The sequence below is a fragment of the Arachis hypogaea genome, chromosome 5 (genome assembly GCF_003086295.3).
Source record: "Arachis hypogaea cultivar Tifrunner chromosome 5, arahy.Tifrunner.gnm2.J5K5, whole genome shotgun sequence".
Lineage (NCBI taxonomy): Eukaryota > Viridiplantae > Streptophyta > Magnoliopsida > Fabales > Fabaceae > Arachis > Arachis hypogaea.
In genome coordinates this window covers 8,317,137-8,389,225 of record NC_092040.1, presented here as the reverse complement: position 1 = coordinate 8,389,225, position 72,089 = coordinate 8,317,137, and the positions used below count along the sequence as shown (strand labels likewise).

General features: G+C 33.2%; 5 protein-coding genes and 1 long non-coding RNA gene across 6 annotated transcripts in view; 3 read left to right on the top strand and 3 right to left on the bottom strand.

Moving 5' to 3' along the window:
• Positions 1–8,358: 8,358 nt before the first annotated feature.
• Positions 8,359–9,689, bottom strand: LOC112800579 (uncharacterized). Its single transcript, XM_025842907.3, has one exon. It carries the CDS (start codon positions 9,289–9,291, stop codon positions 8,536–8,538), a length of 756 nt encoding a protein of 251 aa, XP_025698692.1. The 5' UTR covers positions 9,292–9,689; the 3' UTR covers positions 8,359–8,535.
• An 11,080-nt stretch (positions 9,690–20,769) lies between these two features.
• Positions 20,770–23,391, bottom strand: LOC112800577 (uncharacterized). Its single transcript, XR_003201436.3, has 3 exons — positions 22,402–23,391; positions 21,978–22,272; positions 20,770–21,062 (listed from the first exon to the last, which is right to left on the bottom strand). It is a non-coding gene; the product is annotated as an uncharacterized lncRNA (long non-coding RNA).
• A 15,761-nt stretch (positions 23,392–39,152) lies between these two features.
• Positions 39,153–40,019, top strand: LOC140184800 (protein MAIN-LIKE 1-like). The gene is made up of 2 exons (XM_072237975.1): positions 39,153–39,310; positions 39,368–40,019. The coding sequence occupies exons 1-2, from the start codon at positions 39,153–39,155 to the stop codon at positions 40,017–40,019; spliced, it is 810 nt and encodes a 269-aa protein (XP_072094076.1).
• Positions 40,020–56,886: 16,867 nt separating this feature from the next.
• On the top strand, positions 56,887–58,370 carry LOC112800574 (mitogen-activated protein kinase kinase kinase 20). The gene has a single exon (XM_025842904.2). It carries the CDS (start codon positions 57,093–57,095, stop codon positions 58,128–58,130), a length of 1,038 nt encoding a protein of 345 aa, XP_025698689.1. The 5' UTR covers positions 56,887–57,092; the 3' UTR covers positions 58,131–58,370.
• A 7,894-nt stretch (positions 58,371–66,264) lies between these two features.
• Positions 66,265–69,980, top strand: LOC112800572 (PI-PLC X domain-containing protein At5g67130). Its single transcript, XM_025842901.3, has 9 exons — positions 66,265–66,473; positions 66,606–66,701; positions 66,821–66,937; positions 67,034–67,171; positions 68,210–68,308; positions 68,425–68,728; positions 68,848–69,071; positions 69,200–69,286; positions 69,500–69,980. Exons 1-9 carry the CDS (start codon positions 66,468–66,470, stop codon positions 69,692–69,694), a joined length of 1,266 nt encoding a protein of 421 aa, XP_025698686.1. The 5' UTR covers positions 66,265–66,467; the 3' UTR covers positions 69,695–69,980.
• A 1,337-nt stretch (positions 69,981–71,317) lies between these two features.
• The window catches only part of LOC112800570 (probable serine/threonine-protein kinase At1g01540), a 3,602-nt gene continuing 2,830 nt past the window's right edge, over positions 71,318–72,089 (bottom strand). The window contains exon 7 of the mRNA XM_025842900.3: positions 71,318–72,034. Within this exon, the coding sequence (XP_025698685.1) occupies positions 71,879–72,034 (156 nt within the window). The 3' untranslated portion in view covers positions 71,318–71,878. The remainder of the gene's footprint in view (positions 72,035–72,089) is intronic.

Below are 72,089 nucleotides of genomic sequence, written 5' to 3'. Positions count from 1 at the left end.
GTGTCCATGTGTGTGTCACCGTGTCTATAATAATTTTGTGTCTCATTAAACAAATAATATACATGTGTCACCATGTCCATATCTCTGATAAACATGAACACCAACCAAACGAGCCGTAACTTTTTTTTTTTGGGTAAAAGAACCCTAACTTTTAATAGATATGGAGTTTAACACATATTTTTTTTTCTTTTTGACACCGAAAGGATCTAACATGCCCAAAGCTATAAAGTAGTAGCCAAACTGATGTCGGGACCTCGCTTGGGTCACTAATCTTAGCGAGGTTAACAATTTCACTATGGTGAAAGTAGCAAATAACCCACCTTGGTTTGTCAAGCCAAGGATGTACTTCTTACTCTCAAAGAGGCTAGAGGCAAATAAGCTGTGTGCTTATTTTTCTCTAGACTCTTTAAGAGTAAGAGGTGCATCATTGGCTTGGCCAACCAAGAGTTGCTAACATCGCCAAAATAGGTGAATCTAAACTATGTCACCATAGTGGAGTTGTTAATCTCGCTAAGATTGGTGAGTCCAAACAACATCCCAGCGTCACAAACATTTGGACTGAGAGAAAAAAAATATAACAGCAACAATTAAAAATACATTTTTTGTCTTTTGGATAAACTTGCACTAGCCCATTGTGTCTGTGAAAAGTAAAATCTGTAGCCATAGTAGCTAAAATCTCGATTTAACTTTTAAAATATTTTGATATTAGGATTTTAAATGAGTTAGTAGATTTTACGAAATTTGTACTAAGTGTGATAATTTTACGATTTAAATCTTGTACATAATTTATTTTTTCATTTTAATGTAAAATATTGATTTTCTTCTGCCTTGCTTGCTTGTAGCTGTTGGGCAAGATACTACTTTTCTTAACTTTTTTATTTCGAAAAAGGTAACTCGGCTCGGAATCTTGATACCATTATTTACCTCCAGCTGAATAGGATGAGAGCCTCGTAGTATTCTGTGTCCAAAAGATTTTAGATTCCAAAAAGAGGGTGAGAAAAAATTAAGAATTTAAGACAGGATAGCCAGACTAGTCGGCTAGATTGGGCGCCGACAAGAGTCAAAACTTTTACTTCTAAAACCACCCGCCGAAAGAAGCCATAGACACAATTTTTGTTTTTGAACAATAGCCACAGATATAGTTAGGGATGAGTTTTTTTCTTTCTTGGGCCTCACGGCCCCTTCTCACACACAAAAAAGGAGCGAATTCAGTACTTGTGTTATTTTTCTTTATTTTTTATAGAAGTTTTGCTAACAACACTTATTTTAAAAATATATTTCGAAAACACTATAGAAAACACTACTTTCCTTCACTTTTTTACTTAAAAAAATGTAATTCAATTCGAGAACCTCGATACAATCGAAAGAAACCATAGGCATAGTTCTTTTTTTTTTTTTGGACAGTAACTATAGACATAATTAGGGCTTTTTTTTCGTGTTTTAATTTTCTTTCTTGGACTTCACCGCCCATTGTCACACCAAAAAAAAAGGGCGCAAATCAGTCTTCAATAGTTGTTCTATTTTTCTTTATTTTTTATAGAAGTTTTGCTAACACTTATTTAAAAATATATTTCAAAAACACTACAAAATAAATTATTTTTCTAAAAATTATTGAAATTTTCCTTTTATATTTTCAATACACTAAATATATAAAAAAATTTAATTTTTTTATTATAAAAATATTTCTTTAGAAAAAAAATTGTAAAAGTGTTTTTAATAATCAAAACTAAACACACTCATGATTTCACTAATTAAATTTTGGAAGTTATTATATTTAAATTCATGGTATGGAGAACAAAGTTATTATAATACTAGAAATATAGTAAGATCACAAAGATCCAAAACATATACATATAGTGACATTATTGTGAGATATATAATAACATATATGTAAATTTTAAATAGAATAAATTATTATTTCTTTACAAATAATAAATACAAAGATAGTAACTCAGATGACCCACAATGTTTAAACATTAGAAATAAAAATAAGTTTGTGTACATAATTTTAGTTTAGAGAAGGTACTAAAACAAATGGCCATAACATATATGATTGATTATGAGAGGTTTAAGAAGGATTTTAGAGGCAGAAAGAACAAGAAGGGTTTTGTATCATGGTTGGGGTAGGAAAGTAAAATGTTGGGTGGTTGGGCATAAAGATAGCTTACATGAATTGGTATAGGGAGGAAGAATTTGTCAGAGAGAGGATACATACAATGCATGCATGCATATAATATAGCATACTGCCTCTCTTTTGCACTTTAGTCGTCTTTATTCTCTAAATAAATAATATTAAAAATCTCATCTCATCTCATCTCATCATTTCATAGGGTGTGTTGGGACCTTAGTGGAATATCTCACATGGACGGATTTCATTGGACGTGTCTTGTCCATATCTATATATCATCTTTCTTTCCTTCTCTTTTTATTTTTATTTTTATTTTTTCCTCATTTAATTAATTTAATGAAAAGAAGGAAGGATAATGAAATAATTAAATTGGGGTATTTACTATATGTGGCATGACCCTTCAAAAACCAGCACCTTAATCATTCGACCTTGTCGCGGGAGGCAACCTACTTCCAAACCCTACCCATTTATTTTCTAATGAAGCCGTAACTATTGTTGGATTGCCACAAGATAGAAACAAGAATTAATTAGGAAGTAGGTGTAAAATTATTAGTCTATTAGATGATGTAAAATTATTTATAGATTTATGTTTAATACTCTCAAATTTTTTTAAGAGATTTATTTTATGATATAATATTATAATTTTAATAACCAAAAGATGTAGAATTTGATATTTAATTTTCTTAAACTTTTAGAATAGATATTTCACCACACAGTCTTAGTGTACTTATTCCTCATGCATATATGGCGGTGTATATGTGTGTAATATTAATATGTACGGGGATGAAAACAAAAAACAAAACAAAAACAAGAGTTTTGAAATGGAGAGTTATTGTACCAAAATCCAATAATAATACGGAGTAGATGTTTATATAGAATAAAGTTTTAAAGATATTGACAACATATACGGTGATTTTATCAGTGTTGATATATATATATATATATATATATATATATATATGTATATATATATTAAAAAGTTTAATTGAAAGCACAATGGAATTAAAAGAAAAGTACAAATATTTTATTAAAAATATTAGAGGACAAAATTTATTGTTTTTAGCTATTAGTTAGTTATTAATATTTAAAAATATTGACTAAAATTATATTGTTAGATTATAAAATTATAGAAATTAGATTGATGGTTAAAGTGATGATCAAAAATAACAAATTCTAATAATTCTTAAGTATTTTTTATGTTGTATATATCTTTTTGAGTTGCATAGTTGTACTAAATAACCAAAAGGAAAACTATTTTAAGAGTTAAAATTTTTTAAATTATTCTTTTCTTGGGAAACTTAAGGAAAAATATTAGAGTTGAACGCAAATTTTTTAAATCAAACCAAATAAAATATGCAAGACATTTAATTACTATAAACTGTCGAATCAATTGTTATAATTTTTTTTATTAAGAAATATAAAAATTATATAAAATATAGAATATTAATGAATAGTTTATAGACATAAAAAAATCATAAAATTAATTATGTGAGTATATTACTTTGTTAAAATATAAAAAGTATTGTTTATAGGTAAAGAATTGATAATAGTCATTAAATTTGTCACTTGTAAAATTAAAATTAAGGCAAATAAATCTGAAGAGCTAGATATGTAGGTAGCAACTAGCAAGCAGGAAGTTTGCTGAGTGTTTCTTCCCTTTTGATGTGTATGAGTCTGAAATCATGATACGGTTGGAATTGAAATAAATCATAATGGTCCCCATGGCATGCAAGCTACTTAGCTAGGCTTCCATTCTATTTAAAAGGAGTAGGTTCTCCCAAATCCCAATAATATATATATAGTTTAAACTTGTTGGTGTATTTATATGAAATACATGGAATCAAACAAACCCAAGGTCTGTTTGGTGTGGATTGTAGTCAGACACCTCGAATGCACAATACAACACTTCCAACTATCTATCTATGTTTCTGTGTGTTCTCCAGACCCTAATTAATTAACAACCGACCACATTCCATATCCGTTATTCAGTTCAGCTTCAATCCCCCGCTACAAATTAAAGTTGGGTTTGGACAAAAACTAATATATATAAGGCTCAACGTTCATTTCCATATATATTAGTAGTAGTGGTGAAACAATTCATATATATATCCAATTTCAATTATTAATACCATCAACTCTTTCCATAAAATCATTTTGATAAAAACATAAGACTAATTCCTTGATGAATACACTATTTTCGGATAAGGTTTTTAGACGTATTCAAAGTACAATAATACTCTTCTCATTTAAAAATAAATGTCGAATTGTCTAAATATGGGTAAAGTACTAAATTGGTATAGTTCCTATTTTTTTTGGCATAATTCTGTTTCGATCTTTAAGGTTTAAAGTATCTTATTTGAATATAAAAAAGTTTTATTTAGTTTTAATGTAGTTTCACTGTGAGAACAAAGTTAAATAATTAACAAAATATTTCACATAACAGCAGTGCAATAACAAGATTGATAATTTGAAAAACAAGTACAAGCTCCAGAAGCACAAAATCAACCGTAAATGTATCAATACATTTATTTATCATTCTTTTTGGTTTAATAGAAAATATTTTATTTAAACTAAAAAAATAATAAATAAATATATTGATGCATCTATAGTTGATTTTATGTCTCTGAAACTTGTATTTGTTCTTTAAATTATCGATGTTATTTTTGTACTGTTGCCATGTAGGACATTCTATTATTTATTTAACTTTAATATCACGATAGGACTACATTGAAACTAAATAAATTTTTTTTATATTTAAATACTTTAAATTTTAAAGACCAAAATAGAATTACATTCAAACGTAGAGAACTAATTTAATGCTTTGCTTCTAAAATATATTATATTATTTTTTTAATAAATCTAAAAAATAAAAATGATAATTATTTTGAAATGCTAATTGCATGGTTATCACGTTATTTAATAATGCTCGGAAAGATATTGAGTTACCTTGCACCAAAAAGCCAAGGAATATTATTTATAGAATTAAAGACGAAAATGGTTTATGGTACAAGGCAAAATTCATTCCAATGATTTTTTAAAAGATACTACAATTAAAAAGTTTACATAGATACTATACACGTTAAATGTAATTCTTTTAAATTTTCTACGAACTTTAATGTATTGAAAAAGTTTATACTTTTTTTAATTTAATTTTTTTAACCAATGTCTTCATTAGGATATTCATTAGATATTTTTTTTGAATTTTCAAAATCAACTCTACTAACTAGGAAACCAATAAAGATCAACCAAACAAGTTTACTCACTCACTCACAATTTTTTTTTTTAATTATCCTTTATTTTGTTCTTATTTCTTTTTTTTTAATCCACCACTACAATTTCACCTCTTACCACAAGCCGACCACTCATCGCCACTCCCATTTATCTTAAATTTTAAATTATAAATTAAAAAATAATTTTATAATAAAGAATTAGTTATTATTAACTAAAAAAGGTAATTTCTTATTATACTTATTCTTCTATAATATTAAGTTGAGAAGTGTTTTGCTTTTTGCCGTGAACTTCGCATAGCACTCCTGGATACTGGATATAGTGGAGAATGAGATGATCCGACAGACTTGCAAGGAGAATTAAATATAAAAGGTATATATGCAAAGATAAAACGAAGAAGATAAATTATTGTAATATTAAGGAAAAAGGTATATATGCACATATAAAATATAATGAAAGGAAAAAGTTATAATAAAGTGAAAAATTCTAACCGTTTTTCTTTTTCCGTCTCCGATCCTTTTCTCTATTTTGATTTTTGACCACGAATATATACAATAATGCAACAATCCATAATTATAGTTAGGAAATTTAAGAGTAGCTTAATTGTTATATATGTTAATTAGATAAATACACGAATTTTCCTACTCAAACATGACTCGTTATTTAACTTGTCTTAAAAATGATAAATCAAAATTTGCAAAATACTTATATCGTTTTAGTGAGTTGAACCTATTTTAAATGATTAGGCACTTTTAATATTCTTAAATATGAAGATTGAAGGAACTAATTGAAAGATAGGAGGAATGTGTCAGAGAAGGATACATCGCACTAAGTAGAAGGTGGCAAGATGATGAAGCTAAGGATAATGCATATGCAGATTATATTGTAGGGAGTGCCCTGTGTTTGTTTCTTTGATATTTTTTTTATTTTTTATTTTTTTTCTCATAAAAAATTAAATTAATTAAAAATCTCATCTTCTCATTGGCTGTGTCGGGATCAGAACCTGCTACGTAGACTATTTCACATGGGCCGAATTATCTAGACTCGTTATAACTTCTCCATGTTTTTCTCACCTTGGTCTATTTTAATTTGTTTTGTTTTATTTATTTATTTTAACAAAAATAAATGGATAACGTCATTTTCTTAAACATTTCATAAATTCGTTATCACATTTCATACATATCTATATTTTGTGGTTATTTAATTTATTTAGTTTTATACTTATCTATGTAAGCAAGCGTTTTAATTATACTTAATTAGATAAAAATCAATATTTTACTTTCAATAATTACGATGCCAATTCATACCAAACTGATTCTTCTTTACATCCCAGTTAATATTTAGGGTGTTTTACCATTTAGTCGTTATAAAGAAATAATAAAAAAGATTGAGAGGTAAACTTTTTTAATATAATGCATTATTTAAGAATTTCATATGTAACTTTATATTTTAGAAAAAAAAAAACTCATTTATGAAAATTTTTCATCTACCTTTACACCCTAAACTAAATAAAGTGCTCTTATATAACGGTATTACATGTAACATTTTATGTGCAGCTTATACCGTTATTATGTAATAAAAAAGAGAAAAACAGAAAAAAAAAAAAAGGTGAAAACTCAGGTGGAGTAAATTTCACGTGAAGTTGATAATTGAGAGCCGTTAGATAATTTGACTAATTTGACTAAATTTTCATCTAACGGCTCTCATCTATCAACTTCACGTGAAACCTGAGTTTTCACCTTTAAAAAAATAATGATTTAATCAAATTTATTGAATATATATTTGACAGTTTAGTTGATTATTATTTTTATATAAAAATAATTTTATGTAAATATTGTCATAATATCAATCCTTTTAAAGTTTAAATTGATACATTCTTTTAAATAAGAATCTTTTGTGTTTATATTTAAATTTATGTATAGACTTTTTTTTATTTGTCATATGTTAATTTTTTAAAATTTAATAAGAATCAAATTCTAAAATTTTAAATATAAAATTTAAAAAAATTTAAATTCTAAATCTTCTGTCAAAATATAAAAAAAAACATATAAATAGTTATATTTTTAACAAATATTATCTATTAATTTATTGAAAAATATTAGTAACCAACACTTTTTATCAATATTAGTCAATACTTTTTTTTATTCAATTAAAATTTAATATTTAAGATTTAAAAGTTTGTCCAGAAATTAAGAAATTTTGTTAGTTACATAACATTATTGATAAATAAATAAAAAAAGAAGATAGTTATCGGTTGGTTGTGTGTTGTTCCCTGGCCTAATCGGTGGAAGATGGACATGTGTATGAGGGTGTGATCCTTAAGACATGAACAGCCAAATAATTTGACCTTGCTTGGGGAGGCAACCTACTCCTCTCACCCTATCCGGTCCCTTTTCTTCTCAAAGCTAAGACCCGCCACACACCGCTATGGCTTTCATCCCTAACGTGCGTTTTCAATAATAATGCACTTCCTCCTCACTACTCACTATTCAACACCACTTTATTTCTCTTTATATATTAACTACAAATTCACCATTTTTTAAAAGATATATATATCTACTCTAAATTTTAATAGTATAAAAATAAAATATTAATTTAAAATATTGCTAAAAGGTAGGTCTAACATTTCTCTTTGTCCAAATAATCGATTATTAGATCAGTTAAGAAGTACATGTGTGTTGCATAAAAGACTAATGTTTTTATAAATATAAAAAAAATCTTTAAAAAGAATATAACAGTTGAAAAATGAATGAACGCATGCATGATGGGTATTGGAATGAAGCGCCGCATAATTGCATTAGCATGTGATCCCCAAAATATTGAAAGCCGTTAATCTAATCCGATAATAATTAACTATTCAACACATGACAAGAGCATAAGCAGCGTGCGTGCATATATATATATAGTAATAATGATGATGATCTCGGTCCTCGCGAGATAGATTTGCTTGTAATAAGAAAAATGGAAAACAGAGATGAGAATAGATAGATTGTTGATGATGATGATGATGAATATATAGTATTAGGTTATTGAATAAGACTTGAGTGTTTTTTCTACCTTCCTTTTACATTGGAAAAAGAGAGAAACTAACAATGCAAGTGCAATGACGACGACAAGTTACAAGACTGACACAACAGAACAGAACACAACAGAATTGATGAGGCTCATCATCATCATCATCAGCTGAGCAATTGTTTTGAAGCAGAAGAACTCATCAGCATGGGAGGATAAGGTTGGTGGCAACCTTTAACCATAGCAGGATAATTACTGCCATTAATGGATGATGAGAATCCCGTGAAGCCATTATTATTATTACATATTCTCCCTCCTCCTGCTTGTTCAAGAGTCTGCACTTGCTTCTTCAAGAACTTGACGTAGTGAATGGCCTCATCCAACATGGAAGCTGTGTCCATTTTAGTTCCACCGGGGACTAATCTCTGAAGAATCCTTATCCTCTCGCTTATCCTCTCCCTCCTGTGCCTCGCCGCCACGCTCTGAGGATCCTTTGAGATCTTCACGTTCCTCCGCTTTGGTGGCTTTATAGACTCCGGGTCTATGTGAACCGGTTGCATAACCGCCACCCGGAATATCATCTCCCTCATGGCAGCCATCGAGTTCTTCTTGTTGCTGCCATCGGAACAAGAAGGAGGAGGAGGAGGAGGGTAGGGAAAAGAAGAAGTAATAATATCATCGTTGTTGGTGGTGATTACAGGTGGTGGTGCCATGGAATGTTGTTGTTGGAAGATGAAAGTGGGATTAATCAAGTTTGGTTCAACATTATTGTTATTATGGAAGTCGGTTTGTGATGGGTAGGTGGTATAAAAAGGAGGTTCAGATAATTCAGGAGGAGGAAGCTTTTCCATCTGCTGCATCATCATTGCCATCATGTCCATGCTGTCACTAGCAGTAGAGGTTTTGAATATGTCCACATCCATGAGTAGTAGGGAACAGGGAGGAATGGAAGAAGGAATGAAGCTGCTAATAGGCTAAAGTGAGGAGCAGAGCATGGGAAGGGGAAGGGGCAAGGGATGTGGAAGTAGGGTTTTTATGCAGAAAAAAAGATAGAAGGAATAAAATAGTGGAGCTAGCTAAGAGAGTGTACAAGATGATGAGAAAGAAAAGAGGGTAGTATTATCTTTGTGACCGACCAACAACAACAACAATTTTGTAGCAGAGCACAAACTCCTTTTTATAGCAACTTGTCACCAATAAATGTGAACAAAATCTATATATTTTTCTTTTGGATTACAACTGCTGATCCATCATCATATCTAATTCAGTATTTGTTAGTACTTGTTTTAATACTGCTAAATCAATTCAATGTTGTTAGCCATGATTATTGGAAATTGGAATTATATATTGTTGTTGAAGGAGACCGCCCATGATGCCTTGAGGCTAATCTTGCACCATGGATGTGAGGGTCAAAGCTAGAAGCATTTAAGATCAACGGTTGAGGATGAGAAGGGACCACATGCAATAGAATTGAAACGATAATGGTTGAATTTGAATGCTGCTTGGTGCATGAACCTTGCTTCATTGGTTCAACTCCAAAAGTTTATACATATTTATATGCCATATATATCCCTTTGTTTTAACTGAAACTTTTCTTGAGCTTCACTTTGCCTTCCACTTTTTGTTCTAAGGAGATAAAGCCTCAAGTAGCCCCCACATTCACATGACATATGTCAGAAAAACACGGGGTGATAAAATCAAATCCATTACATAGCTTAATTTTAAGGTGGATACTACAATGAAGATGGCATAATTGTCTTCATATGAGTATATTTCTTTTTGACCTTTGGATGATGGATTGTATGGTTAGATTTTGATATTTATAAAAGTGTTGTTTTTGTTTAAAGTGTGGCTAAATAAATAAACCACACTTTTAACCAAAGCATCTTCATGAGAAGATATTTTTGCCATCTTCATTGTAGTATCCACCTAATTTTAATATCACCGGCGAAAGCTAAGAGATCAGATCACAACAATATACTTGGGTGGACCCAACTATTATACCTCTATACACCGTAGCAGAAATGTAGAATGCTAAATGTTCAATAATGAATTAAGTAATCATTATTCACGAGATGCTTTATGAGAGTCACAACTGATCAATGATAATGCTTATATCACAAGTAGTCTTAATTTTAAACTCAAAAAATTAAACAAGAACAGTTAATCTAGTTTTAAAGTGCAGCTAAGGCAAGTAGTTGTGTCTTGGAACGGTTTCCGAGGAGGATTGGGAGCTGGCAGTAGTGATGAAGGAGTTAAATAAATTGTGTACCTTCCTATAACTGCAGTAGACCCTGCCTCTGCCTGCATGCATGCAAGCTTGGTTCTTCATCTTTTTTTTTTTTTAAATTATTGTGGTAACTATTTTTTTTTTTAATTTTAGCTGTCATTTTCCAAACTGCTAAGCAATGGCATCAACTTTTACATCTTTGAAGTAGCTTTTCAGTTATCATGAACGTGTGCAAGTCAATAAATTTTGTGTTGCCAATCTTTAAACACATTGTGTCAGTTGCAAGTACAATGCAATCTGAAAATATGAATCATATTTCTCCGTGAATCTTGGCATGTATTAATTAATTAATTGATTAATTAATTAACATACGCATGCATTTGTACCAATACCAATACGTATGTGCTTTCTCCATTATTATTTGTGTAAATCTTATCAAATTAAAAAAAAAAAAGATGTTCTGAATTTGCTGTGCATTATGTAAAGGCAACCACTACACTATATATAAAGCTACGTGGCTAGAAGCACCTGTGGCTTTCAAAAGATTCGCATCTCTAATAATATAAGGTGATTAGCTCTATAATAATCTTAGCTTCTCTGTTGCAGGGACCCATTTAATCGAGAGTAGTAGTGGAAGGTAACGCTGTGTTTTCAGAACAAGCTAAGTGAGAAGCAAACAAAAATTATAGAAGAAACGCAGAAAACAAGAGTGCATTGGATCGGAGTATTATATTAATATGAAAAAAAAAAAGCAGAGAAGATAAGATAAGATGATTAATTGTAATGCACAGAAAAAGTGGTCCCTTACTTGTTTTTTTTATCATCATATATCATAATATATAAAATATAAATATAAATCAGATTAAAAGCAGTTTCACTGGAATTGCGTAAAACCTTAGCTAAAGTGGAGAACTAACCTTACATGTTGTCGGGCGTTTCTCACGAATTAACCATCGTTGCTACTAATAAGTTAAGGTAGGTAATAAACATTTTCAGTGATGCTGAGATATAGCTGTGGAAAAAAGTGTATATGGAAAGGAACACATCATAATATAAGGTACGAGAACTTTTTCTAATTGACACTGAGGGTAAACAGTTGAAATTAAAGTGAGGGTAGTCGTATACGTAATACTCTCTATTACTGCATTTGGAAGAGACACTCACACTCAAAAATAGGAATTGAAATTAAGTTTTTATATTATGTTTAAATGTTTAGTATAAAATATTTACAACATAATTATATTTTAATGTCTTATTTGGTTCAAAATAAATATGAATATGAATTGAGAATATTTATTAAAAAAAGTTAAAAATTTTATTTTTTATTTTTAAAATTTTAGTTTTTTGTATCTCTATTTTTTAAAAATATTGAAAAAATTAAAATTTTATATTTTAAAACTAAAATTTTAATTCTAGAAGTCACTAAATATAATACTAAATTTCAGTCTCTCGATTTCAATTTCATTTTCGTGATGGAAACAAACACTACCTATATACATTGAATTCATCTTTAATAATTTACATTATAGTAAAATTCAATTCATCTTTAATAATTTACATTATAGCGAAATTCAATTTATATAGTGAAATGTGCAGAAACTTTTAGGAAGGGTTGATTATAGTTATTACTTATTAATTAGATGTCATATATTTCAGTTACCCCGCTAGAATATATATTACCTTGTACAAATACAAAGTAATAAGTTACCTTTTGGCTTAGTGAAAACGTGAAATATAGCATCTAATAAGATCAAGATCAGAGTCAACTCTCTATCTCTCTCTCTCTCTAGATCTCTTTCTAAAAGTGGCAACTACTTGTTATAGATAAGCTGTGCATTGTGCACCATTTATTAACATGGAACCCTTTAATTTCTGATCTGGTGAGGTTTGTTATAGCTGTGACTACTGTGCCTCTGCTTGCAGGCATCTATCTCACATTCTCACCATAACTGAACACTTAAAAAGTAATTAAATCTGAATGCAGAATTGTGTTGTGTTATTTCAATGAACTACCACTGTACTTTAAAATTAAGTGCTGTTTCTTACTACACCAACAAATTATATTGGACCCTATGTATGCACCAATTAACTGATTCCTATTCACTATGTACTGCTGATTTTATACATGAGTTTAGATGTGATACATAAAGTAGGCACATTTTTAACATGGGGATTAGATCGATTAAGCGTGGTTTACTTTAAAAATGAGAGAATAGAAAAACTGCCAATGACAATTTAGTATGCAAAAGCAACTTGATACATCATACATGTACAAGTAGTTTATAACAAAGTAGTAATCAAATTAACCGAAAACACATCTACTCTCCAAATTCTAGCTTTGGCCCAATACCAAACACAGATTATTATCAGAAGATAAAGTATGTGTCTTCTCAAGCCAAAATTATTTTAGCTTTTAAAGTCAAAATCATTAAAAAAGACTATCAAGTAAAAGAAATCATTCAAATTTGAACAAAAACTTAGCAAGAGGTTAAACCAACTTTTTAATTTTAATATTGGAGTGGTAGTGGTGTTTTTTTAAAATGTGAATTGCTAGAGTATTATATTCAAATGGAAAATCATTTAACTAGAGGTACAGAAATTGGACCGTCCGATTTTTAGAGGTACACAAATCGGACCGTCCCATTTGTGTTTAAAAAAATTAAAAAATTTAAAGTAGAGAAATCGAATCTACAATTTATATACTTTTCACAGTTTTAAAAAATACCAAAAATTACAATGTTAAGATATATTACCACTTCTATTTCTATAACAAAAAAAATTAGCCAAGGTTAAACACCCTAACACAAAGGACTTAGTTTTGAGGTCAAAACGAATTCTCAGCACGCCTACGTAAAAATAAGGTGGATGGATAAAAGTTGCCTTACCAAAAATATTGTCTACAATTTTTGTTTCTTCAAAAGTATAAAAGATATTGGGTACAAACTGGGTACAATACTACAATGACTGAATTGGGGCCCAATTTCAATCTCAATCCATCGATGCAACGCGTGATGTGATGCTGTACTCAAAGGGTACGGCATCTGATAGTTATTTTTTATTTAATTAACACAAATCGAATAATAGAAGCCTTACACCTTGCCTGGCCCGACCCAGATATTTCCAATTTAGTCATTTTTTTTAATTAAATTTCAACCTTCTTTCTTACATTGGTTTAACCAGTAGCGTGGTTGAAAAAGAGCTTTTAAGTGGGGGGTGTATATTAGCTATGACAAAAATTATAAAAAAATTAATAAAAAAATTAATCCTTAATATTTCTAGAAGTAAAATTATAAATTTGTTTTTCGTCATAATATTATGGTCTTCCAGTCCTTTTTAGAAGTTTGAGCAGTGCTTACAAAAAAAACCTTCCGAACCAATATAGGAAAATTGCCATTCGTTACCTCTATTTTCTATAGGATACAAGCTAAACACATTGACCGGCCCAAAGCCCAATAGATCTCATTTAATTGAATAAATGAATGAAGACTTGCCACCAAAACCTTGAAAAGCGAAGCCTCTCTTGCCAAACACAATGAAGCAAAAACTCGTATATACCAAAAGCCCATATATAATACTTACTTATTAACTAAAACTTTTTTGTCCAAAAATCAGAGCTTTGACATTCGTATGTAACCCGAAAAGGCAACTTTATCTTTTAAAAGATAGCAGGCAAGGACTTGGACTGATGGTGATAGTCTCATTTTTGTAACAGCCTAACAGATGTATTCGGATTTGAATTTTGCGATAGATCAAATAGTGAATAAAATTCTTTAAAAGTATTGTATACGTAAAAGATGTACCATAGGTGAGTTTGTAATGTTTGTAGCTGAGAGTTATTCAAGTCTATTTAAGTTAAAAAAAAAATCATATGAGAGTGTTGAGTAAAATAAATATTTTTTAATTATTAATCATATATTTTTTTCAAATTTTTTTTCCAAATAAAAATGTAAATCTTTAACATTTATTTGAAACAAAGAGAATATTTTATTTTATTAAAAAAGAAAATATAAAGTTTAAGATTTAAGACAGAAAAAAAAAGTGATAAACTCTTAAATATCTCAATAAGAGTACAAAGAGTGCGAATTTTTTTTGGAGGATAAAGATAAAGAAAAATAATTTTTTAACATTTATTTATTCATTATTTCCATAACCAATTATTGTTAAAAACATTTGGTTCCCTAATAAAATCAATCACCACAATTCTATCTTGTTGGATAGGTACTCCGTATCAAACCAAATTTAAGCAATAACAAAAATCAGCTATATGTGTTTTTACACATTGTTGCACAAAATACTCATTTCATAGGAACAGTGCAATTCTGTATGTAAGCTAAAATCTAGCTCATTACTGCATTGCAATGCACATGTGAGGCTATTAAAGGGAAGAAAAGAATGAGTGATTCACAAGTTTTGATAAAACATAAATATATATAAATTTATTAATGTTGATTTGTTCGTATTTAGAACATTTCTGTATTTTTTTTATTCATAAACCCCGTTACTCTCACCTTCGTTACTCTTGATCGATGTTTGGAACCCTACAGTATATGAGCACCAGAATCTCATCATTCCCACGCTCTCCTTCTTAGCCGTTCGATACGTCTAGACAAGTAGCGCAACACACGGGATCTGTGTGGGGGCGCAGCATAACAGAGAGCGTTGATTGAAGCATTCATTAATCACAGCTGTAAGGCAGTAGCTTCTCAGGTCCCATATTTGGCGCCAATGCCCATGTGACCACCCTCTGTCACACTGAAACATTACCCCTCTACCTCTTTAATCAACAAAAATAATACTCCAATAAAATAATCAAACACCGCCCTCTGCCCCTCTCTCACTTGTGACTTCCCATTCTTGCTACTAGTCACTCTTCTTCTCACCAATGGCTGCAGTTTCTCTCCCTCTTTTGAGGATTGTTGTTCTTGCGGTCTGCTCGTTCCTTTTACTATGCCTTGCTCTGAGCCCGAACGCGCTGGCCGTAGCGCAGATCGAAGAAACGAGCTTGAATCTGATGTCAGATGCACTAGAATGGCCAACGGCGACCATGTCTTCGCTGTACGATGCTGATGTGGAGGAAGAGATCGAAGATGAGGAGGTAGAAGGAGGCCGTGGTAACGGACGGCGATCCCTGTTCTGGAGAAGGATGAAGTACTACATCTCTTACGGTGCACTTTCGGCGAACAGGATCCCCTGTCCACCACGATCCGGTAGATCTTACTACACACACAACTGTTTCAAGGCAAGAGGACCCGCTCACCCTTACACCAGAGGTTGCTCCATCATCACCCGCTGCAGGAGATAGATGACAACAATCGCATTCTTCACCGCTACTCCACAACACTACTTTGTTTGGAAATGCAAATAAAGGATCGCAATGTAGGTTCTCTGTTTCTTTAATTTATTATGCAGTACCTCTACTTATAATTCTAGATCTGGCTTTTTTGGAATTTAGTGATGATTTTGTTACCAAGTGTGTCTTATTACTTATGAGGTGACTTTCTTCCGTAGCTGCGTTGCATCACCTTGTTGCATGCGCTGCAGATATGAAATGATGAATGTGTTTTATTCCTTTGTAAACTATGAATCAAATTCATGAAATTTTTCAATCTCTAAGCAGAAATCTGAGATTTATCTGTTTATTTTTAGGTTGTTTATGATTATAGACCAAATTTGTGTCAATTTTGCTGCATTAATAGTTTCTATTAACTCGAATTGGACTCAGTTGTAGTTCCTAGTATGGGAGATTAAACTTAAATGACTTTGTTACATGTAATTGATGAAGAAATACCTAATAATCAGAATATTTATCGATTTTAATTATAAGAGTTAACATGACAAATAATAAATAGATCAAAGCAAAATGTTGTTTGAGAAGTTCTGTTAAATATCAAAAGTTCATGGCGAGAACTTAAATTAAATAACAATAATGATATATCGAAAATTGCATGTAGTATTCAAATGTTAATTGACTTTGTTTGGTTCATCAATACAATTAGTATAATATATTTGTTTTCTTACTGGCTAACAGTGTATCGTATTATATCAAAGAAAATAGGAATTTTTCTAAAATAAAAAAACTTGTAATTAAAAAAAAATCTCTCCTAATTTTTTAGAAATTTTGTGTGTTTTAGGAGAAGTTAATACTTAGTGAATTTTATCATATTTATCTACCTAAAAATAATTAAATACACTTATAAATAATAAAATAATATTTTTTGTAAATAAAGGTATCATTTAGCTCGGTCGAATATTTATAATATTTTTTTCAGTTCCTGCGTGTATTGTTGATCATTGGTCTATATTATAAAATTTTTTACACTGTATTTTCAATATTTTTTCATTATATTTATTCTTATTATTTCATTTTATACTATATTTAAATATGATGATTATTCACTAATATTGGTACACTAATATTAATTAAATCTAAAATAAATAATATTTGTTAAATCATAAATATTTTTTATAATGTAATAAATATTAATATTAGTGTGTACTCATAAATATTAAATATTAATATTAATTAGTGGTATACCCATTAATATTTTTTACAATGCAATAAATATTTAAATGTAACGTAAAGGATAAAGGGAAAGAATAAGAATAAATATAATAAAAAAATAAAAAAGGTTGAGAATATATTGTAAAGAATTTATAGTACACATAAAAAAATCATCACAGATATGATAAAGATAGATGATATTTTTATTTAAAAAAATATTGTTATTATTTATAACGTGTATTTTATTACTTTTAGGTAGATGGGAGGATAAAGTTTATTAGACGAACTTCTCTAAAAAAAAGTATGGAATAATTTTTGTCTGAAATTAATTTTTTATTTTATTTAAAAAAATTCTAAAAAATTAACATTAGAAAAACAATAGATCATGACGAAAAGGATTTGATCCTATACAGTATACAACACACAGATCTTAGTTTTGATCGGTAGTCACGGGAGCATCTACTATTATATAAAATATAGTATAAACCTTCAATGAAAACCAACTACTCCAACTGTTCGGAACAATTATTAATGCAATCACTGTTAAGTTACAAAGCCAATGGGCAGTCACCACTACTTCTCATAAATGCGACATCCGTTCTTCCCTTTACTCGCCTTTTAATTCAAGCAAATGACAGATTATTTGTATAGTATTTAATAGTATATTTGTTATTTACTGTCATCTTAAAACAGGGTTTCTTTGAGGAAATAAAACTAGTAAAATGTTTCTATTTTGATTTTTCTGTAACAAGTGACTTCAATGGGAATATCAAGTTTTAGTAGGAAAAAAAATATTTCTAGAGTTTAATGCATTAAATGTGTTGGACTAATTTAAAAAAAAAAATCAATTTCTATCAACAACATTTCTTAAATTGTACTTTTCTATGCATATCTCGTTTAAAATGTTAAAATTTTATGTTTTTAAAATATTATATTATTAATAATTTGACATTTTTTAAGTAGTTTTTGTTGAATTTTTATATAATATATATATATATATATATATATATTTTGGTATTGTTGAACTTATATTTTAAATATAATTATTATTTATAGATTCTTTTTTTTTGGTATATAATTATTTACGGACTTTAACTCTCCAGAGTACCTAAGCCTGTATATATCTTTTGTACAGGCTCAATTATTGGGGTATGCGGATCACCCGTAAGCTAGCATAACCCAATTGTCTTATTCAAGAGAATATTTGGTTTATTGTTTTTGGACTGGAATTTTAGTAAATTTTAAGAATATCAAAGACTTTGGCCCTCATACAAGAAAACAAGTATTCGGCCCAGTAAAGTTAGGATTAGTTTGAGCTGCTATCATTTGTTTTTTAATGTTAAAAAGTTAATTTGAGATGTACAATAAAAAAGTAAATCTAAGAACCCACGACCGAAAAGAGTTTACAGATCCGTAAGCGAAACAAGTTTACGGAGGATTTCTTACTTTGGTCTAGATGCTAAGTAGTGGATAAAATGATTAAAATCTTTAATATTGTATGTGAGTGTGGTGTGGGTGAGTGAATCTACTCTTAACACTATATCTTTATCTCTTATCACTATCTACTTCTTATCTCTTCCATCACCTTAATTTTAAATTTTAAATTATACATTAATTTTACTTAATTTATTTTTATTTTTTTTAGTTTTAATTTTTTTTAGTTTTAAATATGGTGAAAACTCAAATACAGTCAACTTCACATGAAGTTGAGAGTCGTTAGATAAAAATTTAGTCAAATCAGTCGAATTATCTAACAACTCTCAAATATCAACTTCACTTCAAGTCGACTGAGTTTCCACCTTTCAATATTTCTTTCTTGTCAATTATCGGCTGAATTCACGTTGAGTCCATAATTTTTTTAAAATGATCTAAAGTTCTTATTTAAAATTGAAAAATTCATCCGACCAAACATAAAAAAACGTTAAGACCAACAAACATCGATAAACTTAGATATCTAAAATTTTACAACTTAATCCATAAATCAATCATATCTACTATGTACTCTCTTTTTTAATGATAATACGTATTTCTTAAACACACATATAAAAAACACTATTAAAGTTGGAGCCTGTCATATAGGTTAGAAGAGCTAAGAGAAAGTTTATGATCGATAATACAATTTCTTACGTGTGGATGTGAGCTAAGGTGCTAATTCTGTGATTAGTAAGGCCTTGTTGCAAATTTAATTTGCAGTAAGTTTGACAGAGTAAAATTATATAATAGCACTAACAAACAACATACGTTTGACAGATTTTTTTATAACATACATATCTAATTAGCCATAGAAATTTTTGTTGATAAAAGCTTTGTGCTGAGAGATTTTGTTTTCTATCAATATATCACCAACATTTTTTTCTATTGACAAAAATAACTTTAAAAATTCACGTTGTTAATAAAAATAATTTCAAAAGATACTAATAATAAATAAATTTTATTAAAAATTTAAAAATATAATAAAAAATATATTAAATATATATTCTTAAAAAAATTTAAAAATTATATTTTGATAAATTTTTTTACTGAAATCTTTAGAAAAATAAATTCTTTTAATTTTTTAAATTTTGTAACTTTATGTCAAGTGAATTTTCTAAAATTTTTATTGTAAATGACTAAATTTTTTACAAAAAATTTAGAGATTAAATTTTGTTCTAAATTTTTTTATATCATCTAAATATTTATTCAAATATTAGAAAAAAAATAGATTAAATAGTCGTTTGTTAATACGAAATTTTTTTGTTTCTTATAAAAAATATAATATTTATTAGTTAATACTTTTTACAATCCCACTAGAAAACCAACAACGGGTGCAATCAATTAGCAATTTTTTTTAGAGGATGTAAATTTAAATGATCATGAGAAACATCTAAAATCTAATAAAAAGACATCCAAAATCTAAAAGAAATATCTAAATTCAAATAATTACAAACGTCCAAAATTATTATAAAATTATTTAAAAAATTTATTTAAATATTTAAAAATTTCAAAATTTACTTTCAACATTCAAAATCATTTTAGAAATTCTAAAAATTACTTAAAAATTCTAAAATAATTTCCAAAATCATGTTAAAAATTTCAAAATTTTGTTTTAAAAATTCTAAAATTATTTTAAAAATTTTTAATAAAAAGAAACATCTGGAATGTGATAAAAAGAAACATCCAAATCCTAAAAAAAAGATATCCAAAATTTTGTAAAAAATTTCAAAACTTAACAAAACGAAACATCCAAAAAATTACTACAAGAAAGTCGTCGGATACCGTCTAATTTATTAGCGGATTTACCAAAAAAAATCTGCCGGTAACATGCTTACTATTGGATTCAGTGGCAGAATAAATATGATGGTATAAACCTTGTCAGTAACTGTTTACCGGTAGATTTTTTTGTCCCCTGCTAATTATCGGTGGATATAAACTTAATTCTGGAGCTTGTTACCGTCGAATTTTTCTCCGAAAATCCATCGGCAAACTTAAATTTTTTATTTTTAAAAAAATTTGTTTTTAAATTCAATATATAATTTTAAATATTTAAATTTAATAATTTCTAAACTAACAAAATTCAAAGTTTTAAAATTTCTTGAGTCATAAATGTGACTTGTAAAATATAAAAAATAAAAAATTATAAAAATTCTGAGGACACAAATTTATAAGTCAAAAGTCACAACAATACTTAAGGATGATTTTAATACGAAATAAAACGTTAAGGACGATTCTAAATAAAAAATTACGTTAGGGACGGTTTCGATTCTGACCCTAAACGTTAGAGACCAAAACAATACTTATCCCTAAATAAAACAACTAAACTACTGCAATGAACAACTAATTAACAAAAATTTGAATAAGTTATTTAATAATCATCCTAATCTTCATCTATAAAAAATCTTGACGAATTTCACAAGCTTCCACATTACCATATTCATTATCAGGAGTTGGATTTTCACTTGCATTAGCTTGACTCGTGGCTATTTCTGTTCAGAAAATATTTAAAACAACAAATATTCAACAAGTCAGTTCAATATCACAGTATGATTTCTACAAATTAATAAAAATTATAGAATTTTGTTCAATGACAATTACATAAATCATGCGCCAAAGAGTAAAAGAACATCAACAGATCAACTTTGAACAACATAAAATTCTTATGGCAACTGAAAGATTTATGAGATTTAAGAGGCTAATTCATAAGTTGTTAGCATACATTGAATCAAAGCTAACCAATCTAATAAAGTTTTGGCACATCTTTAACAAAGAGTAACAAATTTTTTCAAAGGTTAACAAGAATTATCAAAATTTTAGCACAATTTTTGTCAGCACAGCAAAAAACAAAGCAACAAATCAGAGTTCAGTACAACAAATAGTACAAAAAAAGCATTAGCTTCAATTCATGTCACAAAATTTTCAAATTCCAAACCATTAATATGATCATTACCACAACAAATTTAATTAAAAAAAATCTAAAGAAACTCAACTAATGCCACCAAATTTCTCAGGAAGCCTTAAATTTTGATTCTGCAGACAAGTATCAAACTTGATAATTGGCATGCTCGCTTAATTGTAAAATTGAATATCACAACCAAATCATCAAAACCAAAATTTTCCAAACCTCCACCATAATAAATTGCAAGAATTGATCAAATTTCAATGATTCACTTCAAACACAGATCATGGACTCACTATGTAGACGTAGCATTAAGAATAATAAAGAAGCAAGAACAATAAAGAAACCAAGAACACAACACAACTGAAAAATAAAATAAAACTAACAAAAAAGAAAACAATAAAGAATCAAGAACAACCTTCCATAGTTCCACAACATAGCAGCTAGGCAATCATCAACAAAACGTGTTCTCAAAAATCAAAATTGAAAAAAAAGAGTCATGTACCTAACAGAAGCGAGCAAGGCTCGGCAAAGAAATAATGGCTAGAGGCGACCAAGGTTGAGCTCGGTAGAGGGACAAATCGCGACTAGAGGCAACACAACTGGAGGCAAGACTAGAGGCGGCACAATAGAGGAGGACGACGCAGATGAACATGAACAACGAGGCAAAAGAGGTCGACGGTAGTAGATGTGAATGTGAGCGGTAGGGAGGCTAACGTGGAGGTGATGAAGACAGCATTGGTGAGGGTGAGGGCCTGGCCTCTATTGTTGAAAGTGCGAGCTTAGCTTAGGGTGAAAAACTGAGAGTGAAAAGGAGTGTGAGAGACTAATTAATGAGGAAGTGAGGGCTCTTAAAAAATGAGGGTCTTTGAATTAGGGTTCCCAAATTATTACTGTCGAAAAATTAAATCTGACGGTAATTGTTTTACCTGACAAATTCATTGCTAAATCCACTGTTAAACCTGCCTTTAATCTCTGACGATAAATTCGACGGTATTCAACATTTTTTTGCAATGAATATTGAAAAAGAACATCTGAAAACTAAGAAGAGAAACATCTAAAAGACAAACTATTTAAAAAATCATTCAACCCCCAAAATAAAGAAACATCTAAAACATAAGAAAAAAAAACATCCAAAACTTAGGAAAAAGAAATATTCAAAATCTGTAAAAAGAATCATCCAAAATCAAATAAAAGAAAAAGAGACATCCGAAATATAACAAGACCTAGCAAAAAATGAGATATCCAAAAAAATTTTAAATTTGTTTGGAGGGAACATCAATTCAAATTATCATGAAAACATCCAAAACCTAATGAAAAAATTTAAAATCTAAAAAAATAATATGTAAAATCAAATAATAACAAATATCCAAAATTCATTGTAAAATTATTTTAAATATTCTAAAAATTTATTTTAAAAATTTCAAAATTTATTTTAAAAATTCTTAATAAAAATAAACATCTAAAACGTAACAAAAACAAGATATTCAAAATTGTTTTAAAAATTCTGAAACCTAATAAAATTAAACATAAAAAAAACTAAAAACTAAGCAAGAAACATCTAAAACTACTAAAAAAATCATCCAAAATCCAAAAGCAAAAATATCCAAAATATAAGAAAAAATCGTCCGAAACTTATGAGAAAAAATATCCAAAGAGAAGAAGAAGAAATGAAGGAAGGAGCGCTCTAGTACACATCGTAACGGAGGGAGATGCGACGTTCAGCGGGGTGCGTGATGCGTGGAGGGAGCCGTGGTGGTTGGCTAGGCTGCGCGACGCAAGGGAGGGAGCCGCATTTGTCAGAACAGGGGCCGATTTGATCGACGAGGGTGATGTAATGGAGACACGATGGTGGCTTGACGGTACAGGAGGAGGCAGTCGACAAAGGTATCGTGGATGAGAGAGAGAGAGAGAGAGAGAGAGAGTACAAGAGTGCATATAGAGAGTAGTTTATAGTTTAAAGTTGTATGACTCAGATATGGAGATTTTTTTGAATTTTAAAATTAGGATAATGGGGGAGTTGGCTGAGTTGGCTTTTACTATAGTTGACTCCCTATACTAATCTTTTTGTTACCAAATTGATAATTAATTTATAAATTTATCCAAAATCATAATATTTTTTTTTTTACAGAATTCTAGTCGGTAATTAGCATTTATTCAAAGGATTATCTGTTTACAATAAATTTTCACTAAAATAATCCAATTTTATTGACAAAATATCAACTAATTCTTGTATCAATTAAAAATTTTTCTGAAAATTTCACCTTGCTCATTATCGACAGAAAATTCACTATAAATTTGTCTGTTAAAAAATTAGTTGTTGCATAATAGTATAGATGTAAAAACACACACACACACACACACATGCTTGTTTCTATTATTGTTGTCCCAAAATAGATAGCAGCCAGTGATTTGATGCCAGCCATCAAATTTGACCTTTGTCTGCTGATAATATATATTTTGGTCCATTGCCTGTAGTGGAAATTTATTAGTAATATGTAACATATTATACTATGGAAGCGGTTTACTTGTTCCTGTACTTGACATGAACATGATGTTCCGTTCATGTGTACCCTTCAAATTTAATATAAATAACGCTAATGGTGAGAATGTTGTGAGTTTTGTTTGAGTGATGTTGTAGGTGTTGGCATCGTAGTAGGCCAAGACCGGTTCTTCCGTTATAATTAAGAATGGGGACCCATTTTGACACTGTCCATGTACACCGTAATGTGTCTATGTCAAGCTAAAGTGAAGCCAAATCATGTTGTTAGTTTTGGGCTGACAATGTAACCAAATGGGTTTTTTTTTGCATCGATCGGTTAATTTGTCTTTTTGGTTATGGTCTTACTTTATTATATAGACTGGTGAGGTTTATTCCAAAAAAAAAGAAGAAAGAATCATTAAGCCATTGGGTGAAAAAAATAAAAAACTATCATTAGTTAATGGCATTGAGAATTTACATATTAATATATTATTTTGTCAATGAAAAATGCATTGGGCTTTTTGTGTGTTACTCTTTTAGCTCCAATGGAAGTGACATATTTTAAGATATTTGCGACGTAGATAAGTGAGATCGAAACACGATTGAACTGTTTTCCATATTGTTTTTTGGTTTTCGATTTATTGTTTAGTAAATGTTAATGTAATATGTTACTTTTGGGAATATGTTTTAAAAGGTCCAATTTGTTTTAATTGAATAAGTTATTATGTGATAATAAGAAATATTACTTCTGTTAACTTTCTCTAAAGTGAAGTTTCAAGCAATATCTAATATAAACATCACAAGCAATTTAGGTGAGACGAGATGAAGACAATGACAAATGGTTTTAACTCAAGAGAGAATATGTATGACATGGTTAGGAACATTAAAGTGGTTGTATGTTTTGGTGGATGCATGTGTGGGAACACGTCAAGCTAAGACACCTAACATAGAGGAATAGTAAACAACAAACATAAGAAGGTGGAATTTGAAGCCAATACATATGTGAGTAAAGGAAATCTAGAAACCACTAATGGAATATGTGTATGAGTTTATGCTTTACGACCACTGGTGCTGCCATGTCGAAAGTGGTCAAGGGTAAACATTCATTCATGCAGTGCATCCTTGCACTCTGTCACCTATTTCAGCTTGTCTTCTAGTGCACACATCTCCTGTGCAAGCTCAGCATATTTATGCTTCCACCTCTGGACAAGATCATAGTTGTGGTCATCGATGTAGGTGTCTTGGATGCAGTACAATCTTTGGAGGCAAAGGCACGACGCATCTTCTACGCTTGTGTTGGGATTGAAGGCTATACGGACTGGGATAACCAATGCATCGAAAGACTACGGTGGTGCTATTGCAACAAGGTGACGATAAGATTTGTGTAAACCTCGAGTAATTAGTAAATAATTAACTAATAAATTAATTATTATTTAAAAAAAATTAAAAAATTAAATTTCATAGTTTAATGAAGTAGAAATAATTAAAATATGTATTTTGACATTAATTTTAAAGGTTTTGACCCAAAATTAGACCAAATGGGCTGAGCCGGTTGATCCGGGCCTAAGGTCCATTATATAAAAGCCTAAAACTTGGCTTCCTTTCCCTATTAAAACAAAGTTACACCGAAGAAGAGAGAAATCGGCGTCCAAAAATCCCAACCTCACCATCGGAATTCAATCGTCCATAACTTTCAATCTGGAGCTTTGATTGTCGAGCCGTCAGCGGCTACACGTTCGTCTCAGAATTCTCTATAAAACCCACAAAATAATTTGGTAAGGACTTTGCATTTTCTCACCCATACCTTCTCTATTTAATTTCAAAAATTGAGAATTTAGGTACTGAAGAGTTATATGATATTGATGATTTAGGTGAATTCTAGCAGTGAATAATCATTGTGTTTTGTCTAATTGATTCATAGATAAGGTAAGGAACTATTGAACTCTTATGAATTATTGAATTAGTGAACCTTGTGATGATTATAGTGATATTATGTGAAATTAGATTGTGTTCTTGTTGATTTGGAGTTCAATTGGCTATTTGAAACGAAACCCGGGTGATTAAGCTTGAGGAATTGATGTTTGGTAGCTTGGAACTTGTGAAAGGAGAGGTTTTTGAGGTGTTCCAAACTTAGAGAAAATCTGTCAAGGTATGATTTTGGTTTTTCGTAGATAAAATATAATGTAACGTGAAAACTTAGGCTAGAAGACCATAAGATAAGAATAAAATGAATGAATTATTGATGGATTAGGTATATGGTATGTGATGTGTATATAAAGGACAAATGAATTTGTATGTGTTGGATTGTGACTTTGATGAGTATAAAATAAACATGAATGTTGATGTGTTGAGAATTGATGGTCAGTTTGTGAAATTGAACTGAATGGATTGGTTGAGAGATGTATAATTCAATTTTATAAACAGTTTGTTATTGGAATTGGTTGGTTTTGGAAAAAAATTTAATGTTGGAATTGGTTTGATTTTGAAATGATTTGATTCTAGGAATGATCTGAATGACTGAGAGGCGTTTGGTTTGATGGTTGGAATCCTTGAAGGGTGGTAGAAGTTTGAGTTTTAGGGGAGGTGTTGTCGAAATTTTTAAAAGAATTTTTGAGAGGTTTTATTTTGGTTAATTTGGATTGAAAGAATAGTTTTATTTGATTTTGATTTATTTAAGAAAAGAATGGATTATGTTTGAGTTTAAATGATTTGGTTTTGAAATGAGATTGGTTGTCGCTCCCCTAAAGTCTAGAGGCCTTGTCGAGGAATTTAACTAATAAATAGTTTTCCTTTGCCTTTTGAAAAGAGTATAAATTCCAAAATGGTTTTGAAGTTAGCTCGAGAAATATGTAAATGGATGAGATATGTGATCCTAGGAAAGAGGTAGTGGCGTTGTCCACTTGCTCCAGAAAAAAGATGAGGAAGAAGAATGATGAAAACTGAATTTGAATTATGAAATTAAATGAATATGATAAACGAGGCATGATTGTGGTTGATTGATGATGAGTATATGTGTGTTTTCTCTCTGGTTGTAAGAGTGACAAGACACTTATTCCCTCTAATAGTGACAGGGCACATATTTTCTCTAATCGTGATAGGGCACATAATACCTCTAATGGTGACAAGACACATATTTCCTCTAATGGTATTATTGCGTAACAGGGAGACAGTGTGCGGATTTGCTAACAGATATATCGGGTTTGGCTATATAACCGACAAATGAACTCATTAGCCATAGGACAGACATGCATCATATGCATTTGAATGACTTGTTTATGTATGTATTTGTTTTGGATTGCCTAAATGCTTGCCTGTGACTAACTGCTATCTGATTTACTTGCTGTAACTGCATTTTATCTATGTTTTGCTTGTTTGTATTGTATGCCTATACAACATAGAGACCCCTCATACTGGCTGAGGTGACGCTGAGGGTTGTTCCACTGGTGATTTGGAGGACTGGAGAAAAGTGAAATTAAAGTGTTAAGTTATATTTGGATTAGAACCTGAGTACCTTAGATAGTTTAAATGATTTCTGACTTAAAGTATAACTCTAAGTTTTGAATCTGGGTATCGAAATTCTAGGATTACGTCTGGCTTTTCTGGGACCTTATATATTATGTATGTTGGCACCTTTACCATGCTGAGAACCCCCGGTTTTCATTCCATACATATTTCTATTGTTTTCATATGCAGGTCGAAAGACACCTTATTGAGCGTTTGGAGATTTTCCTTACAAGGGAAGAACTATCTTTTAGGCTATTATATTTTGTTTTAGTATATATATAGAATCTCCACATGTATATTTGTATTTTGTCCCTCCTAGAGGTTGACTTGTAGAAACAAGTGTTTATTCTGTAGTTTGAGTTTTATTCTGGGTTATATATATATATATATATATATACATACTCTGGCCAGCCTTAGCTTTGTAGGTCGAGTCTGGAGCTTGATATCTGTGTTTTGGAACACTGATCTGTATATTATGTTTTTAGCCTTCTGTTGATCTTACCTATCCGTTTTACGATTCTCCAAGCGAGTGTGACACAATTTTCTATTTTCTCTTTTGCTTAGATTCTTCTTCAAGGATCCTAGATATGATTTCTTCCAACTATATTTATGTACGTATTTTACATATTCGATGGTGGTATAGATCCCCAGGAACCAGCCTTCAAAAATGCAATAGAAGTCTAGGGAGTGTTTTTTGTCCGTATGACTTTTGTGAATAGTTCAACACACATGAGTGAATGGTGCAGAATGGGTGTTTATAAAGGATGGTATGTGGCTACCATGTTATAGACAAATTCCTTTAAGGGAGGCAGGATGGGCAGGGTTTCATTTGTTATTAGTAAAGGGGACCCCACGTAGAGGGAATCCGATTCTTTTATTGAAATTTGATTGCGATGAGCGAACAATGCGACCAATTGAAGTTGGGTGGTTTTTGGGAAAGGGAGGTTACCATTGAAGTAACTAGATTTTATGGGCTTCATGTAAATGAGAAATTCACCTATGATCAACTAGTGAAGATAACTATGTTAAAAAGGTAAAACATGGGTTGTGTTTCACATTATTATTTGTGATCGTAATTGATATGAAACAATAATGAATTAGTTTGGGAAGCCAAGATTTTCATAATAGTACATGAAATAATGAAGTTTGTGTTGGATGAGATTCATGAAAAATAAATTTATTTCGTAAAGAAATTTAAAAAATGGAAGGTTTAAGCTTTCAGATTGAAGGGGCATTGTTGCAAGTTATAAAAGGGGAACAATAATGTTGTGACTAGACCAATGAGGTTGTCACATCTATGGTTTGGTTTGTGTCATTATAATCAAGAAATATGAAGTTGATACACCTAGATTTGGTGAGATTTGCCTCGTAGATAGTGCACACGTGTTGTGCTGACAGAATTGATATGATATGATTAGCTATGCCTATGAGATAGGCATAGGGGTGGCAATGGGGTGGGCAAGGGCAGGTTTTTGTTCTACCCGATCCCGTCGTTCTATAATAACCCGTATAGAACCCATCCCACTTTTACCTACGGGTAGTAAAAAGTTGAACCCAAATCCGCCCAGCCCCTACCCGGCCCTATAATTATTAAAATGTAACAAATAAAATAAAATTTTAAAATTTATATAACTATCACTTGAAATACACGAATGAAGTGAGACAAGGAATGTGTTTTGGATGAATTCCTTGAGAGAATCATCTCTCAGCGTCAATATATATATATATACATAGGTACATAAATAAAATCCCTTAATACTAGGAGATACAATCAGAATCAGATATCTAAAAACAAAAACTATATCAAAACAGAATAACTTATATACAGCCTATATCTCTCAGAATAACTTATATACAACCTATATCTCTAATATGATATTCAACACTCCCCCTCAAGCTGGAGCATATAAATCATATGCACCAAGATTGTTACATATGTATTGTATCCGAGGACCCCAAAGAGCTTTGGTGAAAATATCTGCAAGTTGATCGTTGGAGTTGACAAAGGCTATTACTATTTCCCCACTTTGTAACTTCTCCCTTATGAAATGGCAATCAATCTCTATGTGTTTGGTCCGTTCATGAAACACAGGGTTGGAAGCAATATGTAAGGCAGCTTAATTATCGCACACCAGTTCCATCTTACTTGGCTCACAAAACTTAAGTTCCTTAACTAATTGCTTCAACCATATAAGTTCACATGTGGCAAGTGCCATAGCTCTATATTCAGCTTCCGCACTAGATCTTGCTACAACATTTTGCTTTTTACTCTTCAAGATATCAAGTTTCCACCAATAAAAATACAATAACCAGATGTAGAACGTCTATCAGATGGAGATCCTGCCCAATCTGCATCAGCATACCCAACAATCTGGTTATGTCCTTTATCTTCATACAGCAAACCTTTTCCTGGAGCACCTTTGATATATCTAAGGACTCTAACAGCTGCGTCCCAATGACTATCACATGGGGAGTCAAGAAACTGACTTAGGATACTTGTGGCAAATGAAATATCTGGCCGAGTGACTGTCAAATAATTCAATCGGCTAATTAATCTGCGATATCTACCAGGATCTGCAAGAGGTTCTCCTTGATCTGGACTAAGTTTTGTGTTGGGATCCATTGGTGTATCTACAGGTCTAGAATTCCAGTTTTAGAATCCAACATTCCAGTTTTCTTCAAGAATATCTAGAGCATATTTTCTCTGTGAGATACAGATCCCAGCATTAGATTATGCCACTTCAATTCCTAGGAAATATTTTAACTTTCCCATATCCTTAGTCTGAAAGTGATCAAACAAGTGCTGTTTTAACTGAGTGATTCCCTCATGATCATCTCCAGTAATGACAATATCATCCACATAAACAACCAAATATATGGAGGTCGTGAAGGAGGAATGACGGGAGAAAACTAAATGATCTGCTTCACTCTAAATCATGCCAAGTTTAGAAATAACAGCACTTAAGTGACTAAACCAAGCTCGAGGGGATTGTTTCAAGCCATATAAAGATCGGCGTAAATGACATACTAAGCCGGAAGACTCCCCCTGAGCAACAAACCCGGGAGGTTGCTCCATGTATACTTCCTCCTCGAGATCACCATGTAAGAAAGTATTTTTAATATCAAGTTGATGAAGATGCCAATGGCAAATGGCAGCCATAGAAAGATAGTCCAAACCAAAGATTTGAGTGTAGCCCTTAGCCACAAGGCGGGCTTTTAATCGATTAATGGTTCCGTCTGAGCCGACCTTAATAGTATAGATCCAACGAAAACCCACAGTAGATTTGCCCAGTGGCAATGGATTAAGATCCCAAGTACCAGTAGAATGTAAGGCAGACATCTCCTCAATCATAGCCTGGCACCACCTTGGATATGAAAGAGCTTCTACTGTTGTTTTGGGTATAGAAACAGAAGACAAAGAGGAGGTAAAAACATAGTGTGAAGATGATAAATGATGGTAACTAAGAAAATTATAAATAGGATTAGGATTACGGGTGGAACGAGTACCTTGTCTGAGAGCAATAGGAGGACTACTGCTAACCCCCGAAGAAGGATCCAAGGATGGTTCAACCACGGGTTCAGAAGATGAGTTATCTTGGACTGCAGGCCGTGGACGGTGATGATAAACCTGGAGAGGCTTTGTGGGAATAGGAGGCCCATCTAAGTAAGGAACAGGAACCACCTCCGTAATGGAAGGTGAAGTGATGTCGGGTGCAGAGAAAAAAGAGGTATTCTCAAGAAAAATGACATCCGCAGACACGAAGAAACGATTAAGAGCTAGAGAATAACAACGATAACCCTTTTGAAATCGAGTGTACCCTAAGAAAACACATTTGATAGAGTGAGCAGTTAACTTGTCTTTGCCTGGGGTAAGATCATGGATGAAACAAGTACAACCAAAGACTCGTAGTGGAAGAGAAAAAATGTGCTCATGAGGAAATAAAATGGAATGAGGAACTTGATTTTGCAAAACAGAAGAAGGCATACGATTAATTAAATAACATGCAGCCAGAACAGCCTCACCCCAAAACTTAAGGGGAACATGAGTTTGGAGAAGAAGAGTGCAAGCAGTTTCAATCAAGTGACGATGTTTACGCTCAGCCACACCATTCTGTTGAGGGGTATGAGGACAAGATGACTGATGTAGAATGCCTTGGGAGGACAAATAAGACGGAAAGGGTGCTGAAAATTACTCAGAGTATTATCACTTCATAAAATTTTAATTGAAGTTTTGAATTGGTTTTGAATTTTAGAACAGAAAGACTTGAAATGTGCAAATAATTCAGATCTGTCCTTCATTAAATATAACCAAGTGCAACGAGAAAAGTCATCAATAAAGGTGACAAAATAACGAAAACCAGAATGAGAAGTAACACGACTAGGTCCCCATACATCAGAATGAATAACAGAAAAGGGAAACACAACTCATGGATTGACACGAGTTGAAAAAGAACTACGAACATGTTTACCTAAATGACAAGTTTGACACTCTAAGGTAGCAAGATGAGATAAACTCGGGACCATAGCTTGTAACTTCGAGAGGCTGGGATGTCCCAGGTGACAATGGACCACATCTGGAGACTCAACAGCAGCAACAGAAGACATAGTAGTAGTGGGTAAAGCAAGCCGATACAGTCCTTGAGACTCACATCCTGTACCAATCGTCTGTCCCGTCCCTCGATCCTGCACAATGACGGAGTCAGCAAAAAAAGTAACAGAACAATTAAGAAAACGAGTAAGTTGACTAATAGAAATCAAATTGAAAGGACAATTGGGCATGTAAAGAACAGATTTCAAAGGTAATGTAGGAAGAGGAGTAGCCTGACATATTCCCTTAGCACCAATTTTAGAACCATCAGCCAAAGTGATAGAAGGAAGAAATGCAGGGTGTTCAAGTTTAGAGAGGACAAAAGAAGTACCAGAAATGTGATCAGAAGCACCTGAGTCAAGGACCCATGGTCCAAGAGAAGAGGAATGAGAGATACAAGCAATAGAATTACCAAAGTGGGCCACCAAAGCAACGGGAGTAGATGCTTGCTTTGAAGCTTGGTACTTGAGAAACTCATCATAATCATTGCTAGAGACAAATATCCCTAGTGGTTGTGCGACGGAGTGAATGTCAGATGGCTCATTAGTTTGGAGAGCATAACATTTATCCTGAGTATGACCAATCCTATGGCAATAGGTTACAACTAAAGCAAGTACAATTACCACGACCCCCACGGCCGCCCCGAGTGGGCATTTAAAAGGACACTTGAGAAGAAGATTGGGATGCCAATGCAGTTTGGTCGAAAGTATGGGTCTCAAGAGAGGGGTCGGATTGCAAGAGTCGTGCAAATACGTCCTCAAGGGAAGGAATGGGTGAGGTGCCCAATATTTGTTGCCGAAGAGATTCAAGTTCAGATTGTAGCCCGAGTAACGTAAGTACCAAAAATAGCTTTCCCTGTTGAGCATGATGGTCATTAGCATTAGACACATAGGGAAGGAGAATCAAAAACTCTTCCTTGACAGCTTCCACAGCCCCAACATAAGATTCCATATCAGTTCCTTGAAGCTGTAAACTACATAGCTTCTTAGCAACATGGTAAAGTCTTGCAATGTCATTAGTGTATAAAGCTTTAGCACGGTCCCACAACTTTTTACAAGTTTTGTAAGCTCAAAACATAGTCAGCTTTGGTAGATCAATGGTCTGCCACATAAGGTTACATAGCTGGGCATCAATATTCTTCCAAGTGGTTTTGTCAGCGGTGCGAATGTCATCAACAGATTTAGTAAGGTGGTCTTCATAGCCTTGGCCCATGAACCAAAGTTCCATAGAATCAGCCCAAGAAAGGTAATTTTTGGCACCTATCAATTTTTTAGAGGTCATTGTAGTGGTTCCAGAAACAACAGATGTTAGAACAGCTGGTTTGCCACCATTGGAGTTAGTGTCGGGGGTTACCTCAGAAGACATGATGGCAGATACTCAGAAACGGCCGAAAAACATATGCAGAAGGGAAACGAGGGCCGAAAAAAAAAGCCTGGGCAGCGGAACTTGGCTTTCCGATTGTGATTCTGGGGTTGCTTCGAAGTGGGTCTAATGTTTGACAAGGTAATTGGCCGGAAAAATAGTTTCTGACGCACAGCTGATAGTGTCAGCTGGTGGAAAAAGGAAACACGGCTGAGAGATTGCAGCCAGAAAAGAAGAAAAACAAATAGAAACAGAGCCGGGTCGAAACCCGCTCTGATACCAACTTGAAATACACGAATGAAGTGAGACAATGATTGTGTTTTGGATGAATTCCTTGAGAGAATCATCTCTTAGCGTCAATATATATATATATATATATATATAGGTACAGAAATAAAATCCCTTAATACTAGGAGATACAATCAGAATCAGATATCTAAAAATAGAAACTATATCGAAACAGAATAACTTATATACACCCTATATCTCTAATCTGATATTCTACACTATCGTTACATACATAACATAATTAAGATAAAAAATTAAAAATGATACATTATTATATTACATATATTATATATCGGGGCGGGTAGGAGCGGGTATTACCTAAACACAACCCCACCCCGCCCAAGACTCTGTTCCGCAAAAAACCCGCCCGACACCGGGGCTGTTAATTACCCGCCTTGAGTAGGTAAGGGCGGGATGGGTATCCGTGGGTTCGAGTAGTGTTGCCACCCCCTACCATAGGCACATCCCTTTTGATTTTGAAAAGAATATAGGTTTAGTAGGGATTGAGGGCTTAGGGTTATAACTGTACGGTATATATCAGATAAAAAGATTGTAGCACAAGTGTTTAAGATGAAGCTGTCTGTTTTGATTTAGGGGTAATATGATCGAAAAATATGTCAAATTTCATGAAAGAAACGGTATAAATATTGTGAAAATTAAATTTAAAAACAATAATGGAAATGGTTTACTCACAAAATAGTAAGGGAGAATAAAATTGATAATAGTGACAAGAAAATCTCAATATACACTTATTTATTTATTATTATTTAAAAACACTAGTGGAAGTGGTTCACTCACAAAATATTTAACTAACCTGCAGTGATGCAGTACATTGACAACATTTCATTTGGAAGAATAAATTGGATATGTTGTGGTGCACAAGAAAATCTCACATACACTTATTTATTTATTATTATTATTATTTTGGAAAAATATAGTGAGTACAACTAAGTGTGTATTTGGTTTAACCTTTATAAATTGGAGTTGAATTCAATTTGATTCTACTAAAATTGATTCTGCTTAAAATTAATTTTCTTTTTTAAACGTAGTTTATGTTTGAATATTTTGATTCAAAAGTAATTATAATTGATAAAATATTTTTGGATAACAACGACAAAAATCATTTTTAGATGTGAAATTACTAAAAGAGTAAAGATTAGATTAAACTTTTAATATTATTATTTTAATAGATTTTATATTACAGTATTTTAAATTATAATATATTAATATTATATAAGATATTATCTTAAATATTATATATATATTATAATAAATTACACATAATATTAGATATATATACACATAATTGATAATGTCTAATAATTATGAAGAATAATGATAAATGACAAACAAGTTTATAAAATTAAACAAAAAGTAACAATAAGTGCATAAAATACAAAAGTGTACTACAACATAAGAATATAAATATAATACTATTTTAACGAAGATGGAAGGTGAAATAAAATGAAGATGAATGATGAAAAAGGTTAAGAAAGATAGTTGTGGAACAAAATGAAGATAATTATGTATGTAGAAAAGATGAGCAAGGTGGAGAAAAATAATTGAGAGAATAAATCTTTCAATCAATTCTTAATGGTAAGAATTGAAAGCAAAAGTCATAGAATATTGCTTCAAATAAACCATGTCAAGATTCCACTAAAGTCATGACACATAAAAGTTACTCAAAGGAGGATATTACTACGTAAACGACATGAATATAGCACCATGACCCTCCATTAATAGTACCATTTCCATGCATGTGATCCTAATACATCTCCGTTAAGTCTGGGGTGTAGTCGAACATTTGACTTCATTCTTCTCCCAATAAGTCTTGCTAAGGCATGACGTTTCTTAGTTATGAACCGAATCACATTATACTGCACCTCCCATGGGAAAAAAATACCAACAATACAATGCCACAATATGCATTTTGCATCAAAGCTGAGTATCAACAAATGACAAATTGCTTGTCTAAAACGTTAGTTTATATCTCACATTGGGTTTGTGACATGTTGTCCGCACTTGGATCCTAACTAGACTACACCACAGGGCCGTTTGGGCAACGTGTCCTCCTATGATCGGCAATTTCGCACGTGCTAAATTTCCACCTCTTAACACCACCAGAACCCAGGGCATCGTTGCTGCGCTCAGTCCCTTTTGTTTGAACCGCAGTTGGGTCCCTCACCCCTAACTCATCTGTGTGTTTAGCAGAGCCCGCATAAGACATTAGAAAAGTTAAATAAATTAAATTCACAACAGCTAATATAACACCTTCTATGAGTGTTTTTTTTTTGGCAATGCATCACAAATTCCATCATCTAGCAATAACTTTATTCAACGCCTTGCCTTTGTGTCAATCATATATAATAACATCAACATTTCAAACAACACACTTGCTAGACACTAATTATCCTATAAAACTTTGAAATCCTGCAACCAATGCACACAAAAAAAATCAATGTATAACATTGCCGAGTTTTTATTGTCTCAATCTCCAACAACGATCAACTTAAGATTCCCTTCTAACCACGCCATCAAGTTAGCACTATTAAAAGTCTACATAAATTAGGTTATCTGTTTGAAGCCACATAGTCATTAATTTGTCTCAAAAAAGCAAATGTTAAAGCTTACTAGGAAAATACCTATAGATTTTATATAATAATATATTATGTATTGATTCCAAAACATACGGGATTTTAGTATCCAATTTATTTTTAAACAACAATAAACCCCTCAAAATCTTGAGTCAAAATCTTGTCTTAATTCAACAATAAACCCCTCAAAAGTTCTCATATGAAAGGACTAAAACACAGTATGCATTTAGGGTCTTGAGTGTGAATGGTGTAGGTGTGAGTGCCGAAGGTATAAGTTCTAATAATCTTAGAAGAATTTTCTAAAAGCTAAAACTTGAGCAAGCACAACAAAATGGGTATCAGCTCTAATGGAGCAGTTTGAGAAGTTTAATTCTTTCTACCCATTATTATTCTTCACCACTCCTATAAATCGAAACCTAATTTCTACGTGGGAACAACACTTTATCATGAATGCTTCTGTTGTTCATACACCTTATCAACACTAGCCAATATTCAAACATGACAGAGTTATCATTCAAATTAAACAAATCGACTTCTCCCTCCACATGTGTGATAAGTCGATAACAACACTAGAATCAGCCACAGAATGACTACTCCAGTGGCTTTCAAGTAGATCGAAATAGCTCCAGCACACTACATTGCCATGCTCTCTTTCGACTTGGTTATTGGCTCTTCCGTCGATAGTCTATACTGCCATCCATGCGAATCTTTCGACGATAATCAGAACTTCTTCTTTTTATTGACACCCACTGTTAACTTCTTCTCACCTTCAATACACTCCACCTCCTTCCATCACCATCCCGCCACCAATATATACCCTAGAAGTAATTAATCTACTTTTTTTGACTTCAAACAAACTCACATGGCCAATTCCAAAACCCAGAACCTATTTGCTCTATCATTCAAGAACTACTCGGCTACATACTTTTTAAACTACCCGTTATTGATATTTTTACACTTTAAATAAAGTTAATCTCGTCAATTTTTTGTCCACAAAATGACAGCTTTTCATGGGGCTACCTTTTCGTACAAGTGAACATGATGTTCTACATTGTGTCAGAGTACATGTGGTAATGTTTTAATTTTATGAAAAGTGTAAAGAGGTCAGTAAGTTTTATAATTTGTAGTCATCAATTAGTTATTATTAGTATTTTTAATAATGTGAAATTACATCTAATAGTATAAAATTGTTTACTTTCTTTTTGCTGGTTAAATATTGGCCAAATTTTAATAAAAATGCAAGCCCATAGACTTTTTCTTTTCCTATACTATACGTTAATATTCTAGTATTGAATGATGCAAGGAAACGAAACTTGGAGTGAACTTCATTTTTAGAGTAATATTTGACAGAAATTAATTTGTAAATGGATGAAAAAATGGTGAAATACTGAAAAATGGATGCATGGCGTGTTATGCACAAATGTGGAGTTGCTATTGTCAGAAACCACAAAACGCAGGCTATGTTTTAGGTGGGACGAAGACCAAGAAAGTTTAGCATGCTGCAAAACAGCCTACGATTGGCAAGGCAGGCAATCAAGTGATGAAACGTGCCCCGGTGTCCCCTGCATGCAGACAGGAGCAGTTGTTGACTAGCATTGGAGAAGCCAAAACGCAGGTTGCGTTTGGCAGCCTTCCTAGCTGCATGCACGACACGTGTCATGAAGGGTGGTGAATTCAGTTAATAAAATCCAAAACCAAAATGCAAATAGCAGGGGAATCAAGAGTGAAACAACCTTACTAAAGAAGAGTGAAACAAGAGTGAGGAAGTAAGAGTGAAAAATCTGAAGAAGCAAGTGTGGGAGAAGAAGAAGTATATGATGAAGGAAGAAAAAATGGTTCGGGATTTTACCAAACTGGAAGAACACATTATTGAATATCTGGATCATCCTTAATGGGTAAAAATTCTTTTTTAAATTTTATAATTAATAAATAAATATATTTATTTATATTTTATGTATTGTATTTTAACTAGTAATTTTATTATGGGCAAAAAACCCAAATAAACCAGGCGGAGATATTTTTTACCCAAATCAGCCAAAATGAAAATTTTTTCAGCATTCCACCAATGACCATTTTAATGTAATTCGAATCAATATGATTCGAACATGAAATGCAAGTAATTCGAAACAACTTCCTTCGAACTACATTTAAATAAAGTTGCATGTAATTCGAATCAAGTAGTATCGAATTAGAGAAGGATAAATCGAATTGACTCGATTCGAATTAGTAGGGTTATGTGACATTAAGAAGTTCGAATCATATTGATTCGAATTATTCATTGTTGGTGACATTAGGTAATTCGAATTAAGTTGATTCGAATTACTAGTGAGTTGCCTATATAAGGAGTTCGAACGAAGCTCATTCGAATCAGTTTCTCTTCCTCATACCCCACCAAATCCCAGAGAAAATGATCCAGAATCTATTTGGCAAACACTCGAGAGGCATATTGACGCGATGGGGGACGATCCAGGAAGGCTGTATCGTTTGGATGGAGTCGCTCATATTACCGGGGTGATTAACGATGAGGTTAGTGGTTTTTGATAGTGGTATATGTTTAGTGGTTTTTGTTGTTACTATATGTTAATGGTTTATTAAAGTGGTATTGCTAGTGGTTTATTAAAGTGGTATTGCTAGTGGTTTATATATGAGGTTTTGCATGCGGTTTTGTTGATGGTTTATGTTAGCGGTTTACGTAGGTGGTATTGGTAGTTATTAATTTGAGCGATTTTAGCCAGTGGTTTTTGTAAGTGGAGTTTCCCCTGGTTTATGCTAGTTATTTTTTGTATGCGGTTTTAGGCTGCTGTGTTTCTAGTGGTTATTTGGATGCTGTTTGACAATGGATTTTTGCTAGTGGTTTGATACATGTCGTTTTGCAAGTGGTATTTATTAGCTGTTTATGTCCTGATTTGTATTTGTAACTGGTTTTTGAATCTGTACTATTCATGTGGTCCATGTATTGCGCAACCCCGGCGTTACATATCGAGTATGTGGCGCCAGCAGGGAATACGACTCGATGGGCGGTACGTTCCGTACTTGCAAATGACCGGATTATACCATCTTGCGAGACTGAACGACAGATGGTTCCGATTAGACGAGCTACTTGTGAGTGCATTCGTCGAGAGGTGGCGTCCAGAGACGCACACTTTCCACATGCCGTTTGAGGAGTGCACCATCACTCTTCAGGACGTGGCGTACCAGTTGGGGTTGCCAGTGGACGGACATTACGTCAGCGGTTGCCTTACAGATTTCCACGTATACATACAGGGTGGCCGGCCAGCTTGGCAGTGGTTCCAAGAGTTGCTCGGTGTGTTACCTCCCCCGAGCCAAATTCAAAAGTTCGCTGTGAACTGCAGCTGGTTCCAGGAGACTTTTGGAGAGTGCTCCGAGGGGACCGATGAGGCGACAGTTAGGCACTTTGCCCGTGCCTATATCATGATGTTGTTGGGCACCCAGCTATTTGCCGACAAGTCCGGCAATCGTATTCATATTAGATGGCTACCGTACGTGGCTAGGCTTGAGGAGATGGGTGGATACAGTTGGGGGTCGGCGGCGCTTGCATGGTTGTACCAGTGTATGTGCCGAGTGGCCAACAGACATGTCATGAAGTTAGCTGGGTCATTACAGTTACTTCAGTCTTGGATCTTTTGGCGGTTTCCTAGATTTCGGCCATTACAGTTACCGAAAACTTTTGTGACAGATTTCTGTTTTGCCAACCAAGCCTTACAGTAACTTACAGTGTAGTTAAATCTGGATTGAACTTCTGCAATAATAGACTTCACCTTTATCGACGGGTCTGTTTTGACCAACGGCCTAATAGCCTCTACAATTGTGTCTGAGTCCAACATGGCATGATCTTGTGAAATCGTAACCATGGTGCACATGTGTCTGCCATTGTATCTTCTGACCTCCCAACAAACTTTCTTTCAAATCAAGTTAGCTCGGATAAGTCAATCGCACCCTGCACCATAACCCTTGCATTTTGCATAGAATGTCTGCGACTCAGACTCATATATAGTGTAATCAACTCCTATAGAGATAGTGTAGTTTTTGATTGAAGATATCACCGATTCTCTCGAACCAAATTCCATTCCGACACTAAACTCACCATCTTCTGCCACAGCGTTGATTGCACCTACGACATGCGCACCACTATCAGTTAGACAAGGCAAATAAAATAAACACTATAGGTAACTTAAATTAATAATCATAACACACCCATGTTTGCATACTCAGGAAATTCCGGGGCATGCATGGCTTCGAGATCTAGAGTATGTATAAAAGACGAAACACCAAATGGGTGCTGGCTTACAATCGCATCCGCTACATTTTGCACTGTCAGATTGCCTGCAAAGTCCCCGTCATCGTTTTCGTCATCGACTTCATAGTTGGCTTCAAACTCCTCTTCACTGTTATTATTATCTTTTTCCCAGTCTATATCCCCAAGCTCATCAACACTGACCTCCTCGCCAACCAAACCCAACTCCGACTGATGTTCAAACTCAACGTAAAGCTCTATCATCGGCACGTGAAATTGGATTTGTTGATAAATACATAACATCCATTGCATACTGGCATCGTCAATGATGGGCATTATTTGAAATTGTATCAGCCGACCAAATACTTGTACAGGATTCCTGTATAAAATGTTGGTCACCATTTCCGAAATGTGGTGGCTTTGAATGTTATTACAAAGCTCATTTTGCAACTCTACAAAACTCATGGTACAAGAAATAGCAAATGACAACGAACATTCATAAACATAAGTCACTCCTTCATGTGTGTTTGGTATAACTCACCGTTATAATACACTCGCAAATTTGTAATATTTTCCATAACTTCAACATCACCTAATTCGACTTTTTTGACACACCTAACTGCCAAAATAAATAAGAACTACGACATATGTGCAAGAAAGAAGAATATGATGAGTAGAAGTGGAGTGAAGCAAGCTGAACGAGTCTTGCTTCGTATTTATAGACAAGACTCTTGATTAAAATATTTTTCTTTAAACAAAACGTAACATGCGTTTTTAGTTTTCCAAAAAAAAATCTGACAATTCATAAAACATAACCTACGTTTTGTATCTTCAAAAAAAAACTGACACAAAAAACAAAATGCAAGATACTAGAAATTAATTAATGAATGGGGAAAAATGGTGATGTTCAAGTATATTGTTGCATGGCGTGTAATACTGGAATGTGGATCTGCAAGTGGCAGGAAAAGCAAAACGCAGGAAACGTTTTGCCTGCATGAGGAATTTTGAAAGCTATTAGCATGCTGCAAAATGCAGGATGCGTTTTTAAGGGGAGTAGCTCCAACAAGCGAAACGTGTCCCTATACCCCCTGTATGCAGACCAAGACTGCTTTTTTGACCGCATTGGAGAAGCAAAACGGAAGATGCGTTTTGAAGCTGTCAGGGAAAAACGCAGGTTGCGTTTTGAAGGCTCCCCTGCTGCATGCACAACATGTGTTCAGGACATCAGTTCCAGGGGCTATAAACGCGAGTGCAATGTAAAACGCAGGAAGAAAATTTTGTAAAGTGAAAGGCTTGTTGAGAGAGAGAGGCAATGGTGAGGGGTACTCTTGGAGGCTTGCTGAGTGGTTTAGTGAGGAAGAAGAAGAGCAAAACGGGGCTGGTTAGAGTGAAGACCATCATTTGAAAAATGGTTCGTGATTTTACTAAACTTGAAGATCACATTATTGAATATTTGGATCATCCTCAATGAGTAAATAAATTTTTTATTTTAATATATATTTATTTAAATTTTGTTTGTAATTAGTACTGTGGTTAGTAATAATACTATTACTAATATTATGTTATTATTTATTTTTCATAACCGTTTAATTTTTTTGATAGTGTTATTATTATGTTATTATTATTATTGTTATTATTATTATTAATATTACATTATTATTTGTTTATAATAGTAGGTATGACAATGAGAATAATTTAATAATATTTTTTAATAATAAATCAGATAGTGTACTAAATTATTATTGTTTGTGAGTGATTTGTTGTTATTTTTCATGATAATGATAATAATGCCGTACTCGACGGTTTTTTTAAACGATGTTTGTTTAATTAAAAAAAATTATTAATTGTTATTGTTATTGTTATTAAAAAAATCAATATAATAAATAGTTATTGTTATGGTTATTATTGTTATATTTGAGTAATTATTATTATGATTGGTATATTATTATTTGTTTATATGCTGGTTTGTTATGTTAGTGTACTAAATTATTATTATTTGTTAGTGATTTGTTGTTATTTTTCATAATAATGATAATAATGGTGTACTCAACGGTTTTTTTTAACAATGTTTGTTTAATTAAAAAAATTATTAATTATTATTGTTATTGTCATTAAAAAAATCAATATAATAAATAGTTAATATTATGGTTATTATTGTTATATTTGAATAATTATTATTATGATCGGTATATTATTTTTTGTTTATAATACTAGTTATGATAGTGAAAATAACTTATAATACTAATGTTTAGTAAAAGGTTTTTTTTTAACACTGTTTGGAAATTTTTTTTTTACTAATTTTAATAGTTAGGTAGTATATTGTAATAATAAATAATATTATTTAATAACAGAATACTGTTTATTATTTGTGGTAATACTGTGTAGTGTATTAAGTTATTATTATTTTTTAGTGATTTGTGTTATTATTATGATTAGTTTATTATTATTTGTTTACAACACTGGTTATTATGAGTAATCAATATTTATGAATTTTTAATAATTTATTATTATTTTTTAAGATAGTAATAATAATACTTAATAATTATTATTGCTAACACTTTTTTTGAATAAATTATTAACTGATATTATTTAGAATTTTAATAGCTATCAATTTTCTTGTTGCAGGGTATCATGAATTTTTTGTCCAGAAAATTTGATCCGCCAGATACCTTTAACGAGGTAGCTGCTGCGGCACTGGCATTGACTGGGTTTCAACTCGTTTCGCGAGTCGGCGAAATGAGAGGTCATTCTGCACTACTGAGTGCTTTGGTAGAACGCTGGAGGCCAGAGACTAACACATTTCATCTTCCAGTTGGTGAGGTGACGGTGACGCTGGAAGATGTGAGCTATATTCTTGGTCTCCCGATTAATGGAGAGGCCGTTACAGGTAGATCAGACAGCAGTCACCAGTTTTTGGTGGAGGACTGCATGGCATTTTTTGGTCAGGAGCCCGGTCCGCAAGATCACGTGTCGGGGAAGGTTAATATTGCATGGGTGCGACGGTGCAGAGACACCGAGAGGTGTGATACTCAGCAGTCTGTTGAGCGGTACGTCCGAGCGCACATTTTCTGCGTGCTCGGAACAGTTGTATTTCTGGATAAGTCGACTACTTCGTTGAACTCGAAGTTTCTACCGCTACTTTGGGATTTTGACCGCATTTCATCATACAGTTGGGGGGCAGCCTGTCTGGCACACCTGTACAGATCGTTGTGTCGTGCATCACGATACAGATGCAAAGAGATGGATGGCCCCCTGATATTGCTTTTTGTTTGGGCGTGGGAGCGTATGCCGCTCCTGGCTCCTATACCCCGCGATCAGGTCGGCGATGTTAGTATTCCACTTGCGCGACGGTATTGGTTTTTATTGTTATTCGTATTGTTATTCTGTTTTGGTTATTATTATTGTTATTATTATTATTATTGTTATTATTGTTATTGTTATTATTATTATCATTTTTATTAATTTGTTATTCTAATTAATGGTTTTATTCGGTTTTTTGTTAGATAGAGTCATTGGCGCCGACATACAAGGTATATACGACGGCCTACCACGCACTTTAGGCGAGGACTCGATGACATGGGAGTTAACGATGTAAGTTGTAATCATTAATGTCCAATGTTTTTTCGTTCAGAAGAATATTTTTTCTAATCGGCCTTTTGGTAACTAATATGCAGTTCATATGGCGGCCGTATATAGTTGTCGAGATTCCGGATGTCGTCGCTGCCCTGTTATTTATGTGCTCCACCCAGTCGCCGCTAGTATCATTCGAGTGCATAGAATGGCACCCAACAGACCGAGTTAGGCGACAGTTCGGGATGCAACAGATTCCACCAGGCCCAACGTTCGACCTTGGTCGTGATCATTGTACTGGGTTGAGAGGAGCACAGAACCATGACTGAGGATAGATTTACAGTCGATGGGTTGACAGGTGGAGGACCGACCGCTATAACACATTGCAGTTAGGTTAGGAGATTATTGACTTTCATCCTCTTCCAGTGTACTACGAGTGGTACACAGAGCAGTATGGGATGCACCTGCGACTGTCAGACAGAGTTGTAGGTGAAGAGGTTGGCGCCGATGAGCCACAGCAGCAATAGGAAGAACCAGTTGGCCCTCAGCAGCAAGTCCCGCCTCAGCAGCAAGTCCCGCCTCAGGTATTATTGTTACTGTTGTTGTTATTGTTATTTAGGTTTATCAATTATGAATAATTACTATTAATTGTAATTAATTGTAATATAGGTTCCAGCACAGGATCACCACTTTCAGGCCCCGGCATATGACCAGCAGCATCAGATGCCGGCATATGACCAGCAGCATCAGATGCCGGCATTTGAGCAGCCGTTTTAGATGCCGGTGTACGAGCAGCAGTTTCAGATGCCGGTATTTGACCAGCAGTATTTGGTAGTTCCACTCGGCGATCAGTTTAGTCCCTTGGTTCTAGCGGACAGCCTCATCCTGTCTCAGGTCCTGAGATACAGATACAACACATCTATTTCCGACGCGAGAGCAGGAAGCGCCTGCTCCAACTGTGCAGTCTGCTGGTCGTCGCGCCTCATCAGGTCATGCCAGTGACTTCGACGTGGACACCTCTACAGGGCATGTACATCATGTCGGTCCTTCCGCACCACCGCGCACCCAGTTGTTTGACTTGAATGAATTCCATCAGGAGGAAGAGGATGTTTTGGGGGATGACGTTCAGCACTGTTATGACCTTGGTGGAGCGAGTGCTCCAGGGGTGACTGATTCCTGGATATGTGACACTGGCAGTTCGAGCATGACAAATTTTGGGGGTCTAGATGCCGGTGTGTCTCAGGGTCATCCGTATAACTTACGGACACAGACTGCGCCTCCGGACAAATACATGCCATCGTTGTATTCGAAGAAGGCACCGAGAAAGTAGTCAGTTGCAGTTTATGTTGTACTGCTACAGTTTAGTTTTGTTTTCATTGTCATATTTTGTATTCAATGTTTTATTCAGTATTGTATTATGACTTGGTAGTGTTAAGTATTATTGTTGTTATATATTTAGCTTTGTGCTCGCATAAAAGACGTCCCAGATTATCCTGCTTAATTATTATTCAATGTTTACCGCGTAGAATGAAAGTTAACAACATTAAAAGTTACATGACAAGTTTAAAATATTTATTGATTTAATAAGTGTTAACTAATTTAAAATAGAGGACCAGGTTACATAAAAGCCACATACAACTGTGACGTAGGGGATAATAAAGTTACACAAAAGCTTAGCCACTAATGTCCTCCAGTGGAGCTTGGACCTGCGCGCTGAGGAAACCGGCTACGGCTATGTCCCTCGCGTCCACAAACCATACACCGGCGAGGACCACGCATATCCCGCGAATCCATCTCATTCAAGTAGCGGGTTGACTTCGGTCTTCCCTTTGTCGCGCGCCTCAATGTCCAGTTGGCGATTACCTTCGCTCCTTCATATCTATCCCACGTAGATGGATCACCCATCGGAACAAACTCGCCTCTGTACACCTTGTAAATTTGAGACATCTTGTACACATCGTGCACGTACAATTGCCAATCAAGACGCTGGTTAGCACGACATGCAAGCACGTGGCGACATGGAAGTCGCTCAACCTGGAAGTGGCCACAGTCGCAGTGTCGTTGCGCAAGATTAACAGTGTAAATGGTACCATCTTGCATTTCGCGGACCTCAAACATCTCGTTGCGCCTGTTGAACCGGTTGACCACAATATTTTCTACACGTCGGAAGCTTTCTTCAACTCTCTTCGTTGCAAATTCTGAATACGTGAATCCGTTGCGAAGACGGTCATGAGCCTCAGTACTCTTCCGAGTGAACAACTCATTCAGCCGATAGAAATTTGACCGGACAAGGGCAGTCACAGGAAGGTTGCGTGCACCCTTTAAGACAGAATTTATACACTCTACCAAGTTTGTTGTCATATGTCCCCAACGATGACCACCATCGAATGCCAACACCCATCTCTCAACACCGATCTCATCGCACCATTGAGTATATGCCTCACCCCGCTCTTTAAGCCTTTGGTAGTTTTTGTTGTACTCCTGCTCCGTCCTAGAATAGCCTGTTGAACAAACCATTTAATCATAAGTAGGTGCCACAAATTTACTATGAATAGAACCATAATAGCAAGTTGAAATACCTGTGCTGACCACGAGTTTATGCAAATATGGAGCCTTGAACCTCCTTAAGAAGTTGGACCCAATGTGCCTGATGCAGTACATGTGCCACGCCCTTGGTGGTGACCATGCACCGTTACTGCGAGCTATTGCAACGTCGATGGAGGTATGGCGGTCAGAAATAATACCCACACCATCAATGGTAACAACATATCTCCGCAAATTGGTTAGAAAAAACTCCCACGTGTCTGCTGTCTCGCCCTCGACAATCGCAAATGCAATAGGCACAATGTTTTGATTCCCATCTTGTGCAACAGCTACCAGAAGTGCACCTTTATATTTTCCGTACAGGTGCGTGCCATCAACCTGCACCAGTGGCTTGCAGTGTCTGAATGCTACAATACACGGATAGAAGCTCCAAAAAACGCGGTGCATAACTCTTACACCTTAAACCTCCTCACTCTCATGGTAAACGGGGAGCGTTTTAATTTAAACACGAGACCTTGGCATCTTCACTGTCATTGCTTTCAACCACACTGGCAGAGTCTGGTAAGAAACTTCCCAATCACCAAAAACTTTTGCGACAGCTTTCTGCTTTGCCAACCAAGCATTGCGGTAACTCACAGTGTAGTTGAACCTGCCTTGAACTTCTGCAATAATGGACTTCACCTTTATCAAGGGGTCTGCTTCGACCAACGACCTATCGGCATCTGCAATTGTGTCTGAGTCCAACTTGGCATGATCTTGTGAAATCGTGCCCATGGTGCATGTGTGCTTCCCATTGTATCTCCTGATCTCCTAACAAGCTTTTTTTCGAATCAAGCTAGCTCGGATAAGCCAGTCGCACCCTGCACCATACCCCTTGCATTTCGCATAGAATGTCTGCGGCTCAGACTCATACACAGTGTAATCAACTCCTATAGATATGGTGTAGCTTTTGATTGCAGATATCACTGACTCTCTTGAACCAAATTTCATTCCGACACTAAACTCGCCATCTTCCGCCGCAACGTTGCCTTCACCTACGATGTGCGCACCAGCATCAGTTTCAGACAAGGCAAATTATTTAAGCGCTACAGGAAACTTGAGTTAATAATCATAACATACCCGTATTCGCATACTCAGGAAATTTTGGGGCATGCATGGCTTCGAGATCTAGAGTCCGCATAAAAGACGGAACACCAAACGGGTGTTGGCTTACAACGACATTCGCTTCATTTTGCACCGCCAGATTGCCTGCCAAGTCTCCGTCATCGTTTTCGTCATCGACTTCATAGTTAGCTTCGAATTCCTCTTCGCTATCATTATTATCTTCTTCCCAATCTATATCCCCGAGCTCATCAACATTGACCTCCTCGCCGACCGTACTCATCCCCGACTGCTGTTCAAACTCAACGTACAACTCTATCATCGGCACTTGAGATCGGGTTTGTTGATAAATATAAAACATCTGCTGCATACTGGCATCGTCAGTGATGGGCATTATTTGAAACTGTATTAGCCCACCAAATACTTGCACAGGACTTCTGTATAAAAGATTGCTCACCCTTTTCAAAATGTGGCTTTGAATGTTATTACAAAGACCATTTTGCAACTCGACAAAACTCATGGTACATGGAATGGCAAATGACAATGGACATTCACAAACAAAAGTCACTCCTTCATGTGTGTTTGTTATAACCTCACCATTATAATATACTCGCAAATTTGCAACACCTTCCATAACTTCAGCCTCAACTAACTCTATTTTTTTGACACAGTTATCTGCCAAAAAATATCCTATTGAGGACTTTATGAAAGAAAAACCAAGAGGAGAAGTGAAGATGAAGAAAAATGAAACCGAACTTCGTATTTATAGGCAAACTTGTGGATTTAAATATTATTATTTGCACAAAACGCAAGCTGCGTTTTTGGACTTCCAAAAAAAAGTTTCTGACACTAACAAAACGTAACCTGCGTTTTGTGGGTTTCAAAAAAAATTTAGCCTTTTTAGGTGCAAAAACGCAATGTGCTTTTTTTAAAAGCCAACTAAAAAGAAATTAAAAAAAATTTAATAAGTCAAAACGTAAGCTACGTTTATTTTATTTCAAAATTAAAAAATATTTAACAAATATAAAACGTAAGTTATATTTTGTCTTTGACTCATAGCAGTACAATATTTTGCATTCCTTCCATTTCATAGTGATACACATGACTTCTTTTCATAAGCAAAAAATCAGCCGCAAGATACTTTTGTTATTTAAAAAAAATACTACCTAACACTAAACGCAAACTACGTTTGGTTTAAAACAAAATAAAAAAATTTAAAAATCTTACAAAAAAATAAAACGCAGGCTACATTTGTTTAATTTTTTGAAAAAAAAATGAAAAAAAGAGTAAAACATAAATTACGTTTTGATCTGATACTGTAACCATAAAAATTTTGTCCGTATATCTATTTCATTACACAATACCAACATTTGTTTTCAGACGAAAAAAATCAGCCAATATTTGACATGCATGCATTTTGAGCCGCGTCTGCCTATATTAACAACGTGGAAGAATTATGCTGACGTCACAGGGTAGGGTAGACTACTATACGGAATTGAGTCCATGTCGCAAAAAGTTCAAAGTAAGAGACGATAGTCAATTAGTTATAGGTTGTTGTGGTGATTTTTTCCACGTATCGAACCTCACGTGCAATTTTCAAACCCACATGACAAAATTGAAAATTATAAATCTTCGTGACAAGGTGTGAACTCTGACCAAGACTATTCTTGTGGGCTTAATTTGGATTAGTATATATAATAGGTCAAGTCATCGTGCGTAATAATAATATATTCAAAATAATAGTAGTAAGTTCAATTAACTCCAGAAGGAAGAGGATGAGTGGAGGTTCATTGTGATGGAAAATGGGAAGGAAGGAAGGAAGGGGGAAGACGGCGTGGGGTGATTTGATTAATGTAATTAATTATGACATTTCAATAGAAGTTAGCGAAGTTCTTTTATTCTTCTAATAAACTGAATTAAAGAGAGTGTGAATTTTTTTTTTTTTATTCACATCTTCACTTAAATATTTCGTTACAACCAAGTCACGGTGTAAACTGTATCTGTTAAGAATCATTATAGAGCACGAACCAACTTTTAATTATTTAATGTTAATTAACATTTTATTATTATAAAAATATTTTTAACTCTCACTTGTTAAAAGATTTAGGATTTAAAATTTAAAATTTATGTGAAAAATTTGAAAAAAAAAACATTTTAAAAATTCTTTTGATATTGGTTAAAGAAAGTTAATTTTTTAGTTAAAAATACTGCATGCATGGAAAATCGAACAAGATTAGAGACTTGAAGGATGAAAAATATTTTTTAATTAATATATATAATATTAAATATTTAATTAAATATTATTTTATATTTATTTAATTATTTATTTTATATTTACTCTAAATATGGAATTTTATTAAATATTTATAAATTAAAAATATATACTTTATGGTTAATAAAAGTATATTGTTCATTTTTATAGATGTTTAATAAAATTTAATGTTTATTTTAATAATTTTATAAATTAAAAATATAATAAATTTAAAAAAGAATGAATATAAAATAAAAATTAAATAAATATGGAAATAATATTTCATTTAATATTTTAGGTTATATATACTAATTAGAAAATATAATAAATGATTATGTAATATATTTTAAAAAATATATATATAACAACAAGCAAATTGGTTTCCTTGTTTCTCAAGTTATCTCGGTAAATTTCGCACGTTTAAAAATTTTCTCACATAAAAATATTTTTATTTGAAAATAATGATAATTTAAATATTAACATGTACTATATTAAATAATTTAATCAAATATATTAAATTATTTAATTATTTTTATTTTTCCACTTTTAATAATTTTTACATGAAAACATTTTCATACGATTAATTACTAACAAATAACATTGTCTTTCATAAAATATGTTGCACCGATAATTTAAATAAAGTAGTTGTCCTATATTTGTATTTGATATGTACCAGACAAAATACTTTATAGATAATTTTAGAAATTTTTGTTCTTAATTCTTGAAATTATATATACATAAAATAGAAAATCCGTAACAGTCAATCAATATGATAATTTTTAAAATTGCAGAGAGATATATATTACTATACTTTTTTTTTAAGAAATCATTTCAAGAATGAAGAAAAGTGTTTCAGAATGAAGAACTTTGATATTCCATAATAGATTATATAAGTACCAGATAATGAATTAATGATCGAACTTATTAGTGACTGAAAGTAATTACATTTAAAAATGTATTTGTTTTTCGAGATACTATCTACTAAAGATAATAGATATTATGTAGTTATCATATATTTTTTTTTCTTTGTCTTCCTGTATCTTATTTTAATTTCTTCGTAGATTCTGTTAGAATTATGTTTTCTTGAGTAATTAGTGTATATCCAAAATATGTCTATTTCTTTATATTTATATCAAAATATATTTCTAAAATAAATTATTCGTGAATATATTTATTAACTTATATAAAATAACTTTTTTTATTATTTATACTAATACCAAATAATAATCATTAAAATAAATAAGTTCACAAAGTAATTATATTTAATAAAGAAAAAATGTAGTACACAGTAAACAAATTAAATACTTCAATATCTATGAGAAAAAACAAACAAAAATATTTTAAAGCGGGTTTTATATATTTACTAAATATTGTCAAATTAATAATAATAATAGTAGTAGTAATAATAATAACAAAAAATGGATTTGATGAGTAGTAAAAAATAATAATATATTATTAAAAAATTATCAAATAATTCTCTAACTATATAGATAAATTTAATAGATAAAAATAAAAAAATACTATATTCAAAATATTATAAAAAAGAATCAAGAATTATTAAAAAGATTTATAGAATTTCAAGAGATATAGAGAAATAAGGTAATTATTAAAACAATATGATATAGAATATTATAATTATTGATAAATTTTATTGTAATTAATCATTAAATAAATGTTAATAAATTTAATTATTTAACACATAATATTTTTTAAAAATAGCATTAACATGTAGATTGATACAGAACGTCCCATATCGATCATCATATATATATTTAACTCTAAAACTTACGCTTTATGAAGTATGAATACTTCACTGAGTTACTATATCCGTGTATTAGGCACATTTTAAATACAACACTCATCGATATTTGTCCGACACACATATTTTCTGTGTCTAATCGTATTTTATTAAAAAATAAAAAATTAGTTTTTGAAAACACTTAGATACATCTAAATATCTTTACGTATTAGTGTGTTTAGGTTTATTCTTAATTTGTATTTTGAAATGATTTTAGAAATATATTTATTAAAACAAAAAAATATTTTAAATACTTTATATAATTTAAAAAAATATTAAAAATATTAATTTATATTTTAATATCAATAAAATATTAAAATATTATTATAATTATCTAAAAAAAACTTTATATTTTATATATACGTGGTGTTACGTGTCTTAAAAAAATTTAAAATTTGTGTGTTTGCTATCCTATGTCAAATCATATCTGTGTCTGTGTCTATGTCAATGTTCATGCATCATAGCTTACACTCATAAATGGTAAAACGAAACACTATATAATATTTAAAGAAATATAAAAAAATAATCATGATAAATTTTAAAAGAATATAAAATAAAATATTTAAATTATTAATTTATGAAATTATAAGAAAGAATCATGATAATTACTAAAAAGATATAAAATAAAAAATATTTTTAATAATATAAACTTATATTTTTAATAATATAATTATCAATTCAATCATATCAATATCAGATTTTGGAATAGTATCCCATGATCTTACAAAAATTTTATTAGGAGAATAAAAGGAAACAATGGTAAAAAGTAAAAACACAACAAAAAAACTCATGGGATTGGAAATAATGTTAAGTGCCAAGTGACCGCCCTCCTGATATCTCATTTCGCGAATGCCAGCCATTAAATGGCTGCGCTACCATTTCGTGGGCGTGGCTCCAGAGATAGTCTCTGGTGCTGTCAGATCCATTTTGCGGGCAGTACATTTATCTTCATGTGGAACTCCATTTCTCAGACGTCCACCTTGAGTTGGCATGCGTATTTGTAGAACAAATCGATGCGCTGCGTATTTTCGAAATTAATATTTTTTGAATATTTATTTATATAAAAAAATCCGTGTTTGAATATATATGATTAATCATTTGATATTAATTTATGTATTATTAATTATATAATAATTTTTTAAATAATAATTAAAAAAATATACAAATCGACATCAGAATGTACCATATAATCATATTTAATGTTAAAATGTAACTCGTTATAAAATTAGTATTATTGTTTATTGATAATTAATTTATGAAAATATAAAAAATTATAATAATAATTACTAAAAATATATAAAATAGAATATTAAAATTATTTATAATTTTTAAAATAAATAATCATTAAATTTTAATTTTTTGTATTATTGATTATATAATATTTTTAAAAAATAATTGAGTAAAAAATATAAATTGATACCAAAATACGTCACATAAGCAAGTTTGACCTCAAAATATAATCTATCATAAAAGGATATAATAATAAATGTATAATCTAAATTTTTTGTTGTGTGTTTCTGTCCCCTTATTTATCAAAAAAAAATAGATACATTTTGCTAGTTTATCGGGAAAAAAAGATATATTTTGCTACTTAATTAGAGCCCGCTTACTGAAAGTTGGATTAATTCGGGGAGAATTTTACCATCATGGTCAACAATTCCAATCCTGAAAGTTTTGCTTGAGGAGTAGCACATTCTGGGTCTCAAAACTCTTTTGACTATCCTTTTATATTACAATCAACATATATCTTCGCTAACACCTTTCAACGGTGTCCCAAATTAAAAGAGCTCAACAATAAAATTGTCATATCTTTCCGTTTTTAAAAGGGATTTAGTAACTAAACTATATGTGATTTAAGTGTCAAATATCTAAAGATCTGTTATTATATCAATATATATAAGATTAAAAGTCTTTGCATACCTATATTGGAATAGACATCTAAAATAATAAATTCGAATTTACAAAGAATATATTTTTTTTGTTTTTTGGTATTTTCTAATCTGATAAGTCAAGAATTAATTCATCGTAAATTGAAATTTTATTTAAAAATTTGTTGTTGATCAATAAATTATTACAGACACAAAGTGATATTAAAATCCCTTATATTTGTTTAATGAACTAGTGAGATGTTGGATCACCTATCTCAAAATAGCAAGGCCAGTAATAGTACAGTAACAAAATTAAATAACAAAATCAATTATCAAATAGAGATGATATTGTATGAGATAATTGTTAGAAAATTATTTCAATTTTCTTATTTGTTTGTTGACAATACATATATTAATTATAATAATAAATTATGTTATATATTTTAAATTAAATGACTTATATAATGGTGATCTTATTTATTATTATAAATGTTAAATTGAATAAGTCATAATTACTTTTAATTTAGAATTTAATGAGAATAAAACCAGATATTATCTTTTGTTTTTTAGATAATTATCTTTTGAATTTTAGATACTTTTTTTATTTAGACTTTAGGGTTTAATGGGTGTCAGTCTCAAATATAAATAGTGTTTTCAGGGTTTCGGTTCCCAAAATATACCAAAATCGCCATTGTTACTCTTTTCCTATCAAAAGAGTTGTAATTTAGCCGCCTAAAAATACAGAAAGCTTTGGTTGAAAAAGATCAAAAGAACTATAAGATCCAGACTCTTCCAATCATGATTCATGTTTATAGATTCAGGTACGCTTTTACATTAAAGTATTTTATTTCTTAATTATTTAACATGAATAATTTTTGAATTAAGAAATTGTATGAAAATTCCAACAATAATGACTATAGAATTATGTAAAAAAAAATGTAAGGGTACGAGTAACTAATTTCCTTGTTTGAGTGAAAAAATTTACTCTCAACAATTACAATATGCAAAATTCATTATACTCCGCTTCACTAACTCTCCATTCTATATAACAATCTCTTTGACCTCTCTCATCACGTAACAAATTATCTTCTTTCATTCATTCTTAATAATTTACTTTGCAACTTTTCTTATATAAAGTCCTACGGCTACGTCTATGCTGGCAGTCTCAATCTTCTTGTTGAACTTCTTTAGGTCGTTTGGGCCGATCTCTTCTTTTAATATTTCTTGATTTAGATTTTTATTATCTTAATTTGTATTATAAAATAACTAGTAGATCAATCTAATTTAATTTAAACTGAATATTACTATTACAATAGTGTACCTATTTGACTTTCATTGGGTACTTTTTCTATTAAATTGGGTCAACAATAAAACTATAAAGTATAACCAGATTTTAGATGAAAAGTCAAGAAAGAGGAAGGAGGTAGTACTAGTCACACTGCTGGGAATCGTCTAATAAAAAATCTATACGAAACCTAAGGGAATTCAATATAATCTAATCAAGAATCGGATAACAAATGCGCACGAGTAGTCAATATCTCCTATGTATATAATTTTAATTTAGATTTATTAAAATATTTTAAAATTAAGTCACATTTAAATCTTTAAAAATTTTAATTTTAGATTAATTAAATTAATTAATCTCTAAAAAATTTTAAAAAGTATTGATTTAGTCCTTTACAATAGCAGACAAAAAACACGTTATATCTTTCTATCAATTCATCACGTAAAACTTAACAGTAGTGCTTATATGTACCGTTAACTATTATAATATATCTATTTATAAAAGATTGTTATGTAGATAATAATTTAATAAAATTTTACCTGTTTTAGTAGGATTTGTTATAAATAAAGCCGTTAATAAGGGTTATGTAAAAACTCAATAGATAATGAATGTTTTACTGTCCAAAACTACATTATTTTTATACTCGTATACAACAACGAAATACATACCACTGTAGATAATGAAATACATGGGTAATTTCATTTTGTTTTGCACTATCTATTGACGGTAGGACTGACAATCTATACCCTATCCGAGAGTACCCAACCCGTTCAGATAGGGTAGGATGCGGTGTGAGTTTGCCTGCGGGTAGGATAGGGTACGGGTTCAGGGTGTACCTTACCCTACCAATCCGTACCCCTAATATATTATATAATATATATGTAAAAATTATGTATGTGTGAAGAAAATGAGTGTTAAATCCACAATTTTTCTCTTATAAAAATTTAAAATAACCACTAAATTAGTTGATAATCATATTATTTGTAATTTTATGTTAGATTTTTTTAAGATTTTATATTTTTAATTTTAATTTGAATTTAGTTTTTTATTTTTTATTTTATTAATATGTATGAAATTTGGAATGGTTGAATTTTATATTTGCTTGAAATTTTTTATTTTTCTGTGGGTATGGTCGGATATGGTAGGGTTTAAAATTTTAGGGTGCGAGTAGGGGGTAGAGTCAAAATCTTACCTTACCTTACCCATTGCCAGTCCTAATTGACGAAAAGACATACATGTTCCTGTTTAGTGCTTGTTTGGGATTAAATTGATAAAAAGGATATTTTTTCAATGAAAAAATATTTTTTTTATTTTTTAGTATATTTGACAAATTTCTAATAGTAAAAGTATTAGAAAAATAAAAAATGTATCTTTTTTTGAGAAACTATCATTTATATTTTTTTAAAAAAATATTTTTCATATAATAAATAAACAAAAAGTACTTTTATCTTATTTTATTCAAATATAATTGATAGATAAAATTTTTTTTATATGAGTTATCCAAACATAAGATTATTTTTATTTTTATAAAAGATCTTTTAAAAAGATAATATTAAAAAAAAAATTAAATTGCATCCAAATAAACAAGTCCTTATTATTTTAGAAGATTTAATTAGTACTCTATTTTTTTTAAACTAATTAATTTTAAGTTAAAATTATCAAAAATCTAATTATTACTTTACTCAATATTTTATGTAATCATCTGATTAGTTTTATGTATTTAAACTTTTTAAATAATAAATTTAAAAATTAATTATTTTTATTGATATAATAAAAAACGATCAGTAGTCTATATGAAAATTGAATTTAAGATAAAAGAATCTATACTTTTATAATTTATATAAAAAAATATTTAAAAAATAAATATCAAGTCACGCGCCATTACCTTATATAAATGCAATGCAATATCCTGAGTCACACGCGCCAAATTGTTCTTCATTCATTGTTGATTTCATTCGTTGAATCAATCAGTGACAATCAACACTTTCTTAATGTGCAGAACGACGCAATTGTTGAGAAGCCTTCCCTCCTTCTCCAAACGCTATAAACATACACACCAACACAGTTAACTTCATTCAATTCTTTAACTGCAAACACATATACACATTCTTATTCTTATTCCTCAGAATCATGGACTGGATTCGAGGACCAATCCTCGGCAGTGGAAGCTTCGCCACCGTCAGTTTAGCCACACCCAAGAACCCTTCCCTTTCGTTCCACTTTCCGGCAGCCGTTAAGTCCTCCGATCGTTTGACCTCCTTCTTCCTCGTTAACGAGGAACACGTCCTTGACCGCCTCGGTTCTTCTTGTCCTCGAATAGTTAAGTGCTTGGGCCACGACACCACCGTCGAAAACGGTGAGTCGTTTTACAACATCTTCCTCGAATACGCTTCCAACGGCACGCTCGCTGATCAGATGAAGAAGAATCAAGGTGGGAAGTTCGATGAGAAACAAGTAAGAAGGTACGCGAGGTCCATCATGGAAGGGTTGAAGCACATTCACGAGAATGGGTTCGTTCACTGCGATATTAAGCTTCAGAACATGCTTGTGTTCGAAAACGGCGAGGTGAAGATCTCGGATTTCGGGCTTGCAAAGGAGAAAGGTGCCACGGTGCAGCGTGGAGACAAGAAGTGGGAGTGCAGGGGAACGCCTCTCTACATGTCCCCTGAGTCGGTGAATGATAACGAGTATGAGTCACCGGCGGATATATGGGCCCTTGGATGCGCCGCCGTGGAGATGCTCACCGGAAAGCCAGCGTGGAATGTTAAGAGTGGGTCCAACATGTGGTCGCTGCTAATTCGGATTGGAGTTGGTGAAGAAATTCCGGTGATTCCGGAGGACTTGTCCGAACAGGGGAAGGACTTTTTGAGAAAGTGTTTCGTTAAGGATCCCAGGGAGAGGTGGACGGCGGAGATGCTCCTCAACCACCCGTTTCTCGCCGGTGAAGACAGCCATGATGCTTTGATCCATAACGAAATCTCGCCCAGAAGTAACTTTGACTTTCCTGATTGGGATTACACTTCCACGGTGAATGATTCTGCTGTCACCACTGTTTCCCCGCCTAAGGATTGGTTACCGCAGCTGGTGACGGAGCAGGGGTTGCCGGATTGGTCAGAATCGGAGGGCTGGATAAGTGTTCGGAGAAGAGTTATCGTGGAAGCTTCGTGAGCAGTGAGATCTTAATTAGAAGATTTTTCTGTTTAGATTTGGTCATTGAAATTAATTTTCAGCGGATATTTTTTTTTTGGTGACTTTCATTCTTTTTTGGTGACAATTTTCAGCGGATATGATATGATTCACAATCTTTTAATTGTTTGTTAATAATCAATTATTCATGTAACCGTCCGGAACTGTTAATTTGTTAATAATCAATTATTCACTTGAACTTTTTGTTAAAAAAAAAAGAAATTGTTTGTAATTGTTTATTTTATTATTATCTTTTAGTTGATTTTTTTCTTGATTTTCCGTTTGAAAGATTTTAATTAGAAATGGTAATTAGAATTTAGACATTGTTATTAGATGTTACTAACGCATGTTCTAATCGACCCTCTGAATCTCTGAAGACTACTGTAGTTGCTCTTGATTTGATTATGTTCGAGAATGTGCATCCACGGTTTGACCTTAATCCAGTTCTCTGGAGGAAGTTGCCACGTTATAGGTAATTTATTCTTGGTCCTGGCTTGTTTACATTTGACATTTGAATTGACAATCTTGTTGTACTCCTTTTCTTGAATCTTAGCATTGAGAATTCTTGTACTAGGATCTGGTTGTTTGTGCTGTAATGTTGTCTTGTTTTCAGACTTCCAAATTGTCCATAGTAGTTGTCCTACTCTGCTCCAGTAGTTCTCCCTTTCTTCCTCTGGTTGTTTTTTAATTCTCTGTAGAATTTTCTGTAACCAATTCCCTAATGACCTGATTGACTCAGCTGTGTTTATGCACTGGATTTGTGATCCAAACTAGGCAACCCTTCCATTCACAATGAAATAGCGCATGCTCCACTGCTTCTTCTTCCAGCATACAAACAGGACAAATAGGATTAATGATTATTCTTTCTTTACAAGGTTTGTTCTTATCGGGATTATGTTGACAAATTTTCAGATGAACTTTTTTTTTTTTTTTTGTGGAGCCTTCATCCCCCAAATTCCTTGGGTGCATTCCTTTTCTTGCACTTTTCTCTCCTTTTACTACATGACAATCTGGTTTGACTGAGTAATCTCTATCTTTTGAAAAAAAAAAAGGCCAAATTAACTAACACATCTTCACCTACAAATTTACTTATTGGGGTTTGAAAAAGCAGGTCAGCCACTAGTGGGCGAAATTTCTCTTGAATAATAGTTTTATGCCACTTTCCTTGTCTTGTGATAATTTCTTCAACTTCTTGGGGTCTTGGATTGTCTCTTCCTAGTGAGTTGTTCATCCCATAGATCCAATTATCTTGCCATATATCCACTTTGTTTTCTTTGTATTGTGGATGTATGGAGGAAGGATGTATTTTTGTTTTCCTATTTGAGCCATTTTAATCTGGATCTTTGGATTCAATACTTCTCTTCCTGCATCCTAACTTGGTCAGCTCTTGTTTTGCTTCTTGGATTAGATTATGTTTGTATGAGAAGTTAGAATTTTGTAGCTTTGTCATCTTTGTTTGCCACCTTTCAATCTCTTTGTCCGTCTTTCTAAACCTGTCTTTGCTCCACTTGGTCAGCTCTTGCTTGCAATTTTTCATTTTTCTTATGATTCTGTTCCATTATCCCTCTTCATTGCTTTCTTTCTCCCACCCTTTCTTAACGGTCTCTTTGCAGCTGTCCTCATCTTTTTAGTATGTTTTATATTTGATGGAAATTCAGGTGTAGTCGACTTCACGTGAAGTTGATAACTGAGAGCCATTAAATAATTTGACTTATTTGACTAAATTTTCATTTAACGGTTTTTAGATATTAACTTTATGTGACTTTCAGCTGAGTCACCTCATATTTAAACAATTTGTAAGAGACTCGTTTTGTCCATATCCTTTGTTGTTTTCTTGGTAAAGTGTCCATATCCTATTTCATTTGTGTGTGTGTTTTGATGCAGTATGGCAGTCCATGTTCAAATGGGCCAGGCCCAAAGATAAGTTTTTTTATATAACGACCCTTGTCCAATCTCAACGTATTCTTCTAAAGTAATTTTACCGTCTTAATTTGAAAAATTGAACAATATGCCAAATGCGAAATAATGATTGCATGAGATAGTTTGCTAAACATATTTTGTCCGTAAGACCGTAACTAAACCATAAAAACAAAGAAAAGAAAAGTGTTGTTGCTATATTATTTAGCAAAATAGACTTTTAAAAAAATGCATATTAGATGTATAGGCAGTATAGCGTTTCATGCAAATAGAATAAGAAAATATATTATGAAAAAATGTTTTACAATCAATAACAGTTAATATTTTTTTTCATCTATTTTAATATTTATTTATTCACTATTTTATTATTTGATTGTTGTTTTTTTAAAAAATAATTTCCTAACCAAATCGATGAAATTTAAAATAATATGTTAATTACACGATTACTCAATTACAAATCCACAAGAAAGGCAAATACCACGTCTCTTTAAAAAAACAATTATACTATATCTATGTTAAAATTAGTTATTAATATAAAATAGGGTAAAAAACCATAATAAGCCAACTGGCTCAAAAAATTACGTAAATACGCCAAAGCAAAAATCGTTTCAGCAATAAGCCAGATCGTATTTTTATATAATTCGAACCAGGTTGGTTCGAACTCTATTTGTTAGTAAATCGAACCAGGTGAGTTCGAATTAGGGTTTTTTGTTGGTACTAAATCGAACCAGCCTGGTTCGAATTACGAATGAAAGTAATTCGAACCAAGGTGGTTTGAATTATAGAGAGAGAATGTTTGCATGTAATTCGAACCGGGCTGGTTCGAATTACATCAATCATAGTTCGAACCAGGCCGGTTCGAACTATGTGTGAGACTGAGCTGTATATATATGGTTCCAAACGTGAGTTAGTATCATTAGAGGGAGTAGGATGGCTAGTGAGGAGAGTTTTGTGATTTTGGTGCACCACAGAGGATCTGTTAATAGAAAAACTCGTTCCGGAGTAAAGTTCACAGATAAGAATCCTCTATGTATTGTCATAACATCTACGACGAGTTACGATGACCTTGTTAGCGCTGTACTAATGAAGCTCGGTCTGGAGGGTGCGAAGCGGGTAAAGAAGTTTTTCTATCGCATTCCAGTCACGGTGCTACAGAATACGGTGAAGTATGATTGCTTCACGATTAATAATGATGCGGACTTGCAAGTAATGTTTCTCTGTCGGCGGCAGTTTCCGGAGGTGAGGACACCGGAGTTGTTGGCCCGGCTGGTTGATGTTGTATCCAGCTCCGGCGGTTCGAACAGGAATACGAACACTATAGCGAATGCAGCAGGTTCTAGTTCCCGGCCTGCCGTTGCTTCCTCGTCCGTCCCTGTGTACGAACCAGTGGTCCAACATGTCGCCTCCCCATCTTTCGCTGTTGACCTCAATGCCACCGAAGGCGACGAGGTAGTGGAAAGGGAAAACTTGCCGAACGCTTTAGTGGGAGTTGCACCTGTTGGCGTAGGAGACGGTTTTTTGGACGATGAAGACGAGGATGACGTCGAGCCGGATATGATTGACGATGATAGCGCTGATGATATTGGAGCGACTGGGCCTGCGTTGGAGGTAGGTGGTTCTAGCTCTGGCACACAGCAGTATCCACCACATTTTTCCTCGTTGGACTTGGACGCCATGAGACATGAGGGGGTTTTAGGGCACGCTGTTGGATTCGGAGCTAGAGATGCGGAAGGGACTACTGGTCTGACAGAGTTCCAGGTGGGTCAGCAATTCCAGGATAAAGATGAGGCCCTTTTAAGTGTGAAGACTTACAGCATCCGGCGAGGGGTACAGTACAAGGTGGTGGAGTCCGATCACCGCCGGTATGTGGGCAAGTGTTCCGAGTTTGGGAATGGGTGCACATGGTTGATTCGACTGAGTCTCCGGAAGCGCAAGGGCATTTGGGAGGTCAAACGGTACAATGGACCTCACACTTGCCTGGCCACATCCATCTCGAGTGACCACAGGAGTTTGGATTATCATGTGATTTCGGCGTTCATTATGCCAATGGTTAGGGCCGATGCATCCGTGAGCATCAAGGTGCTCCTGAACGCCACGGCAGCGCACTTTGGTTTTAGGCCGACTTACCGGAGGGTTTGGATGGCGAAGCAGAAATCTATTGCCCTCATATACGGTGACTGGGATGAGTCCTACAACGACCTGCCTAGGTGGGTCTTGGGTGTCCAGCTGACGATGCCTGGGAGTGTTGCGGTCCTGAAGACGAGCCCGGTTCGAGTTGGAGGACAGGTGGACGAATCTCAAGCGTACTTCCACAGACTTTTCTGGACTTTCCCGCCCTGCATCGAGGCATTCCGTCATTGCAAGCCGCTAATCAGCATTGACGGCACACATTTGTATGGGAAGTATGGGGGAACGTTGCTCATCGCGATTGCACAGGATGGGAACTCCAACATTCTACCTGTGGCATTCGCACTAGTAGAGGGTGAGAATGCGGAATCCTGGACATTCTTTCTCTCGCACCTTCGACAGCACGTGACCCCGCAGCCCGGTCTGCTGGTTATATCGGACAGGCACAACGGCATCAAGGCTGCGCTTGAGGCTCCTGACGGCGGTTGGCTACCGCCATCTGCGTACCGTGCATTCTGCATACGACACGTAGCGGCTAATTTTGCCCTAACCTTCAAGGGCAAAGACGCTAGGAGGCTACTAGTCAACGCGGCGTATGCGAAGACCGAGGTTGAATTTGATTACTGGTTTGATATCCTGCGATCTGAAGATCCGGCGATGTGTGAGTGGGCGAACCGGATTGATTACTCGTTGTGGACTCAGCATCGTGATGAGGGGCAGAGATTCGGTCACATGACGACGAACATCTCCGAGTGTGTGAACTCTATCCTGAAGGGGGTCAGAAATCTCCCTGTAGCATCCCTGGTGAAGGCAACATATTGTAGGCTTGCGGAACTGTTTGTTCGCAAGGGGAGAGAGGCTGAGGCCCAGATGGGAACAGGACAACAATTCAGTCAGCATTTGGTGAAGTGTATTGAGGCCAACATGAAGACGGCCAGGTGCTTCACGGTGACGCTGTATGACCGGGATAACTCCGAGTTCACTGTAGCAGAGACCACTCCGACTGGTTCTTTCTCCTTGGGTACTTACAGAGTATCACTTGCCTCTCGGACATGTGACTGCGGGTACTTCCAGGCTCTTCATTTCCCGTGTCAGCACGCACTTGCATGCTGTGCATACTCACGGGTCACCTGGACCTCTTACGTTCACAGCGTCTATCAGATTAGCTCGGTCTTCAATGTGTATCGGATGAGATTCACACCTCCCATCCCGGAGGGCTTCTGGCCACCTTACGACGGGCCCACGGTGATTCCAGACCCTGCCATGAGGCGTGCCAGAGAGGGTCGTCCTAGATCCACTAGGATACGGACGAATATGGACGAGGCGGATCCGAATCGGCCAAAGAGGTGCGGCCTATGTCGCCAACCCGGACACACGCGACGTAGTTGCCCACAGGTTGGAGGCTCTTCTCAGACAGGACACCATTAGTATGCATCTTGTTAGTGTTAGCATTATCTACATTAGTGCGCATCTTGCTAGTCTTAGAGTTATTTAGATTATATCCCATGTTGTTAGTGTCAGTATTATTTACATTAGTGCACATGACTTTTAGTTTGATTGTTGCCAGTAGTAATGAGTATGGCTTCTTTAATTATGTATTTTTTTCTTTAAATTTCAATCATGTATGATCCTGGTTTGTACTTTTTTTGTTATGTTATAGTCTGTTTACCTATGTTTTTTTTTTATTTGTGTTCTGGTACATTCATTTTGTATGATCAATGAATCTTGAAACAGTTTAGCGTTTATTTTTTCTTATTAAACTGTGTCCGGGTTGGCGACATAGGCCGCATCTCTTTGGCCGATTCGGATATGCCTCGTCCATAGATACACAGCTCAGTCAGTCTCACACATAGTTCGAACCGGCCTGGTTTGAACTATGATTGGTGTAATTCGAACCAACCCGGTTCGAATTACACGGAAACCCTCTCTCTCTATAATTCGAACCACCTTGGTTCGAATTACGTTCATTCATAATTCGAACCAGGTTGGTTCGATTTATTAACAAATTAATTAACTTAATTCGAACTAACCAGGTTCGAATTACTACCATTTTGAGTTCGAACCAAGCTGGTTCGAATTATATACAAATGCGGTCTGGCTTATTGCTGAAACGATTTTTGCTTTGGCGTATTTACGTTATTTTTTTACTCATTTGGCTTAATATGGTTTTTTACCCTATAAAATATATATTAAAATATAAAATAAATTAAAAATAAATTAAATTATATATATATTTATATATAAAAATATAATAATTAATTTTAATAATTAATTCTAGTATATAAATAATATCTTTTATATGTATTTGATGATGTAGTCACGCAGAGCATCCACGTATATGTTGTTCAGGTGTGGATGGAAATTATTTATGGAAATTTTATATTAGGTAGACACCCAAAACTAATATATATATGGAAAAGTTTAGGAGACAACAATTTTATTATATTTTGTCCAGCATGTAATCAGTAGAGAAATATAAGTTATTGAATGAAATCTCACACCATCAAATCATTATTGATGGCTAGTTGATGACTATCAATCACAAATATTGCTGGCCCTAACATTGCTCTATATATATTATAGTTTCTATTTACAAACGAAGTACAACGAATTATGTTAAACATGAATATTATAGATCATTAGATTAGATTGATGGATCAAAGTTCGAAGTTTGATGAGTTTATAACTTTATATTAAAAGCTGAATCATATTCTCTTACTAGTGGGAAAGGGCAACCCGAAATGCGCATTTTTTTAAACTAGTGCTAGGTTCTAAATTATAAAGCGTCACAAATAACATAGTAATATTCCTCTAGACATTCCCTATCAGGGTGATGACATTTCTTGCCGATTCACAACTTTAGAAATTGAAAGACAGTGACGGATAAGTTTGAAGTCACAACTCTAAGGTTCTTCTATATTTTTGCATCAAGCTTGTGATGAGGTGGCAGAAATACAGAATTTCCTTAAGATTTATGTTTAAATAATTATAATAAAGCTGCCTCCTTGGGTTTATTACTTCGTTTAAGACCCCATAGTACCTTAGCATATCGGTAATATATAATGTATTTTATTTTATTTTATTCAACTACATTTCGTATTATATTGACTTCTTGTTGATGTATGTGTTTGCTTCTTTTCAATATAAGGTTTGAAAAGTAATTTTTTTAATTTTTTATTTATAAAAAATAATAATATAAATATTTGATATAAATTTTAAAATTAAATTACGATTTTTTAAAAATTTATTTAGAAATTTATAAAGAAAATAAAAAAATGGTTTTTTTATAATATTATTATTTTTTATTATATTTTTATAAAATAAACATTTTTAAAACTAAAAATTTAAACACAAAATAATTTATTTATAAACTATTTTTAATATAATTATTTATTATTTAAGTTATATTTTTTTAAAAATTTAATTAAACTATTTATCTAAATTAGGTCTAAGTATTATATATGAAGTCATTACTTAACTTCCTGTCCCTCCCCTCTATTTTTTTTATGGCTACATAATAATTGAAGTGACGACTTTAATTTAAAGCCAGATTATGCAACATCATAAGTAAAATGTTCCTTGACTTTAGGGTAAGTTTATTTATTTGTACTACGACAATCATAGTATCTTTAACGAGAAGCTTCTTATATCTTATGTTAGTAATCTACAAGTTTGCCTAATTCAATTCGTGACTCATAGTAGCGAAAATTTTCTTAACAACAATAAATATAATTGAAAGTTTGACACTACCATTCTCACTGTTATTTTTCATTATTTCTCAAATTAGGGGAAAAAAAAAGACTTGTTAATATATGTTTCAAAGGAGAATAATGATGAAATAAAGGGGGAGGTGGTAAATGATAAGGTGGATACTACAATGAAGATGGCAAAAATATCTTCTCATGAAGATGCTTTGGTTAAAAGTGTGGTTTATTTATTTAGCCACACTTTAAACAAAAACAACACTTTTATAAATATCAAAATCTAACCATACAATCCATCATCCAAAGGTCAAAAAGAAATATACTCATATGAAGACAATTATGCCATCTTCATTGTAGTATCCACCAAATGATAATGTGGGGTTGTGTGATGTTAATTTAACGTTTTTGGTTGGCCAATCCAATCGTCACTCACTTTCCCTCCCTCCCTCTCACCAAATCCGTTGGCCTTTCATTGCTAGCTTTCAGTGCCAACACTCTCTAACCCCTTTTTTCTCTCTGCACAAACCACAAAACTCTCTCTCTTTCTTTTCCGCAAAAGCAGAATCTGAAAATGAAGGCAAGGCCAATAGTGCTACTACTATTTGTTTGCTACATTTATATCTGCATTAAAAATCTTCATGCCTTTCTCTCTCATTTTTTCATCTCAACATCTAACCATTTTCGCTATAATGTTTCATTTTCTCTGCAGAGGTCACAAAGTAGTAGCATTTGTATCCGTAATTTCAGAATCCAGCTTCTGGTATTTGCTATTTGCTTTCTTGTTACACGTTCTTCCGCCCTCAAGGTCATTTTTTTTCTCCCTTCTCAAAATATAATTGCTTCTGTTTTATATATGAATCTCAAAATTCGAATGATAGCGAGTTTTTTTCCCCTTCCCTTTTTTGGGGTATTATGAGTTAGCAGATCGGAGAAACTTGTTCAGACAAATGTGACGCTGGTCTCAGCTGCCAGACATGCCCTGCAAATGGGAACACCCGACCCAGATGTTGTCGGACACAACCTACGAGCCCCACCTCCAAAGTTAAACACTTTTCATGATTTCTGCTATTCAATTTCTTCTGGGGTGTTCAAATTTTGTGTTCATTTGTTCTGTTTTGTGTTTGTTAAAATGTCAAGGTGAAAGGCCTACCATTTAACCGGTATTCATGGCTCACCACACATAATTCCTATGCTTTGGCCGGAGCTAGATCGGCCACCGGATCATTCATCGTTGCTCCGATGAACCAGGATGACACGGTTGCTGATCAACTCAAAGTAAGATTCTCCTTCCTTTTTTTTCAATTATTTCTTAATCATGTAATCTTTATTATGTCTGAGTTGTTTACTAGACTCTGAAGCAAGAGAATTATAAAATTAGAAAGCGAATAATTATGTGCTGCATATGCTAACAAACCAAGAATTGTGACATAGATTCGACCTCCACTAGTATTCTTTTATTAAATTAATCCAATAATGAATTAAGAATATCAGGTATGACAACTAAGATTTGGTTTAAACTACTCAAATAGCCATGCCTTGCACGCATATATTTGTTTGCATCTATTTCCCATGTGAATTACAATAAACATAGTTTAAAAGGGGGTCCATATGAGAGAATGCATGTTGGCTTTGAAATAAAATACAGAAGAGTATCAAAACGCCAGTAGTTGTCGGGTACTTGATTGGAGTACCGATGCCATGAAGTTGTCCAATTTATACATTGGATAGAACAATGTTAAGGATAAAGAAAGAAAAAAGGATTACTATGGAATGACCATGAAAACATGTTCAGCCGGAATCATGTTCTAATATTTGATAATTTATGCGTGCCTTAGTTGTCTATGGATTCTTTATAAAAACTAAGAATGGAAAGGAATATTTATTGTAGGGTATCTACATATTGATTTTGTCATGTGTACATTTTTCCTCCTCCATTTTTTTGATGAAACAGTTGTATTTTAGGTTCAGCTACAAGTGCAATGAATGAATGAATGAACTAACTAACTCGCTAGATTTGCAACATATGTGATCTATCTAAATAGCTATTCACCTCTTAATTTGGAGGATAGCACATTCATGATTGGAGAAAGCAATTTCAGAATCCCACTTTTGGCTCCATAGATAACTAATGCGAAATAGAAAATCCTATATGATGTGGATGACCCCTTAAGCTTGATTTATTTTCATTATGTTGGATTCATTGACAGAATGGTGTTCGAGGACATAGATAACTAATGCGAAATAGTAAATCCTATATGATGTGGATGACCCCTTAAGATTGATTTCTTCTCATTATGTTGGATTCATTGACAGAATGGTGTTCGAGGATTCATGTTGGATATGTATGATTTTATGAATGACATCTGGTTATGCCACTCTGCTCAAGGCAAATGCTACAACTTCACTGCATTCGTAAGTGCGTGGCTCTATACTTTCTAATTTAACTAATTTGATGACAAATCCTTAATCTCTTAATGTGGCTCTAATCACGATGATAATGCACTAAATTTATGTGTATATCTCTGCAGCAACCTGCCATAAACGTGCTTAAAGACATGAAGTCATTTCTGGATGCAAATCCATCTGAAATCATCACAATCATCATTGAAGACTATGTCTCTTCCCCCCAAGGCCTAACTAAGGTCTTTAAAAATTCTGGCCTCAGCAACTACATGTTCCCATTGTCTCGGATGCCAAAGAATGGCCAAGATTGGCCCACCGTGGATGACATGGTACAGAAGAATCAGCGCGTTCTTGTTTTCACCTCTAAACGCGACAAGGAAGCTTCTGAGGGCATTGCTTACCAGTGGACATACATGGTAGAAAACCAGTGTGAGTAGCTTCTCTGAGAAGGCCTTAGTATTCTCTTGGGAAACATGCTTTGCTTCCACTCATTTGTTAGAATGCTAGTTTCTGCATACCAATCATGCTTGTTTGTTTGTTAATTTCAGATGGAGATGATGGCATGAAAAATGGTTCTTGTCCAAATCGAGCAGAATCACCAGCAATGAACACAAAATCTAGGTCACTGGTTCTGATGAACTATTTTCCTTCGACTCCAAATCGATCTGCCGCATGTGCTGACAATTCAGCTCCATTAGTTAGCATGATGAAGACTTGCTATGCAGCTTCCGGCAACAGGTGGCCGAATTTCATCGCCATTGACTATTACATGGTAGTTACTTATCCAAATTTTGATCAATTCATTAGTCCTGTCATGCTGGCTGTTAATTGTTAATCACTCTCATCTTAGCAAAAAATGGTTCATGAATTTTATATTGATGATAACAATTATGTTTGAAGAGGAGTGATGGCGGAGGAGCACCAGAAGCAGTTGATGAAGCAAATGGTCATCTTACTTGCGGCTGTGATAACATTGCTTACTGCAAGGTTTAATTTCTACAACCTTTTGCTTAGTTAATTCTGCACTCTAGACCTTATTTGGTAACAGTTTCGTGACAAAAATAAAGACATCTAGATATACAAATCTGTTGAAGAATAAAATAGATATAATGTAAAGTAGTAAATCCTTAACTTTCTTTTTAGTTAATTAATGTTAATAAACCTCAACCTTGTGTTTAACTGAGTATTAATAACCTACAGGCAAACGCCAAGTTTGGCACATGTGATGTTCCTCCCATCCCTCCACCTCCACCTGCTACCGTAGCACCATCCACTTCAAACCAGCAGCCTCAAAATAATAGTGCCTCAAAAGTTGCTTGTAATGACAGAACAACCAAGCTGATGCAATTGGTTGTGTTAACTCTGGCCACCATGACTTCCTTGTGGTTGTTCTAGAATGCCATGAGATTGTTCAAGTTTTTTAGAATGTGAAAATTATGTATATTTATGTATGTATGTATGTATTATGTATTATGTATGTGTACACGTGTCGAGTTTAGCTTGTCCAGCGAATCTGTTGTGTGGATCTGAGCCATTTTTAAACACACGGCACTTCAGTGTTGTATTCTGACTTTTTTTTTTATGCTTGACATGGACATTTTTTGTCACCTGTGAGTGACCTTCTCTACTGATTTGTACTCTATGACAAGGGATACAAAAAAAATAATTGACATTGTTTCTATTCTCAGTTCTTTAGCAAACAAATAAGGTACATACTCAAATGAAGATGTTAAAAATATTTTCTTATGAAGAGTCTTGTGTTAAAAGTGTGTTTTATTTGTTTGGTCATACTTTAAAAGAAAATAATATCTTTATACCATATCAAATCAAACCCTTCAATTTATTATCTAATAGTAGAAAAGATACATCTTTATATAAAGACAATTATAAAATCTTCATGATAGTATCTAGTATCTACTAACAAATAATTGGGTTTCTTTCATAAACTAAATTTAAAATGAGTTTAAATTTGTTGTAATCCACCAAAATAAAATTTGGAAGTGAAATACATGGATATGAGATCTTTATTTTAAATAGTGTGAGAAGTTGACACATGCTTCATGGAGGATAAGAGATGCTTGAATCCGTAAATTCAATATGTAAACCTTTTATCTTAGTTTACCCAAATATAATTGACAAATAAAAAAATCTTTTTACATAGGATATTTAAACATAAAATTATTTTTACTTTTGTAAAAAATATTTTAAAAAAAATTATTAAAAAAAGATCTTTTCTAAAAATAGCATCCTAACAAGTCCTATATTATGTTCTCTTATATGATCACGGAAGTCCAGATCAGATGAAACTTTGCCAAATCCAAAATGCATCAAATGTGGGGCTTCTTATTATGCATAGGACAAAAACTCTGAGCTCTAGGTGCCACGTATGAGATGCTTTACAGACAACTGGCCTTGGAGTTTTATATGATTCTAGGTCTCGGTTGTGATCCACCCACTAACATTGTGTGTTTGGAATGGATGCACATACTTGAATTTGCATTTTGACTCTGTAGATATTATGTTTTTCCTCTCAAAACACCAAATTTACTGGGTGATTGGAATTCACGATTCATCATTTATCATTATCAATGTCTCCGTAAGTCAACAAAAGCTTTCCCATCAATGAGGACCACCACCGACGTTACACTGAAGGCCGGAAAACAAAAAAACAATTCATGCCACCTACTTGATGTGTATGTGCTGTATCTCACTACTAATGTGCATGCTAATGGTCCAAAAAAGAGAGTACATAAGTGTGAGCTTTTAACCAAATGTGTCTAACAACCAAGTGACTGCGGAAGAAGATCAAACCACTAGAAAGACTAAGATTCTTTTGAGATTTTTTTTCGCATTTAAATTAAAAAAAAACTTTTAATTGCCTTCTCTTTATATATATATGTAAACTAAAGTGCAACGATTTAGAAATGCAATCCATGGTCAAATCATGCTATTAAATTAAAGGATACATATAAAACTTAAAATTGATTTACATAAAAAAGGATGATTTTGCAACAAACATTAGTTTAGAACACACAATTATATTTCTTTTTTAAATGTGCAAAAATTCTTTTTTATTGGATGAGTTGCACAATATGGCCAATCTTTACATGACCAACCTCAAGCTACACAATCATCCCTGAGAGGGAAAAGGAAAGGGACCCAGGACAGAGAGAAAGCTGGCAAATATTGCTCTTTTTTTTGGGGGCTTTTGTGAGTATATAGAAGGATCAAGCACAATGAATGACATGGTATAATATAGGTATGCCAGGTCCTCATCGGAACATATAGCTTTGGCATTAGACCTTGACAGCTTGTATATTAAATGAGGGTACCACAGGCTACCTGGTCATTAAAGAGACAGCACTGCAAATTTATGAGCGGTGAAAATGTAACTCATTTTTCTTATATTCACTGTGGAGTTTTGTACTATACTAACCACATAATACTCGTTAGTTCATTAGCATAGGATGAATTGTAGTTTCCACCTTTGGTGAAATCCAAACTGCATCTTGCTGTAATGAGGAATATGAGTATATAATGATTACAAGAAAAATGAGTTGCTCAAACATTTCCCCTAATTTATTGCTCTTCTAGTTGATGGCTTTTTGTTGTCTCATGGCCACACGTGCCATTTTCATTGTTACAGTCACCTTCTGATACATTTGCATTCACTTTTAATCCATCCTCTGCTCTATGGTTAGGTGAATGATCTGTATCCCTTCTAGCTCTGCGGTCCTGGAACAAGAGGGTGCTTGTTCAATCAGTAAAAAATGTGGCTTTTATTTATCGA

Bases quoted from the DNA above. Each gene is read 5' to 3' on its own strand.
- LOC112800574 (XM_025842904.2), top strand. From the start codon at position 57,093: ATGGACTGGATTCGAGGACCAATCCTCGGCAGTGGAAGCTTCGCCACC.
- LOC112800579 (XM_025842907.3), bottom strand. From the start codon at position 9,291: ATGGATGTGGACATATTCAAAACCTCTACTGCTAGTGACAGCATGGAC.
- LOC140184800 (XM_072237975.1), top strand. From the start codon at position 39,153: ATGTCGTTTTGCAAGTGGTATTTATTAGCTGTTTATGTCCTGATTTGT. The intron at 39,311-39,367 runs GTACGTTCCGTA...ACTGAACGACAG, and splicing joins GGAATACGACTCGATGGGCG to ATGGTTCCGATTAGACGAGC.
- LOC112800572 (XM_025842901.3), top strand. The intron at 68,309-68,424 runs GTAAGTGCGTGG...ATATCTCTGCAG, and splicing joins GCTACAACTTCACTGCATTC to CAACCTGCCATAAACGTGCT. The intron at 68,729-68,847 runs GTGAGTAGCTTC...TGTTAATTTCAG, and splicing joins ATACATGGTAGAAAACCAGT to ATGGAGATGATGGCATGAAA.